At 37.5% G+C, this 72,089-nt stretch overlaps 3 protein-coding genes and 1 pseudogene across 9 annotated transcripts; all 4 read left to right on the top strand.

The window, feature by feature from the left end:
- Positions 1-42: 42 nt before the first annotated feature.
- On the top strand, positions 43-1,023 carry LOC112314269 (uncharacterized protein C12orf56-like; annotated as a pseudogene).
- A 19,190-nt stretch (positions 1,024-20,213) lies between these two features.
- Positions 20,214-29,827, top strand: CARD16 (caspase recruitment domain family member 16). Its single transcript, XM_024570870.4, has 3 exons — positions 20,214-20,293; positions 20,910-21,176; positions 28,297-29,827. Exons 1-2 carry the CDS (start codon positions 20,281-20,283, stop codon positions 21,173-21,175), a joined length of 279 nt encoding a protein of 92 aa, XP_024426638.2. The 5' UTR covers positions 20,214-20,280; the 3' UTR covers position 21,176; positions 28,297-29,827.
- A 10,665-nt stretch (positions 29,828-40,492) lies between these two features.
- On the top strand, positions 40,493-52,912 carry LOC112314315 (caspase-1). Of its 2 annotated transcripts, XM_024570869.3 has the most exons (10): positions 40,493-40,625; positions 41,267-41,533; positions 43,863-43,925; positions 47,175-47,272; positions 47,943-48,116; positions 48,554-48,788; positions 49,218-49,361; positions 51,679-51,788; positions 52,234-52,337; positions 52,763-52,859. In XM_024570869.3, the coding sequence occupies exons 1-9, from the start codon at positions 40,496-40,498 to the stop codon at positions 52,330-52,332; spliced, it is 1,320 nt and encodes a 439-aa protein (XP_024426637.3). In that variant the 5' UTR covers positions 40,493-40,495; the 3' UTR covers positions 52,333-52,337; positions 52,763-52,859. The 2 variants fall into 2 exon arrangements, with proteins under 2 accessions (XP_024426637.3, XP_045060040.2); XM_045204105.2 differs by lacking the exon at positions 52,234-52,337 and having other exon boundaries at positions 52,763-52,912.
- A 1,156-nt stretch (positions 52,913-54,068) lies between these two features.
- Positions 54,069-70,982, top strand: LOC112314306 (caspase-13). 6 transcript variants are annotated; one of them, XM_024570848.3, is made up of 10 exons: positions 54,069-54,224; positions 58,721-58,975; positions 61,256-61,315; positions 62,361-62,461; positions 63,079-63,252; positions 64,449-64,683; positions 65,744-65,887; positions 67,044-67,153; positions 68,299-68,402; positions 70,878-70,982. In XM_024570848.3, exons 1-9 carry the CDS (start codon positions 54,143-54,145, stop codon positions 68,395-68,397), a joined length of 1,260 nt encoding a protein of 419 aa, XP_024426616.3. In that variant the 5' UTR covers positions 54,069-54,142; the 3' UTR covers positions 68,398-68,402; positions 70,878-70,982. The 6 variants fall into 6 exon arrangements, with proteins under 6 accessions (XP_024426616.3, XP_045060037.2, XP_024426617.2 ...); XM_045204102.2 differs by having other exon boundaries at positions 54,127-54,224; positions 58,724-58,975; XM_045204101.2 differs by having other exon boundaries at positions 54,203-54,224; positions 58,694-58,975.
- Positions 70,983-72,089: the final 1,107 nt, after the last annotated feature.

The following is a 72,089-nucleotide window of genomic DNA, read 5'->3' as shown; positions in this document are numbered from 1 at the left end:
TCAATATTTCTATACTTATAAGGTTAATGTACCAATGACATTATGAAGCTACTCTTCTACAAGATCTCCTATATGTTAGTGAGCTCATTCCTGCTTTAGAGGTCAAAAGCTATAACATATCTGAGGAGAAAATTAAGCACTCTAGTCAACTATGTCTGAACTTTTCTCTTAAAGACAATACTTTGAGGAAGACACTGTTTAATTGCAAATTTAAAGTAGCAGCCCAGAAAAACTTTATTCGGAAAGCTTTTTTTTTTTTTTCCTGGAAAACCAGTGACCGTTTTTATTTCCTAGTGAAAAATGTTCATGGGTACTTACAAGAGTCTAGGGATAAGAATGCACTTCAGAATGAAATCCAAAGAGCTGATGAGCTGGTGGCTTGCACTGAGATTACACAGAGTCTGGGACTGAAGTTCAGAGCAACAGAAACTGAGTCGTCGGCTAGACCCGCTGTCTGCTAAGAAGTGAACACCATTTAATCTCTTGATACTTTTAAATAACAGGCCTCAGGTTCCCAAGTCTGTGTTTGATTTCCATTTGGTGGGCAATTGAACTTGAGTTGAGATGTCCTTTTTTGATGCTGAGATATAGAAGTTTGTCCTGGAATATACAGATACAGCTACAGCACTGTTATATGTCACACTTCTTGTCTTTCATCAGGGAAGTCTTGGATTGAGATAAACAAAGTTTGCTATTAGCTAGATGATGTCCTTTCTATAGAGTTGTCCCACTATAATTACTTTTGTGGCCAGTTTTGTAAAACAAGTGGTGAAGGGGCTTTCAGCTTCATTTAAGCTGTGAAGCCTCAGTCAGGGAGTTCTATTGTCCCAACAGTTTTACATTCTCAAGAGCAGCCTGCAGGACAGGAAAACCTTAGCTGAGTATATCAGGAATGACTATAGAAAATTCAGGTACTTTATTCACATGCCAGTCTTGGAAAAAAGATTCCTATTGAGTTATCCTCTTACCCAACCTACCACTCAAATTTTTCATGAAGTTCTGAAATTGGTTGAACAGAAATAATGTGAAATGTTGATAATTAAGTATAAAATGCTAATCAGGATTCAACCTAATATGTATGAGGAACATTTTTGATTATTTAATACCTGGCTATCATTGAGTCCTATAACAAAGATTTTATCTGTGTTCCATTAATCCTTCTCTAAGACAAGTCTTTTTAAAATTTTATATTTGCTGCCAAAAAACAACCTTAACTGCATTGACATACATAAAGTAGTACCCAAAACTAGTGTTTCTCTAAAAACAAAGTTTCTGTGAAATAAAAATGATAAAGGGAACAGAGAGCCCATGGAGAGCAGAAGGAGAAAGTGCAACCTGATAAGTTTAGTTGATGTACTAATGGTGAGTGGCAGGAAGTCACTGAGATATCCAAAGACAAATTTTTGTGGAGGGTATAAATTACAAAGTGATCATTAGAGAAATGCTGAGCAATAGGATTCACCTTCATTCTCCACCTGTAAAAATAGTAGTGACGTCATATTCATGGAAGAATGAGTAGAAGAATACAGGCATAAGGAAGGTCAGTTCCTTACTTTTCATAGAAAAAAAAAAAGGTTGGACTTTATTCAACAAGATTAAATGTACTTTGCCACTCTATTTAAGGCACCTGTGGTCTAATGTGAGTGGTATCTTAGAGTCTCTGTGAAAGAGAAGTTATCAATAAGCAGTTATCTCCCAACAACTAAAAGAGACTCTTAATTTACTTTATGGCAATAAACTAATTTGATCCAACTTAAACTTATAAGAAAAATGGCTTTGATCTGACCCTGACTGATGTGTCTCTGTTGATTGGGCATCGTCCTGCAAAATAAAAGGTCGCTGGTTGGATTCCTGGTCAGGGCACATGCCTGGGTTGCGGGTTCTTCCTGGTTTGGGCATATGGGAAACACAACCCATTGATGTTTCTCTCTCTCTCTCTTTATCCCTCCCTTTCTTTCTGTCTAAAAATAAAGAAATTAAATCTATTTATTTTTAAATGACTTTGGATGGAATGGGCACCATTTTAGCAGATTTGGGATGTATTATTGCACATGGGGGTCCTGGCTGAGGTGACTAAGCTAGAGTGGGTTTGAATTCCACTGGGTGTGGTGGCAGGTAGATATGAAGCAGGCACAGTTTGAGATGTCATGGCTCACACACGCACCAAGCCTCCCTGGCAGGGTCGGATGAAGCAGATGTAGGCAGAGGTATCTGAAGCAGTCATGGGCCAACGAGTTCTGCAGTTACCGTGACTGTCTGTCCTGAAGGGATATGACAGAGATGGAGTGGGTGCGAGGACCCAGGTGTGTCGCAGCAGTCTTAGAGTCTGGCTGAGCACCTGGACTGAGTTCATAGCTGAGTTACTCAGGTTGGATGGCAATACAAACAAGTGCATTCACTGACACCTCAGATTGTGTAGAGTTCCAGCAGCTTTCACATGTTTGGCAGATGCTTTGAAGTTAGTAAATGGATTTCTTTCTGTTTGAGATTAGGTGCCTTTAAAGCCCTGTTTGTTATTTAATTTTTCTTCACTGTGCCCTAAGGCAGGCAAGTTCTACATGTTTGTCCCTCGATGATACCCTTCCCTATTGTCAGTCACAATGTGAAATTGTTATTCTGAGCTTCCCTTGTTTCCACCTCTCCTACTCTTCTGTATGAGGTGCCTTTCTTGTTTGTTGTGCATATGATGTTCAATCAGCCCTCAGTTCTTCTTCAGGAGGAATTGTGCTCTACATATGTGTATATTTGGTGTGTCCATGAAAGGAGGTGAGTTCAGGGTCTTTCTATGCCACCAACTTAATCTTACCCTCCATAATCACCTAATTATAACTTCTAGTGTCTTTCATCGATCACTCAGTCACAGAAATTACCATTTTTGTCAAGATTTGTTGAACACTCCTAGTTATTGGGAGTTAATATTGCTATATAACACTGCAAATTAGTCTTTGTAATTTCTCATCATTCTTTGATTAATGAAGACACATTTGGTGGTGGAAAACTAATAATGCATGTGTTGTTAATTCAGAAAATGGTTGAAAGCAGCATTGCCAAATTTCTCCTTTCTCCTTTTTTTTCACCAAATAACAATCCTACCCTCTGTAGTAAAACCAATTTACCAGTCTTCCAAGTTTATGTTATTTCTTGCTGTATTAGGAATAAAATACAAAACAAATTAACTCTTTGTATTTTGGGTTATTTAATGAGAAATGCCATTGTGTATAGACAGTGGATAAGTGAAACCTTGAGACTAAGGGAGAGGATTTAAGATTCATTCACTGTCTATTCAATTCACATTAATAAATAAGTTGTACTTTAGCTGAATCCAAATTCAGTGACTCTGAAATCTTTTCAAGATATAATTTTAGTGTTCAAATTTTTCTGCTGCCTTTCCATAACCTTGGATTTCTGTTGGCAATTTTTCTGGTGTTTATATATTGTATAATCTCAGGGGTTGTTATTGAGAAGAAGCATTTAAAGTAGGGTTCTAAAATTTAATGGGCTATAAACCACCTGGCGATCTTGTTAAAGTGCAGGCTCAGATTCAGCAGGTCTGGGTGGGGAATTTCTACTGAGCTATGGCTAATTTCAATACTTCTACAATAAATATGATCTTGGACTGATGTGGACTTTGACCAGTGGTGTCCGTGGTGTTGTGGGTGTGAAAAACAAATTCACAGGGACTGCAGAAGTCCTGTGGAGAAAAAGGGACAGCATGGCCACTCTCTGAGTGAGAGAGCACCCCAACGCTTGCCTGGACAGGCTTTTCTTGCTTTTCTGGGAGCATTACCTCAAGAAAGGTTTTCATTCATCATTGTCAGGCGGTAATGATCAAACAATAGATAACATTCAAAGAACTATGAGAGCTTATGCTGAGTCAGGGTCAGTTAGCTAAAGGGCCATAAAACTTTGGGGAAAAAACTATTTTTATGCTTAGACCCTTATCAGAAAATTGAGGATATTAGCAAAGCAGGTTTCACAGGATTTTGTGCATTCTTTCTTAAACCTGATATCCCCAGGGAACCACCCATTCCTGCCCAGGGCTGCACCACCCTCTGTCATTGTTTCTAGCTTAAATCAGGCAGGGGAAGGAAGGCAACCAAGAGATTAGGAGACTTCTTGCAGACAGAATGAGGACTCAGGCTATGTGAAAGCCAATGGGTGAGGGTCCATCACGCCCTTTTTCTATAGCCCCCCAAGTCCTTCCCTGAGGGCCCCTTCATGACCATGCCAGTCTTAGGTCATCCCTCCCTTGAGGAATCTTACTCATCATTAGCTAACTGATCATGCATTGGGGGACAAGCAAGGTGAAGTAAAAGGGGGCAGAGGCAGCACCCCTACCAGGAAGATAAGCTTTGTCTCCTTAGTGGCTTATGGCCCCAAGGTCTCTCACTCAGCCTTAGCCATGGGGGTTACAGCTTCTGAAACCAGGCAGGGTGGTTCCCAACATCAGACTACTAGGGATCTAGTGAATGCTACAATATTGCTGCAACACAAATTTCAAATACAGGATACCCGGAACCATTCCCATTTTAAACACAAGCTGAAGTCATCATCATCTAAACCTATGTTGGGTGAGTGCTGTTACTTTAGTGCAGGGGGCATAAAATTTGCGATGATCTGTTTGTTATCCACTGTTTAGCACTGTATCCAATGGTATTTACTACCTGAAGAATATCAAAGAATGTGTCCATTGCCCCTTGGAATCTAAACTTCTTGCCACATTTATCCTTCTATCGAGTTACCGATGAGCTTGGAGGTGAATGTTTAATCCCATATTTTATTACTGGAGATGAGTTTGTTATATGTGTTTTCAAGGCATACTATGTTAAATTGGCATTCTTTTAAGGATGCTATTTCTGCCATTGGTAGGAGTGTGGGGAAGCAGGATTTGAGTGAGTGTATACATGTCTATGTGGGGGAGAGAGAGAGAAAGATATGAGGGGTGGTAGAAACAGTAGGGAGACAATGATGAAAATAAAAGAGGATTATGAGAAATAAAGAAAATATGAAAGTGACTACATCATTTTCTTGATTTTTTTTTTCAGTTGCTAGTAAGCAAAAACACAATGTGCTCTGGAAAAATAAACTGTATGGATGAAGAAGTGAAGTAATCACTAGAATACCTGAGATTACCTTTTGAGGGGACCCATGTGATTCCATTAGCACAGCTCATGGGTGAAATTATTTTTTCTCTCTCTGTCCTTTAATCTCAAGGAAGCAGTTATCTAGACAGCGTCTATGAGTGGAGGTCATCAATTCCCAGAGTTCAATAAATCCCCGAATGGAAAGAACAGTGGTGTGCAGTATGTAGACGTAAGTGAATAAATGTAGACAGCTGCAATGAGCACTTTAGTTTTTGCAGTGACGCCTGCATATTATTTCATGTATTCTACACTGTGCTGTCTTCGATTCTGCTTATCCACATAAAATATGCCTGCATATTCCTGCCACATGCAGTTTACCTGTCACTGAATGACCTCTTCAAGGAGAAGTAGAAGAATCACAGATAAATATATAGAGATCCTCAGACAAAAACAAAATAAAACAAAACAAAACTAAAAAACAAAAAACAAAAACAACCAAAACCAAAAAGTGTGGTGCTTCCTAGTCAGACAACTACTTTAGGAATTATTTAGTACTTTGGTTCCCCTAAAGTTAGTAAATAAATATTCTGCAGAGCACTGGGGGAATAACTTTAAGACGTATTAGGAAAAAAGTTTCAGGCTTTAAAAGCTAAGGTTAAAAAAAGTTATTCTGAGATGCATGCAATACTAAAAATAAATGAATTCAGTACTCTGTTTAGATTGGACTTTGGGAATTAAATTAATATGGATATTTATTCACATCCACTTTTGCCTCATCCTTGTTATTACATGTGTGATTACATGTGAATTAATCTTAGCTGCAAATTTTTATCTGTGAGGTGAGTCAATGCTACCAATATCATTATGTAGTCAGGATTACATGAGATGATATATGTAGGAAATTAATAGTGTCTTCCATACAGAAAGTTCTCAATAAAGATGATGATGATGATGATGATGATGATGATGATGATGATTTCAAGTGTCTCAATTTAGATGCTACTGAAAGCAGAAACAGAGTTGGGGACTTTCAAGAAGGTAGCTTATTTGGAAGAGATTCCCAGCAAGTGGTAGTGAGGGAGTGGAGAAGGGAGATGAAAGGGGGGAAAATCACTCTCCATAATTGTATTATGAGCTCATTTCTATTCTTAGAAACCAGATTTAAAGCTACCGGGGATCCTCTGGAATTGTGCAGAATTTACCTTTCTAGAAGATGGAGAATTGGGGAGAATGGACATCTATGAACTGATTACTGCCCTCCTTTGGTTGAAGCTCTCCCTCAGTACTTTGGTGAACATCCCCAGAAGAAAAGTAGAAAGAACCTGAGGCATAGCAGCTTGCTGTGGGGCACTGGCCACATACAGGGAATGCTCCACCAGAGCAGCATTCGCATCAGGTGGGCTAACAGGCTGTGACATGCGATGATAATTGTTTCTTAAATTCATGGTGTAAATTAACATCATATACTACATTGCTGATTAAACATATTACTTATACCTTATATTTCTTTTTTAATCAGTATAATCTGCATGTCACTCCACTCTCATTCTACCTTTGAAATGGAAGTAATTTTTCACTCTTTTAAAAACTGAAAATATGCTGATTTTGTCACATAAAACTTTTTCTCTTAATATACTTCTTATATTCTAATAGAAATATAGATACCTGAATAATTTTATTAATGTAATAATTAGCATACTGGATGTTCATTGTTTAACAGGTGATATTGATTTTCAAGCATTAAATTAAAGTCAACAATTTCCCCAAAGCAGGTAGTTTACAGGTAGGGAACTTGACACTTGAGTTAGATACCTATTGGGTCAATAATTACACCAGTGTATTAAGAATGGTTGAGTCCAAGGTCTTGTCTTTAATTTTCCCAACAGAGGCCACAATGTAAACACTTTATAGGCTTGGCAACAAACATAAATACAATAAGATAATCAGGTTATGTAGGGACAGGAAAGATGGGAGAACATATAAATGAATGAATGTAACATTATGGACTCAATTTCAGGTAATTATTATCATGTGGAATTTCAGGCAAGAGTGACTGTAATCCCAAACTTGATTTGAAATTTCCCAGTTTTTAAATTCTGTGAAACAGCAACAAAGGAAATTATACAAAAGTTGTGAGAGTCAAATAAAAACACATTTCTACTCGTATTGGAGGCTGTAGGTCACCAATTTTTGGCTTCTGTGCTAACTAACCCATATGGTCTCTGTCCTATATTATTTTATAAATCCATCAGGCTAAAATTGCTCTTCAGTCATTCTGACAGAGTTAATAGTTCATCTTCCTGTGACTAATCTGCAAAATGAGAACAATAATGCCTACATTCCTTTTCTAGGTTTGCTGTTACAAAATACCACAAACTGGAGGCTTGAAACAGAAATGTATTCTTTTACAGTTCTGGAGTCTAGAAGTCTGAAACAAAATGTGAGTGGAACCATGCCCTCTCTGCCAACTTCTGGTTCTTCCTGGCAATCCATGAGATTCCTTAGCCCACAGTTGCGTTAACTACAACCTCTGCTTTCATCATCATATTGCTACCTTCCCTCTGTGTATCTATGTTTTCATATTTTCATATGTTATTCTTTCCATCTACTTCTCTTCCTGAATCACTCTTCCTTTCATAACGACATCAGTCATAATGGGTAAAGGGTTCACTCTACTCCAATATAACCTCACTGAACTAACACATTTGCAAGAACTCTTTTTCCAAATGAGGGCATGTCCTGAGTTACTGTGGGTTAAAACTTCAACGTATATATAGGGGTGGGCAAAAGTAAGTTTACAGAAGAGGGGAAGTTGGCAGCAGAGTAGAAGGATTTGCCTTCAACCGCCTCCAAGATTCAAACTGAAAATCAAAATAAAGAGGGGGGCATTCACCCTTAAAAAAAAAAAACCCTGAAGACTACTGAACCAAGGATGGGCAGAAAACACCTTGAGACCAGTAGAAAAGGCAGGGACGTGAAAGGAGCCAGCACAAAAGGCCAAGGTTGTAACATTGCTGTGGGAGCTTCTCCCTGAAGGAAGTGAAACCTGGTCTCCAGACCAGGCTCCCCAGCGCAGAGTGCCAGTGCCAGGATTACACAGCATTCAATAGTGGGAGGCTATGGGGGTTTTGCTTGCGGGAGAGAGAGGAAGACTGCTGGAGACATAGCCACTTTGTTTCTTTTATTTTTCCCTTTCTTTTGTCCTAAGGGGCCAATGCACAGGTTTAGTGTTCTGAGCCACTGACATTAGGCTTGGGTGAAGGGAGGGCAGTATGGTCAGGAGTCGAACAAGGAGAGTCTGGAGTGGGAGTCTGGAGAGAGGCATGGGGAAATGGCTGGTGGGTTCCCCGTGCTAGGACTTACCTCCATAACTGCAGAAATTTTTCTTGAGAAGAGCAAACCCCTCCTAGAGGCAAAACAATTACTCCACCCTGTGAGAAACCACTCACCCCACCCTCTGGAATCCTGCTCACCCCACCCTGCATCCTTTTTTCTTACTTCCCCTCAACCTGCATCTTATTCCATGCTGAGGAGACAGCACCATAAGCAGACTCAGGGATGTTAGAGATGGACTTAGGGCACGGCCGTTTCATACACTTTCCTGAGAACCAGACTGGTGCTATGCCCTCACAGGAGAGTCTAAAAATGCCCTCCCAGTTTCCAGCAGACCCAAACTATGTGCTCTGGAGGCCCTACCCATTTTCTTACTAGGGACTTTGCCCTGCTTAATTCGGGGAAAATTTCCAGGGCAGACTCAGACCTGTGGCATGGGGAAGGAAAACACAACCACCACCTTCCCTAAAGTCTGAATAATACCTCCCATAGGAGGTCCAGGGGGTTCCACATTCCCAATTCTGCCAGAAGCCCTCTCAGAAACAGACAGGTAAGTTGATAGAGTAAGACTTATGGCAGGACAAAAGTCAAAGGCAAGTGGAGGCAGATCTGAGGTGTCTTCAGTTGTCAGTTGACCCACCCCTGGACCCTGTGCTGATAAAAAGCCAGGTTTGCAGAGCAGCAAGGCCCATCCTGTGTGAAGCCAAGCCCAAAGAAGACAGCCACGAATTGTGGACTGCTTGTGGCTTCAAACAGGCTACCAAGAGCTAGATGTAGATGACATTTGACATTGGCTTATACCAACTTCAGACAACATCAGATCATATCCAAAGGGAGAATCCAGCAGTCCAGCACTAAACCCCACTGATCCAAAATCCATTTCATTATTTCTCATTATTTTTATTTGGTATAACTTTTTATCTTTTTTCTTTTTCTTCAGTTTTTTTCTTAATATTTCTCTATTTTTTCCTTCAGATTTTGTAGTTTACTCATCTCTTTTCTTACCTCATTTTGCCTTATTCCTTCTTTTTCTTATTGTTTTTAATTCTATTTTTTCCCTTTCTTTGTTCTTTTGTGGCAATTCCCTGTTTTTATTCCTTACTCTAATTAGTTCTCCTCCCAGTATCCTCTCTTAATCATTTTTCTTTCCTTTGGTCTCATATTCTTTTTTTTTCTTTCAATATAAGGTCCAGCACAAATAAAATTCCTTTTTAATTACAAAATCTTTTATTACAAAATCAGAAGCATGTGATTCTGTAACAATATAATATCACACTCAAGCACACCATATGACATTTTAGGTGATGTGTTCAAATTAAAACTATAAATTCTTACACCCATATTATTACCCTACCAACCATAGTCAAGCAGGCCTTACTTCTGCCAAATACTATATTCTATCTTTCTTTCCACTTTTATTATCCTTTTCTCTTTTTCATTGATTTCGACATTGTTGTTGATTTTCTTTTCTTCTTCTTTCTTTCTTTCTTTCTTTCTTTCTTTCTTTCTTTTTCTTTTTTTGCTTGAATGGGCTTTCTGTGTTGTTTTTGTTTTGTTCTCTCAGAACCTGTACAACAGTATACAAGATATGGTGGTGGTAGAGCCTCTGACAGACAGCTGTATGGCAGAACTCATAATGAATAAGCTAACAGCAATCAAGACCCAAATACAACAGGAGAGCTCACATAATCCACACAAGGGGCATTCCTACAGTATCCAGCTCAGGAGACCAAGAAGACCAACCCCCTGAGTCCCACAGAACACCTACCACATAAAGCCACCCCACAAAGACACAGAGCCAAACAAGATCTATCTAATACATAGAAACAAACAAAAGGGTCAGCTAAAATTGGGATATAAGAAAACCAACCATCAAATGAAAGAAAAGGAGGAATCCACAGAAAAAGAGTTAATTAATATTGAGGCAGGCAATATATCAGACATTGTGTTGAAAATAATGGTTACAAGGATGCTGGAAGAACTTAGTGATAACTACAAGGAACTTAGTGATAACTACATTAGCATAGGAAATGGACATAGACATCATGATTAAAAATCAGTTGGAAATTAATAATGAAATATCTGAAATGAAAAATAACTAGAAGGAATTAAAAGCAGACTAGATGAAGCAGAGGATCATGTCAGTGATTTGGAAGACAAGGTAGAAAAAAAAAACACCTAAAAAGCAACAAAAAGAAAAGAAAACTTAAAAAGAATGACAGTGTTTTGGGGGAACTTTCAGACAGCATGAAATATAACACTATCCACACATAAAGATACCAGAAAGAGAAAAAAATGACCAATGGAGAGAAAACCTCTTTGAAGAAATAATGATAGAAAATTTCCCTAACCTAGTGAAGGAAATGGTCACATAAATTCAGGAATCACACACAGTCCCAATCAAGATGAACCCAAAGAGATCCACATGAAGACACATCATAATTAAAATGACAAAGTTTAAAAACAAAGAGAGAATTTTAAAGGCAGCATCAGAGAAGCAATCAATTACCTACAAGGGGATTCCAATAAGACTGTCAACTGATTTTTCAACAGAAATACTTTAAGCCAGAAGGCACTGGCATGAAGTATTCAAATTAATGCAAAACAAGGATCTGTAACCAAGACTACTGTATCCAGTAGGGCTATCATTTAAAATTGAAGGTGAAATAAATAGCTTCCCAGACCAAAAAAAAAAAAAAAAAAAAGAGGAGTTCATTAACCCCAAAGCAGCATTGCAAGAGAGGTTAAAAGACTACTTAAAGAAGAAGTAATATATAGAGAGAGAAGAACATATGTATAAAGAAATAAAATGGCAATGGATTAAATGTTCCAATCAAAAGAAATATGATAGCTCAATAGATAATAAAACATGACATAATAAAACATGATTATGTTTTATATTTTAAAACATAAAAATATTTGAAGTGATGAAAAGCAAAGACCTACAGCCAAGATAATGTTACCCAGAAAAACGATCATTTAGAAGCAAAGGACAGGTACAGAGCTTCTCAGAAAAAAGATAAGAAAAAGCTAAAGTTCACCAGATCAGTATTTTATAAAAGGTTAAATGGTCTTCTTTAAGAAGATCAAAATTATGAAAAATAAAGTGCAATAAATACATACATATCAACATATGATTATAAAAAAATAAACAGCCCTGGCTGGTGTGGCTCAGTGGATTGAATGCTGGACTGCAAAACAAAGGGTTGCCAGTACTATTTCCAGTCAGGGCACATGCCTGGGTTGCAGGCTAGGTCCCCAGCAGGGACACACACAAGAGACAACCACACATTGATGTTTCTCTCCCTCATTTTCTCTCTCCTTTCCTCTCTATCTAAGAATAAATAAAATTTAAAAAATGACTGAAAAAATAAACAAACAGGCAAAACAGAAACAGAACCATAGATACAAAGAACTTTTTGATGGTTGTCAGATGGAGGGGTTTGAGGGAATTGAGGGGATTAAGAAGTACAAATAAATAGTTACAGAATAGCCATGGAATGTAAAATACAGTATTGGAAATGGAGTAGCCAAAGATCTTATAAGCATGACCCACAGATGTGAAAAGTGTTATGGGGATTGCCTGAGGGAGTGAAGGGTGGGCTGGGTAGAGAGGACAAAGGGGGAAAACTGGGACAACTGTAATATTTAACATGTAAAAAGAAAAAAAAATAAAACCTTATTAACAACAAAAATGAAAATAAAAGTAAATGAACAAGAAGTATGAATACAGACTCATAGATACAAACAACATTTTTAGAATTGCCAGATGGGAGGGGGGTTGTGGGGATGGGTGAAAAAATGAAAGGATTTAGAAGCACAGATTGGAAGTTACAGAATACTCAATGGAAAGTAAAGTACAGCATGGGGAACATAGTTAATAATATTGTAATGACAATAAATGGTGTCAGATGGCTACTAGATTTATCAGGGTGATCACATCCCAAGTTTTATACAACATCTAATCATGGAGAGGTATACCTAAGGCTAATATAATATTGTATGTCAAGTAAAAGTAAAAAAAAAATTCTCTGGAATCACATATCCTCCCATTTCTTCCAGGAAATTCAGCTCAATTGTGATCTTAGGGACCACCCTCATATACGCTGTGCTTAGTTAACTGAAGCATCGTTATGTGGCACATGACTGTACTGAATGAGGAGGGGAGCACACTTCTCACCCAAGTTCTGCAGTGCGTGTTTTCCAAGATTCTGAACCAACTTTTTTTTAACCCAATCTTCTTACTCATAGAATGGAATCAGTGCTTATTCAACCTGTTTAACTTACTCAGTTTTCATGACAGACAATGAAATGAAGCATATGAAAAGCTTTACAAAGAATTATATTTTGATATTCCTGGCCTCTGAACTATGGTTCAAGACTACTATATACAGAAGGCCTTAATCCAAACCATTCTATCACAAGAAGTAAGAACAATTATGAATTCACACCCCACCCATACATACACACACAGACATTATAAAACAGAGGCACAGAGACATTAAATAAATTGCCCAAGGTCTACAGCTAATGAATGGAGACTAATCCCAGGGCTTTTGGATCTCAAATTCCATGCAGATAAGCTGTACAAAAAAAAAAAAAAAGATTTTACACAAGGAAAATAAATGAAAAGGTGATGGTTAGTGCTCTTACTAAGGTGTATTTTTTAATATATTTTATTGGCTATGCTGTTACACTTGTCCCAGTTTTTTCCCCTTTGGCATCTCCACTTGGCATCCTTCATTCCTTCCAGCAGTATCCCCTTACTTTATGTCCATAAGTCATGCATGTAAGTTCTTTGGCTACTCCATTTACTATACTGTTCTTAACATCTCCCTGTCTATTTTGTACCTACTAATTTGTACTTCTTAATCACCCACTTCTTCTCCTATTCTCCCCGCTTCCCCATCCCAACTGATAACCCTCCAGATGATTTCCATATCTATGGTTCTGTTTCTGTTCTGCCTTCTTGCTTGTTTTTTTTTAGATTCAATTATTGATAATTGTGAATTTATTGTCATTTTAATGTTCATAGTTTTGATCTTCTTTTTCCTTATCAGTCCCTTTAAAATTTCATATAATAATGGTTTCATGATGACAAACTCCTTTAGCTTTGCTTTGTCTGGGAAGCACTTTATCTGCCTTTCAATTCTAAATGATAGCTTTGCTGGATAGACTAATCTTGGTTGTAGGTACTTCCTTTTCATCACTTGGAATATTTCTTACCAGTCCCTTCTAGTCTGCAAAGTTTCTTTGAGACATCAGCTGACAGTCTTATGGGAACTCTGTTTAGGTAATTATGTGTTCTCTTGATGCTTTTAAGAGTCTCTCTTTATGTTTAACCTTTGGCACTTTAATTATGATGTGTCTTGGTGTGGTCCTCTTTGAGTCCAACTTGTTTGGGACTCTCTGTGCTTCCTGGACTTATAAGTTTACTTCTTTGAACAAACTAAGAAAGTTTTCTTTCAATTACTTTTTCAAATAATTTTTCAATTTCTTGACCTTTCTTTTCTCCTTCTGGCACCCTTATGATTTGGATGTTGGTGCATTGGAAATTGTCCCAGAGGACCTTAGTCTATCTTCATGTTTTTAGATTCTTTTTCCTTCTTGTTCTTCTGAGAGCAATTTTTACTCTTCCTTATGTTTCAAATCATTGCTTTGATTCTTGGCTTCATCACTCCACTGTTGGTTCCCTGTAAATTATTCTTTATTTCACTTAGTGTGACCTTCATTTCTGCCTGGGTCTTCTTTATGCTTCTGAAGTACTGAGTGAAGTCCTTGAGCATCTTAATAACCAGTGTTTTGAACTCTGCATTTGATAGATTGCTTATCTCCATTTCATTTGGTTCTTTTTCTGGAGTTTTGTTTGGTTCTTTCACTTAGGCCACTTTTTTTTTTTTTTTGTCTCTTCATTTTGTCACCTTCCCTGTGTTTGTTTCTGTGTATTAGGTAGAGCTGCTTTGAGTCCCTCTCTTAGTAGCATGGTTGATTGCTGAAAAGTGCACTGGTAAATTGGATGGGGCAGAACCTTAGGTAATCAACAGGGCAGGGCAGCCTGGGTTGCCACTCTGTGGCTCTGTGTGTGGGAGAGCTCAGAGAGGTGACAGTGTATCTGCCTGGCCTTAAGAGTTTTGTCTTGGAGGAAGCTCTCCCTTGTCAAAGCCTGAGGCCATTCCACTGGTGCTCTTCCAGTTTTGCCCTGGTGCTGAAGTCCAGAGGGAGTGACTCTGCATAAGTCCTAAGTCTGTTGTGGGCCCTTTTAGAGGAGATTCCTGAGAATACCACAGTTTCTTTCACTGCTCAAATCTCCACTGGTTTTTACAATCAGATATTATAGGGAATTTTCTTTGTGGTGCTGGAACCCTGGGCAGTGTGGTTTGGTGTGGGGCTGGGATCCTCCGTCACTCCTGAGGTATCCCTCCTGATTTTTATCTACCACACGTGGGTGTGGGACTTCCTTTTCCACATTTCTGTGCCTCTCTGTGCTTCTCCATGTCTCTGCCCCCCAACCCATCTGGATGAATGTGGCTTCTTCAATTTTTTGGTTGCCAGACTTGCATATAGCTCAATTTTCTGATGATTCTAGGTAATATTTCTTTTGTAGCCTAGTTGTAATTTTTGCTGGGGCTGTGTGAGGAGGCAAGCTGTGTTTACCTACATCTCCATCTTCCTTAAAAGATTTATTAATCAAAATGTCCTAACAGTCTTAAAATAATAAAGAACAAGAGATACATAAGCTGAGAGTGTGAGTGGCTTTCAAAGGATTTAAAGTGGCACAAACAGAACACAACACAGGGGGCTTCTGCCTTATTTTTTTTAATTGATTGTCATAAATATAAGGTGTATAATGAGAGCCTTATAGTAATCACACAACAAAGCCTATAATGGATAAAAAATGATAAAAAGAAAAGAATCAAAGCATACCACTACAAACACTCATTAACTAACAAAGAAAGAACGGCTTTTTTATTATTTTCCCCTTCCTTCCTTCCTTCCTTCCTTCCTTCCTTCCTTCCTTCCTTCCTTCCTTCCTTCCTTCCTTCCTTCCTTCTTTCTACCTTTTTTATAGTTTAAGGTGGAAAACAGTTTTTAAAATATATTTATTGATTATGCTATTACAATTGTCCCATCCCCCCGCCCCCTTATTCCCCTCCACCTTGCAGTGCCTGCTCCCAGCCACATTCCCCCATCCCCTTAGTTCATGTCCATGGGTCATACATATAAGTTCTTTGCCTTCTACATTTCCTATAATATTCTTAACCTTCACTGTCTATTTTGTACCTACTATTTATACTTCCTGTTCCCTGTACCTTTTTTCCCATTCTCCTCCCTCCCCCTTACCACTGATAACTCTCCATGTGATCTCCATTTCTGTGATTCTGTTCCTGTTCTAGTTGTTTGCTTAGTTTGTTTTTGTTTTGGGGTTTTTTTTTTTAGGTTCAGTTGTTGATAATTGTGAGTCTGTTGTCATTTTACTGTTCATAGTTTTTGATCTTCTTCTTTTCCTTGGATAAGTCCCTTTAACATTTCATATAATAAGGGCTTGGTGATGATGAACTCCTTTAACTTGACCTTATCTGGGAAGCACTTTATCTGTCCTTCTATTCTAAGTGATAGCTTTGCTGGATAGAGTAATCTTGGATGTAGGTCCTTGCTTTTCATGACTTTGAATACTACTTTCCAGCCCCTTCTTGCCTGTAAGATTTCTTTTGAGAAATCAGCTGATAGTTTTATGGGAAGTCCTTTGTAGGTAAGTGTCTCCTTTTCTCTTGCTGCTGTTAAGATTCTCTCATCTTTAATCTTGGGTAATGTAATTATGATGTGCTTTGGTGTGTGCTTCCTTGGATCCAACTTTTTGAGGACTCTCAAAGCTTCCTGAACTTCCTGGAAGTCTATTTCCTTTGCTAGATTAGGGAAGCTCTCCTTTATTATTTTTTCAAATAAGTTTTCAATTTCTTGCTCTTCCTCTTCTCCTTCTGGCATGCCTATGATTTGGATGTTGGAACATTTAAAGTTCCAGCATTTAAATGGAGTATATCCCAGAGGTTCCTAAGCCTCTCCTCATTTTTCTGAATTCTTGTTTCTTCATTCTTCTCTGGTTGAATGTTTATTTCTTCCTTCTGGTCCAAACGATTGATTTGTTTCCCAGTTTCCTTCCTGTCACTGTTCATTCCCTGTGCATTTTCTTTTAATTCACTTTTAATACCCTTCACTCTTTCCTCTATTTTGCAACCATACTCATCCATTTCTGTGATCATTGTGATTACCAGTGTTTTCAACTGTGCATCTGATAGGTTGGCTATCTCTTCATCGCTTAGTTGTATTTTTTTTTTGGAGCTTTGATCTGTTCTTTCATTTGGACCATTTTTTTTTGTCTCAGCATACCTGTTATGTAGTAAGGGACGGAGCATTAGGTTTTTGCCAGGGCAGGGCAATCCATGTTGCTGCATTGTGGCACTGTATATGGGGGGAGAGGTCCAAAAGGGAACAATACCGCTTGCTTAGCTCTCATTCAGCTTGAATTTAGTCACTTCCTCCACTACCCACAAGCAAATTGGCCCTTCTGGGGCTGATTCCTGGGTGGGTGGGTTTGTGTACATTGTAGGACCCTGTGGGTCTCTCCAATGAACTCCCTTGTGAGGTTGGGAATTTCTCCTGCTTTTGAAACCCCCACAGGTTTTTTCATTCAGAAGTTTGGATGCTTTATTTCCTCATTCTGGAACCCTGGATTACTTGGTCTGTCTTGCTCCCCAGTTGTTCCTTCCAGTTTATCCACACATGAATGTTGGACTGCCTGCTCTGCCAGCAACCACCTCACTAAGACCCTGAACCACTCCAGTCCTCCAGCCATCACCTTGCCGTGAGCCCTCTCCACCCTGGCTGCTTGTCTCCACCTCTCCTGCTGGTCTAGGTGAATGTTTCTTCAACTCTTTGGTTGTAGGGATTCCATACAGTTTGATTTTCTGGCAGTTTTGGTTGTTTTTTGTTTTTAAATTTGTTGTTGTCCTTCTTTTGGTTGTGCAAGGAGGCACAGTGTATCTACCTATGCCTCCATTTTGGCCAGAAGTCCTTCTGCCTTCTTATATATGAGCTTTTCATACTACATACTTTATTAAAACTGATATTGTTGTACAGACTATCACAGGCAATTCTGACACGAGGATTTTTAAATCAGTATGCTTCCTTTAAAACCCTACTTATAATTGGACTACTCATTAATTTATTCTATGGTGATTTTACCTATGTAATAGTCTATGTAGGTAATACTATTTTCTAAGTGTGTATCTGAGTTGACAAACATCAGTTCTAAAATGAATTTCCATTAAGTCTACAAATCCCCATCTAACTGTGGATAGTACCATTTCAGTCACTATGGAAGCTCCTTCTCTTACCAGAGTTTCAACTGGTTTTTGAGGCTTCAGTATGTTCATAAAAATAAGGATGACAAATTCTTTCCAATGCAGTATATCATTATGACCATTGATTTTAGTTTTTGAAATTCAACATTATTGCAGTATAATTTATATAAGATAAACTATATTCCTTTTAATGATATAATCTAATTATTTTGGACAAATGTATTCTTAGACTAACACCCTCAAGTTGCGGGACATTTCCATCACCGTAGAATGTCCCTTCATGTCTTTGCACTCAATTTCTTTCCACATCCTCCTCAGGGAGAGAGTGATACTATTTCTATCAAAATTCATTAGTTGTTCTTATTCTAGAACTTTATATAGTTGGAATCATAGAATATGTGTACTATTGTATATGACTTCTTCCACTCATAATACGAGCATAATGTTTTCATCAATGGTTATTACATATATTAGTAAATTGCTCCTGTTTTATTACTGAATTGTATCATTGTGTATGCATTAGCACAATTTGTTTACTTATGCATGCACCTATAGTGGGTATTTAGAACATTTCCAGGTTTTTAGTATCTTCATTTTGGGACACAGTGGGCCCTTGCTATGTAATGTTTCCCTACTTAGCTTCCCAGGGTCAATGCTTATGCTTCCACATACCCAGGCATACTGCCCTGTCATACTTTCTGTGGCTCTAATGCCACCTCATCCTGTTTCAGCTCAGTAGTGTGTGACCTTGGCTTATAGAGAAACCCTCATGTGAAGTCCTTAATGTTTCAGAAATAAATGAATAAACATAAATGTGTAAAGGAAGCAATGTACCTGCAATTTCTGTTTTCTTCCCTACAACAAGTGTCCCTGTGGCAAGAAGTACATTATTGTGCTGCAAACTGGTCCAGTAGGCAGCAAAGTAAAGATAACAATACCCATAGAAAACCCTTAGATTAAAATATACACAGTAAATTTTATTCTAATTGAAAATAAATTTAACACTTAGTCTAGGGAACAGTGAGAAACTGTTTTGCTCATATGTCAAAATGTAAGTTCATTTTTCATAGTATAGAGTTTTAAAATAGCAGTAATATAGCTATTAATATTTAATTTAGATATACCCTGCACTTATGCATATGCATACACACAAATACACACTGAATTTTTTATTAAGTCTGGATTATTATTCTCATGAGAAACTAAGGAAATAATCCTACTAGTAATTTTAGTAAATAAATTGATAATATTGAAAGGCTAATAGGCATTTTATTATCAGGCCATCTTCCATCAACCATATCTATGAAATAAATTGGTTATGTTGAGTTTTTTGTGGGGACCAGCAATTGAACGTGTGCTTACTAAATGTGGTGACATCATTGGCTTTCCTGGGCTCCTCTGTCTTCAATTTAATGTCCTCCAATATTTCATGAAGCACTTCCCTAATTAATTTGTTCTCCTTAGCAATTACCGCACTTTATCACTATCCTGGTTACATATTGGGTTTCATGTTTGTCTTCTCTCCTTGAATGTGAAGTCATGAGGGCAAGGGGTCACTGCCTGTTTTGACTGTAGCCCTGGCACCTGTAACAGTGTCTAACATGGAGTAGATCACTTGCAACATGAATGAATGAATGAGGTGCACGAGGAGGATTCTCACACAAAGAAATTTAACTAGATAATATGGGGAAAAACACTAACCTTGGCTAGTTATTTAATTTTTAATTTTGAAATATTTAAATTGAAAATAATAGTATTAAAAAATAACATTGTGCGCTTAACAATGTGCCAGACAATGTTCTATGGCAGTTTCCCCATTTTTATTCACTTAATGCTGAAAGGTGTGTAGCTATGTATTATTAATTAAATTATTTTACAAATAAAGGAACCAAATAATGAGAAAGTTCAATACCTTTCCCCAAATGGAAGGTTAATAAGCTAAGTCAGATGTTCTGATTCCAGAGCCTGAGCTGTTAGTCTCTGTAATGTTCCCCCAAAGAGAACCATATGAAAATAGAGTTTTAGATAAGAACATATTTGACTCTACTGGCACCCTCCCTTATGTTTCCAGACTGCAAAACCGTGAGGAAAAATTCCTTTTTTTATAAGCCACCCAGTCTGTGGTATTTTTTTAATAGCACCATGTATAGATGAAGACACCAATGGAAGAGTTATTTTTCCAGATTACACTTCCTAACAAATGAGATATTCATTATTGTGTGAGTTTAATTATATACACACTTTCTTATTCCCTTCTTATTCTCTAGGCTTTCACTCCCTACCTATCCTGGCCTGATCTAAAGGCTGGTGAAGAAATCTCCCAAGGATATACTCCCTGATGCTCTTTAAGGTTAAACAATCTGATTAAGACTATGAAGAAAAAACATAGGCACGCATTTCCACAATCAGTTGGTGCTTCTTAATATGTAAACACAGCTGCTAAAAAGGAAGTTTGAACATACTTTCACTTTCACATTGCACGTTAAACACAAGAAAGACAAGCCATGGAAAATGCGGGTGAGTTTTTGTTTGTTTTTTTTTAACAGCCTAACAAGGCATGCCTTGGGGGGCGGAAAATGAAAGTAACTGGCTTTTGGGGAAACCATAATTAGGTTTTGTGAATGTTTAGGTGAGCAGCAATGAGAGGGAGGGAAGAAAGAGGAGCGAGGCAAAGGGAAGTAGACAAGGGGCGCAGGAGACTTGCACAGCTTTTGGAAAAGAAAGGCAAGGGCCACAAAGGAACTGGGACATTACTTGTATTCTGATGTCATTTTGCAATCTTAATTGAATTATCCTTATAAGTACTAGAGCAGCTGTTGTCCCCATGGAAAAGAGACTACCATTGTTTCATTCTTTTATTTTGCCAAAGTGAATAAACATGCGCCACTATCAGGATGATGTCTGGTTTTCGGGCACTGACTTGGACATAGTAAATCTCAGAATCCAGGCAAGACTGTGAGCATAAATGGATAATACTGAGGGAGAATAGGTGATGTGCATATTCTCAGTATGAGTGAACTGTGTGGAGGAGGACATTTAATGGGTTAAATCTAAAGGAGGCTCTTCCCTGTTGCTGACATGAGAGGAAATGATGTCGTTTTAGTAACTTGAGGAATCTTTGTGCTTCAAACAGACAGGTTTCTGAGGTCGAAGAGGAGGGAGTTTATCCAATCAGTGACGACGGGCACGATAAATGGCTTGTTGGATGGATTATTAGAGGAAAGAGTGCTGAACCAGGAGGAGATGGAGAAAGTAAGAAGAGAAAATTACACAGCTATGGATAAGGCCCGAGATTTGATTGATTCAGTCATTCGAAAAGGGCACCAGGCTAGCCAAATACTTATCAATCAGATTGTTGAAGTGGACCCTCAACTTGCAAACAATCTGGGATTCTCCTAAGGTAAGATCAATGACTCAGACTGGAGTTCACATAGATCCCGTGTCTTTGTACCTGATTTCTTCTGGGTCTGATTGTATGTCTGATTTCTTCATTGGTTATGTTAGTTTGCAGACAACTTCTTTACATCTGGCTTCAAGGCCCCATTTCTAAATATTTGCCACTACTGTATGTCATCTGTGTCTTTACTCTTAGTTCTTATTCCTTTTGCCTCAGTATTATTCCTTGGTTTAAAATTCATTTCCCACCCTAAATACGCAATAGCTCAGTTGCTGAAGTTCATGAGAACAGTCTGAAAAAGTTCATACTGCATTCTATATTACTCCTGGCATGGCACATTATTTATTTTTTTAGTTAGTTAGTTAAGTGTAGTGGTCTTTAAAAACTTATATAGTTATGTGACATGAAGACTTTAAGGTCTGTATTCAAATAATTTTTATAATTTCTCACTGAAATGTTGCTCCTTAGGAGTAATTAAACATGTTTTCATGATGGTCGAAGTACTCAGAGAATAATTCAATGCTTATAAAAAACTAGGTTTTTAAAAGTAGACTCTTTCCTCTAATTGTCCTCTGCATTTTCTTTTGAGTAACACTGTCTACTAGTATGGTCTAGGCTGTAGGCCATTGTGAAAGGACCACCTCTTCTATGGCCATTCCTCTAAATCCCTGATATAGGACCTAGGCAACTGACCTGCTCCCTCTATTTCCCTTATTCCCTCCACATAGCAGAGACAGGAGCACAGGTGGACTCCCAGCCACTTTTATGCTTCTCTTTTATGCTTCTATGTGCAATCAGAAGGAAAAGTTGTTCTTTCAAAGCAAAAAGCCATTTTTCCTAGGGACTAAGGGAGGCTATGCATGTCTTACTGACAAGGAAATGTCATCTATGGGTATTAACACTCCTTCCAAAATTAAAGACAAACAATAAATAACTATGAGAGTTCAAAATAATTGTCTTTGCTCCATTGCCCTATTCCTTTCCATTCCTAGTCCTTTAATTCCAGAGACAGTGGTGCACCCACTGTGCAACTCTCACACCCAGAGTCGACCTCGCCTCTTGTCAGATGTCGTCTCCTCAGTCAGGGTTGTTAGGGATTGGTCTTTCCCTCATTTACTTGCCAATTTTTTTAAGGGCTGTACACTGTGGCAATTATATGTCATAACTGAGTCACTCTAATGGGAGAGATCTTTCTAAAGGAGAGTTTTTGGCATGTACACTACTGCCAAAACAAGGCCTCTTCCAGAAAATGTTCTTGAATTTAGTGATGGTCAATTTTCTCCAGCAGTCTAGATGCGAGGATGGGACAAGTTGCAGCCTGTTCACTTGGGGTTGACATTTTCTGGGAAGCCTATGGTTCTCCGTCATTCAGGGTAGGGAAATGGACCATGTTGTGTCTACGAAAATCTTGTCTTCAATAGGAACTATGTCATACAGACTCAAGAGTATCTTATGTTTGTTAGCTCCTGACAATTCTTAGAATTTGTGGAAAAAGCTTCTCCAGTGTGTATTGTTATATTGAAGTCCTTATAAAATCTTAAAGAAATTTAAATTTAATTTTTGAAATTGACAATCATAATGAATCATGACCTCAGATGGTACATTATAGGTTTGATTGATTTAATGAACTAAATAGAGTGACTGAGGCTGTTGAATATTTTTCTCGGAGTGTGACTCTGAGTAAAGCAAAGGCAGATTATAGTGACTGTGATCAGGATTCATTTCACAGGCATCATCTATAGTGTCCTAATGGGGCCAGCAGAACAGTCATGAAAAAGAGCTCAGGAATAAAGGCAAGACAGATTTGTGTTTACATACTGGCTCTACCACTTTCCTGTCCTACAGCACTTAGGAAATGAACTTACCAATGATTGAGGGTAGACCAGTGAGTCACCTCATCATTATTTTCTTCTGTGATAAATCTCAAGGCTAACTGTCAAAGTTTAGGTGCCTTTACTTAGTCCAAGTCAGCTGTGAGTTAGACAACTTCACTTTGCACATACCTTTTACATAGTAGTGGCCACCTCAGGAGCCACCTTGAAACATGCACATTAAGAGAATTCTTGATTCTATAGTTGATGGAATCTCAACTCCACCTCATTATAGAATGCAAAAATCAAGAGATTCAGTGCAGGCACTTTTTTGCTCTGCCTCAGATGTTAAAGTCCAATAATTCATGTGGAGAGGCTTTTGTTTCCCAGTAAAAATTGTGGTTCCAGGTAAATCACATTTTGAACAGGATCAAAATGTGTGGAGTTATTTTCAATAGGGAGTTTCTAATACATTCAGACAAGATTCTTCAGAGATGATATGTGACTATTTTAATGCCTTTTATCTTCTCTGAAATTCACAATAAGGAAATTATCATACTACACAAGACTACCAAGTAGAGATTCTTCCCTTTCCAGGTATGGTATGTTCAAAGAAAGAACATTTTTCAACCTATTCTTCCTTGATGTTAACTGCAGATTCATGCGATAAACCTAGAGTGGAAACAATGGGTAATTCTCCTGGATTGATCATATGCCATCTTTCTTTTTGCTTATGCTGCTTTCTCAGAAGTAATTCTTACAGTTTCACTACCGTGTTTATACTAACATATTATGAACCCGTGTCTTAAATTCTGACTACCCACATGAATGCTATACTTCACTATTGTAGTGCCTACTGAACATATGCAGTCATCTCCAACACACCCCATTCTTTATAAATACCCAGAGCTGAATTTGCCATTTATTCTTTCCCATACATTGTTCTTCCTTTGGTTTTCACTATTTGGTTAATGGTGCCACCGTCACCAAGTTATTTGAACCAAAATCCTAAATTAGCTCTTTAGCTTTTTCTTCTCCTTCATACCCTTCAAGGAGGGGCCAAGTTTTATTGATTCCACTCTCAAGTCCAGATCCATCTAGCCACTTCTCATTTTATTATAGATCAGAGCCCCTATTCCCACAGGTCCCTATGACTCTTCAGCCATAACTCTCATTATATTTTCTTTTGAGTTTTAAAATATAAATTCATCACTGGGCTTTAAGCTTTTTGGGAACATTGGACATCTTTGACTTATTCATAAGTATCATCTGATCTAATAGTAGTCGAGTCAGTGTACATGCAATGAACATTTGTCAAAATACTATTTTACTAAATAATTTCATCAAAATGCTATTATTTGCTACACCACTAGAACAATATTTAGCATATGGTCACTGTGTCACAGACCTTGATCTATAGACTGTTTTCAGTATAACTAACAAGAGAAATAAGGTTCCTGTTTTTATACACAAGTTATGAAGGACAAAGTATTTAAGAATATCCACCACCATGTTAAAGTTAGCAAAGAATTGAAGGATTAGTATAACCCTACACACACCCATATCAGTTAAGATGATGTGGAATGCTGCAACAATTCAAACACTTTTGATGGTGCAGACACAATAGAAGCCTGTGCCTCATTTGTGGCACAGGCTTCTATTGTGAACTCAGTTCTAGTGTGAACTCAGGAATACCTAGACCCCTTCCATCACATGACTCTGATATCTGTGCTATAAAATGCCAAAATAACTCTGGTCTTGAAGCAGGGTGCAGCCAAGAGGAGGGCCCCAAGAAGGGATTTGTAATGGGGTCCAGGACTCGGGGTGTCCAGGAAATATTAGAAAAATATATATAGGATGTCCTCACCCCCACAAGCCTGAGCCAGGGGGGATGGGACACATGGAACAGGGCCATTCAGAGCTGTTTTGGGTAGCAAGAGCTTTGCAGTTAACCCCTGGCACAGTCATTTAACATATCTATAACCTTTGACTGGTTTCGTGGATGTGTTAAGTAGCTGTGGCCATGCTTTGAGCCAGGGGGATGGGAGTGACTTCCATCCAAGATGGGACTGGGAAGCAACTCCCCCTGGTTACAGGGCCTGCGTGAGAGAGTGGAGATGATTGGCTCCATGCCATGGGGCCACACCTGCCCGGACTTACTATGGCAGCCCAGTAAAGCTGGAAGAATACGGGGATGCTGGCAGGTATAGCTGACTGTAGGAGGAGTCAGAAATGGGGCTGCAAAGGAAGATGGGCGCTGGGATTTAAACTTAGGCCCGGCAGCCATAGAAAGAGTAGACCACGTGGCTCCGAAGTAAAAAAGAATAGACCACGCGGCTCTGAAGTAAAGAGGAGTCCATGCGGCTCTGAAGTAGAGAGTAGACCACGCGGTTCTGAAGTAAATGGAAGTACCACACGGTTCTGAAGGAGAGTAGAGAGGACCACGAGGTTTTGGAGCGCTTCTTTTTGCCACACGGCTTAGGCAGCAGGAGAGACTTTGCCAGGAAGAAAGGGGAGAGAGGACTCTTGCTGGTGGGCCATGAGAAGGTGCCACATGGCTTTGGATTAACTGGAGATTGCAGCAGCCACACAGCTGATGGTGCCAGGAGCCTGAATCACGGACTTCTACTTCTTTTCCTGAGACATGGTACCCCGGACTGGGCACAGGGAGAGGCAAGGACTGTGCATCTGTGGGCATTCTAGAGGACTTTAGTATCTTATTGAAGACATTAAGTCATTACTCTAAGTTTGTGAAACTTTTAAATAAACAATTCCTTTCCTTTTCACCAGTCTCTGGCATTGAGAGACGTCTTTCCTCTAGTGGCGGGCATTTTGAACCTAGCAGGTGGGTGTGGGGGAAAGGAACCTCCAGAGACAGAAAGGGGGAATCCTTTCTGTAATAATTTATCATGAACCACCCCCTGCCTTGCTCTGTAACAGTCTCAACCATCAGTTAGTGGCATTGGAAGAAATATGGAAAATCACTGGTGAGAGATTGTGCTGGGCTTGGCCTGGATATGTCACCCCCTAATTCTGCCTGCATTCCTTGTCTTGAACTCAGTCACCTGGCCCAACTGAACTTCTAAGGTGGTTGGCAGCACAGACTAGCTGTGTGCGCAGGAAGAAGAAGACAGAGTTTTGTTGAATAGCTAGCCAGTCTCTGCCACAAAAGATTTAAATGAAAATATTTCATTTCACACAGTATTGAAGTGGCCCAAGGAAATCCCAGGTCCAAGATGACAAGGAAGACCTTAAAAATGTTTCAGGTCTGTCCCCTGAAAAAATGGTCTCAGACTTAATGAGTCTTGATAAGGTCAATATGTGCTAGATTCCTGAAGTGGCAAACATTATTTTTGTATGAATCTAGCTTCTTTCTTACTAAATAGTCATTGTTTTATTTGTCCTAAAAAAGTATTTCACCCATAATTCTCAAATTATTTCATCAGAAAGTTACACATTCTCTTAAACTAGGAAGACTTTAGATTTGGAAGAAATTTAAAGGCCATGGAAGTGAATATGTCATCAGAGTTAGAAACTTCTGTAATGAATCTATTAATGGTGGTTATCCCATGCATGTTTTCCTAGGCATTTCAGTGGATGGGACATTCACTATATAAACAAAGGCCCTTTTCCTTAACTAAGAAAAATTAACTCTGATATAACCCAAGTGTTTATCTTTAATATTTTTAATCGTTCTCCAGACACATATATCAAGAAAGAGAGTATTCTTTCCTCTCTTCTTCCTAATAATGATTTCTATAGTTTTGTCTGATGCCGATCCTGGCCTGCAGGACCCTGTGTTGTGGCGACAATAGACAAATGCACATGGACTACAGAGATCCCGTGGAGGAAAAGGGACAGCATGGCCACTCTCTCAAGAGGAGAGCACTCAGACCCTTGCCTTGACAGGCTTTTATTGTTTTTCTAGGCCCCTTACACCAAAGATGGTCCTCATTTACTATGCATAGGTTTGTTTTGGGTGGTTATCTTTTACAGACAACAAAGGAGAGGATGTCACTAAATACATCAAAGAAGGATATTTGCAATGTAAAGGGAGAAATGGTTGAAACCGGTTATGCTCCATACCTAGAAGGTCTAGCTCAGATTTTAGGAAGATAAAGATATTCAAACATTTGCTGCCTCAGGGTGAGGGAGTTTTAGCAAAAGCAAGTCTCATAGCAGCCTAGGTACAATGCAGACCTGATTTCCCATGGGAGAACCTGTCTGTGGGTGTGGGTCCTGCCTGCCAACCTCTCTCCCCACTGGCTTTTCCCAGTGGGGGCTGGGCCACATTTCCCATGCGTGGAACAGTTCCCCACATTTGTCCAATGCATTTATTGTAATTATCTTTAACTTTACCCACAGTAAACCTATTTCATGTTGTCTGGGCAAATATACTATCATTTCTTCAAATTTCCCTTCTAAATTGAATATAACATTCTTTTACAAATAGTTTAGTTTCTGACAGATCATCCACATATTGAGAAAACATATTTATTTTGATACAGAGGTTATGTTACTTCTTTAGCAAGTACATGACACTGTTGGATGGTGTTAAACTTGTAATAAAATGAACCCTAAAAGCTTTACTTACATAAACCACTGTGAAAGCTCTTCCTCATATATTTATGTAATCAATGTTTAGTGTAATGAATCTCTCTAATGTGCCTCTTGATTTTAGCATTTAGTATTCTGTTCATAGCCCATTCTAGTTAATCCATTTAATATTCTTTATTCTCCTCCTCATATGTACATACTGTAGAGAGATTCTGAAGAACAGAAAAAAGTTCTTCATTTCTTCCTTTCTTCCTTTCATCTCTAATGCCTACTGTCAGGCCTATTAATTATGTAAGTAAATAAATAAATGGCTATATATGTTTAAAAAAAACATTAGAAATAGAGTAATTAGCTTCTACCTCCATTAATTTTATTATTAACTTTAAGGCATTTGAAATAAATTTATATCTTGAACAAGAAGTACAGAAACAGACTCAGCTGCAGAAAAATATTTGTTGCCAGATGGAAGGAGGGTTGGAAGGGTGGGTGAAAAAGTTGAAAGGACTTAGATGTTCAATGGGTTGTTACAGAGTAGTCAAAGGGATGTAAAGTAAAGTATAGGGAATATAGTTGAGAATATTGTAATATCTCTATATAGTATCAGGTGGGTACTGGATTTCTCAGGGTGATCACAATCCAAGTAATATAAAGATCTAATCATGGGGATGTACACCTAAAACTAATATAATATTGTATGTCAACTATAATTTCTTTAAAAAATTGTCTGCAAACATGTATCCTTCCATTTCTTACAGGAAATTTGACTCCATTATAATCTTCAGGGACCACTTTCATACATGCTGTTCATTTTTCACTGAAGCATCGTTATGTGGCACACGACTCGACGGAATGAGCAGGAGAGCACTCTTTTTACCCAAGCTCTGCAATTTGTGTTTGCCAAGTTTCTGAACCAACTATTTCTTTTAACCTGGTCTTCTTATTCATAAAATGGAATCAGTATATATTTAATCCATTTAACTGACACATTTTTCATGACAGATAATGAAATAAAGTATATGAAGAAATTTGAAGCAATTTATGAAGAAGTACCATGTTTTTTTGGACTATAAGACACACTTTCACCCCCAAATTTGGGAGGAAAATGGGGGTGCATCTTATAGTCCAAATGTAGCTAACCTAGCTCTCTGGGGGGAGGCATGCAGTGGTGGAGTGGGTTTTTTTTTTTTTCCTATTTTCCTCCTCTAAAGCCTAGGTGTGTGTTATGGTACGGTGTGTCTTATAGTCCAAACAATACAGTATATATTTTGACATTCCTAGCTTCTGAAATATGGTTCATGACTGCAATACACAGCAGGCACTGTGGTGTGGTCTTACCCATACCATTCTATCACAAAAAGTTAGAAGAGTTATGAATCCTCACCCCACCTGTACACACACACACAGATGAGATAACAGAAGCACAAAAATATTAAATAAATTGTCCAAAGTCTTCATATAATGAATAGAAGTTGACCCCAAGGTTTTGTTTCTCAAAGTCCATTCTGATAAGCTGCACGAAAGAGAAGGTTTTAGACAAAGGAACAATAAAAGGACATGCATTTAGGTTAGTGCTCTTACTAAGATGTATTATTCACAGTTCCCCAAGAGTCTTAAAATAATAAAGGACAAGAGATACATAAACTGAGAGTGTAAGTGGCAATCAAAGGATTGAAAATGGCACAACCAGAACAAGATACAGAAGCCTCTGCCTTCTATATAACAGCTTTTCTTACTATCTACTGTTATAAAAAATGATATTGTTGAACATGCTATCACAGGAAATTCTAACACTAGGATTTTTATCAGTATGCTTCCTTTAAAACATTACTAGTAACTAGACTGCTCCATTAATTTATTTATGTATTTTTCAATGTAATATTGTATGTATATAACTATTTTATAGGTACATATCTGAATTGATAAATGTAGCATTTCTCAATTTTATATCCACTCCATCTACAAGTACCCATCCAATCGTAGGTAATTCCATTTTAGTCACTACAGAAAGTTCTGTTTATGACCAGAGTTTCAACATTTTTTGACTTGACTATGTTCATAAAAATAAAAATGACAAATTCTTTCCAATGCAGTATATCATATGGCTATTGATTGTAGTTTTTGAAATTCAACATTATTATAGTATAATTTATATAACATAAAATACATTTCTTTTAAGGATATAATCTAATTATTTTGGACAAATGTATTCTGTAGAATAACACCCTCAAGTTGTGGGACATTTCCATCACCCTAGAATGTCTCTTCATGTCCTTTGCACAATTTCTCTCCACTTCCTCCTCAAGGAAATAGTGATATTATTTCTATCAAAATACATTAGTTGTTCCTATTCTAGAATTTTATGTAATTGGAATTATAAAATATATATTCTATTGTAGATGGTTTCTTTCACTCATAACATGAGCATAATGTTTTCATCAAGGTCATTACATATATCAGTAATTTGCTCCTTTTTTATTGCCAAGTAGTACCACTGTGTATGCATTTAACACAATTTGTTTACTCATGCAAGTACCTGTAATATATATTTGGAATGTTTCCAGCTTTTTAGTATCTTCATTTTGAGGACACAGTTGTCCTTTGCTATGTAATGTTTCCCTACTTAGCTTCCCAGGATCAATGCTTATGGTTCTACATCCTCAGGTATAAGGTGTTAATGCCACCTCAGCATAACCTTGGCTTATAGAGAAACCCTCGTATGAAGTCCTTAATGTTTCAGAAATAATTGAATAAGTATAAATGTGTAAAGAGAGCAATGTACCTACAATTTCTGCTTTACTCCTTACAACACGTTTCCCTGTGGCAAGGAGGAAAAGATTGTGCTGCAAACTGGATCAGGTAAGTAGCAATGTAAAGATAAAAACACCCTGAGAAAACCCTTAGATTAAAGTTTACACAGTGGCCTGAGTCAAAGATGGCAGTTATGTAGGTGGGAGCTGAGCCTACTTGCTCATACCTCCAACAGGGACACTTAGCCAATTTTCAGAAAAACAAAGTGAATGGCCAAAAGAATCTCAGCTGATATGAAGTTTGGAAGCCAAATTATGCAAAAGGCACTTCAAAATGGACAATAAGGAGGTTTTATAGGCTAACAAGAAGGTCCCCTGGCCTGGTGCTGGTTTGCAGAAGAACCGGGTCAATGATAGAAGCCTAGCAGCTCCCTCACCTCCCAGAGCAGGGAAGTTCCAGACCTGCACCAGGAGAGACATGGATACATAAAGTCCCTGGGGAGTGGGGAGGAAGGTAGCAAGAGACATACAGCCAGCAGAGTATCCAGGCTGGGGCTGTGGTCACAGACTGGGATATTGCCAGAAAATTTGGGAGATTCTGGTGGCAACTGGAGCTGGGAGAAGAGATGGGGCATGACCCAGGTTGACACAGACAGACTCTGGACTTGCCAGAGGATGGGGCAGTGTAGAAAACCAGGTGGAGGCTTGGAGCAGCAGCTGCACACAGACTTTTTTCAAATGGGAAACTGTGGTGCTCAGTGCAGGGACTTTGCCCAGGACAACAAAGAAGGAGGAGGGGGGTGTGATTTGCTCCCACTCAGTTCACCTCACAGACTGATGAAAGAGGCACAGAGTGAAATGGCTTATCTGTGCCTGATGGGCACAAATGTGCGGAGTGGAAAGTGAGGGCTGCACATTGCTCGGAGGGAGTGGGCACCTGTGATTATTGTAGCCCAGGCTGAGACCCCATCCTTGCAGAACCACAGGAAAGGAAAAAAAAAACAGATCCCAGCCCTCACCTTCCTGTAGGACCCTGGAAGATCTGCAAAACCAGCTGGGCACGTTTTCTTTTTCTTTCTTTTCCTTTTTTTTTTCTCTTTCTCAAGAGTAAGACAATAAGATCCGGAACTGAGAGAAAACCAGAGACAGATCCAGAAAGAAGTCAGAAGGCAAACAACAGCTGAGACAAATTTCACTTTGGTCTTCAGCAGAACTTGCATGTTTTAAAAATATGTCTTTCTTCTTTCTGTTTATTTTTGTTTGTCTTTATTGTTCATTTTTTATTATTCTCCCTTTCATATTGTATTTTAACTTTTCATCTTTCACTTCACTCATATTCCAAATAACTCACTACTCTTGGTCTTTCACTTTTTATTATTTTTATTCAGATTATATATTTCTTATCATACTATTGTTATTCCAAGTCCTAAATAACACCCTTTCCTGGGCTTAATCCATTTCACCATCTTCCTGAGCTTTATTACTATTGTGTAAATTTCATTCTCTCACACACTATGTGAAGTTTCTGTCCATTATTGTCACTATTTCTCCTCCATTTAACCTTGTGTAAGTGTTCTTTCTTAAGTCAGCTCACATTCTTTTTCTCCTCTAATAAGAGCCTTATTTCTTTTCCACCTTTTATAAACAGTGGTTAGTTGGGTAAAATACCACAGTTACTGCTGTACTTCTCCAAAGGAACTCCTTTTTGTTCACTATTTGCTTGTACTTTAAACCCCATGAACTACTCTCCCATTGTATTATTCCATTTTGCTTTCCCCCTGCCCCTGATCGGTTGAGTGAGAGATTTTATTTCACTGTTTTCTCTTTCCCTTTTGCTTTTTCCCTCTCTCAACCTGGGCTTTACTCCTTACTCTTATTAATTTGCTGCACCCATCCTCTCAGAATCATTTTCTTTACTGTAGACATCTCATATTCACTTTTTGCTTTTCTACAATATTCTTATTCTTGTTCCACCTTTATTAAACTTCATTCAGCTGTTGTGGCTAATGAGCCTGCTGTGGTTTTTCTGCAATTTTTACTCCTGTTGGTCCAGTACCTTTCCAATTTTACTTCAAACCTCATAGTATACAATTCCTTTTCATACCCCAATGTTCCTGTTGTCCTTCTGTGTTTTGCTCATGTTTTAAATTGTGCTCTCTCCATTTCTTCACCTCGGTTCTATCTCAGCTCTTATCAGTTCTCCTCCCTCTTACCACACAATAAAATTTCCCCCTCTTTTAGTCATCTCACATTCCCTTCGACATTTTTTATAATATCTGTAATTTCTCTTCACATTTATCAATCTTAGTGCAACTGAGGATGAGATTTAGTATATGGTAGGGGGGTCCTTTTTGCTAGTGTAGGTTTGGTTGTTTGGTAACACTGCTTTGTTAAAAATCACCTGTACAACAGCATACATGACCAGGTGGGAGTTGCCACTTCCAATAAGCCCAGTGGAAGGGAGAACCTCCAACAAAGAAGCCACCAACATATAATGCACAAGTACAATAAGAGATCCCACACAAACAGAAGAAAGGGCAACCCTACAGCATCCAGACAAAGAGATTAAAGTGACTGCACCACTGAATCACAAAGAAACCCTAATGCAGAAGTTCACTCCACAAAGACAGCTTGAAAAGCAGAGCATCCAGATCTGTAGGGAAAAAAAGTTACCTAAAATTGGGAGACAAAGAAAGAACCCCCAATAGAAAGGAAAAACAAACAGTAAATGAGCTAAATAAATTGGAGGCAAACAAACTATCAGACATAGAATTCAAAACAATGGTTATAAGGATGCTCAAGGAATTCAGGCACAGCTACAAGGAACTGAGTGGGAACTACAGCATGAAACAGGAAATAGAAATTGTGAACAAGAACCTGGAAGAAATGAAGAATACAATATCTGAATTAAAAACATAAACTAGAAGGAATTACAACCAGGCTGGGTGAAGCAGAGGAGTGAATTAGTGAGCTGGAAGACAAGGTAGAATGAAATACCTAGTTAGAGGAGTAGCACAAAAAAAAAGACTAAAAAAAAAAAAAAAGAAGAAAGCTTAAGGGAACTGTAAGATAACATGAAACACAACAACATTTGAATCTCAGAAATACCAGACAGAGAAGAAAAGAAGCAAGGGATAGAAAACCTGTTTGAAAAAATAATGGCAGAAAATTTCATTAACATGGATAGGGGAAAATCCATGCAAATTCAGGAAGCACAGAGGGTCCCAATCAAGATGAGCTCGAAGAGGCCTACTCCAAGACACATCATAGTTAAAATGTCATATTTTAAAGATAAAGAGAGAATTGTAAAGGCAGCAAGGGAGAAACAGGAAGTAACATACAAGGGAGCTCTGATAAGTTTAGCGTCTGATTTCTCAACAGAAACACTACAAACCAGAAGGGAATGGCAAGAAATATTCCAAGTAATAAAAACCAAACACCTGTAACCAAGACTACTCTACCCAACAAGGCTCTCAATTAAAATAGAAGGTGAAATGAAGTGTTTCCCGGACAAAAGAAAGCTAAACGAATATGTATCCACCAAACTATCAATGCAAGACATGCTAAAAGGGCTGCTTTAAAAAGAGGAAGAAAAAGAGTGATAGAGAGAGGAACACAGGTATAAAGGTGAAAAATGAATAAATACCTAACAATAATAGCCTTAAATGTAAATGGATTAAATGCTCCAATCAAAGACATAGGGTACCTGAGTGGATAAGAAAACATGACTTGTATATATGCTGCCTACAAGAGACCCACCTCAGAAGAAAAGACCTACACAAATTGAAAGTGAATAGTTGGAAAAATTATTCCGATGAAATGGACAGGATAAAAAATGTGGTAGCAACTTATATCAGACAACACTTATATCAGACAAAATAGACTCAAAACAAAGACTATAAAAAGAGACACAGAAGGACACTTCATAATACTCAAGGGAAGAATCTATCATGAATAAATGAACATTGTAAACATATATGCACCCAACATAGGAGCACCCAGATATATAACAAAAATCTTGGAAGACTTCAAAAAAGATATAGACAGCAATACACTTATAGTAGAGGATTTTAACACTTAACTGTCAACAGTGGACATATCTTCCAGAAAATATCAACAAAGATATTGTGGCATTGAACAATACCCTAGATCAAATGGACTTTATATATATATATAAACTTTCATCCCAAAGAAGCAAAATACACATTTTTTTTTCAAATGTACATGGAACATTTTCAAAGATAGACCACATGATAGGACACAAAATACACCTCAAAAAATTCAAGAAAATTAAAATCACATCAAGCATTTTCCTGGACCACAAGGACCTGAAAGTAAAAGCCAGCCTCAAGGAAAAAACTCAAAAACATTCAAACTCATGGAGATTTAATATCATGCTACTAAACAATGAATGGGTTAAGAATGAGATCAAGTTAGAAATCAAAAAGTTTCTGGAAACAAATGAAAATGAACACACAATATCCAAAACCTATGAGACACAGTGAAGGCACTTCTGAGAGGCAAATTCATAGTGAACAGGACTACCTAAAAAATATAGAAACATTTCAAATAAACAACATAATCCTACAGCTACAAGAACTGGAAGAACAACAACAAACATTGCCCAGAGTGAATAAAAGGAAGGAAATAATCAAGGTCAGAGCAGAATTAAATGACATAGAGACAAAAAGAACAATAAATCCGGGAGCAGTTTCTTTGAAAAGGTAAAATCAATAAGACTGTAAGAAGACTCATCAAGAAAAAAAGATAAAGGACCCAAATAAATAAAATCAGAAATGAAAGAGGAGAGATCAAAACCGACACCACAGAAATACAAAGGATTGTTAGAGATTACTATGAACACCTATATGCCAAGAAATTTGAAAACCTGGATGAAAAGGACAAATTTCTAGAAAAATATAATCTTCCAAAATTGAATCAAGAAGCAGAATGCTCTGACTAGACCAATAACAGCTAGTGAGACAGAAGCAGTAATCAGAAAACTCCCAGCACACAAAAGCCCTGGACTGGACAGTTTCATAGGAGAATTTTATAAAACATTTAAGGAAGAGCTAACCCCTATGGTGAGACTATTCCAAAAATCCAGGAAGAGAGGACTCCCAAGCTCATTTTATAATGTCAGCATTATCCTAATCTCAAAAACAGATAAAGACACAACAAAGAAACAAAACTATAGGCCAATATTGTTGATGAACATAGACACTAAAATCCTCAGCAAAATGTTGGCAAACTGCATTCAGCAACACATTAAATAGTCATACACCATTATCAAATGGGATTCATCCTAGGGATGCAAGGATGCTACAATATTCACAAATCCATAAATGTAATACATCACATAAAGAAAAGACAAAAATCACATGATCATAACAATGGATGTGGAAAAAGTATTTGATAAGGTACAGCACCCGTTTATGATAAAAACATTCAGCAAAGTGGGAGTAGAGAGAACATATCTCAACATAATAAAAGCCATATATGAGAAACCTATTGCCAACATAATACTCAATGGGCAAAATCTAAAACTTTCCCAGTAAGATCAGGAACAAGACAAGGATGTCTGCTTTCACTACTTCTATTCAACATAGTATTGGAAGTTTTAGCCACAGTGATCAGACAAGAAAAAGAAATAAAAGGCATCCAAATTGTAAAGGAGGAAGTAAAACTGTCATTATTTGCAGATGACATGATAGTGTACATAGAAAACCCTATAGACTCCACCAAGAAACTACTAGACCTAATAAGTGAATTTGTCAAAAGGGTGGGATACAAAGGCAATATTCAGAAATTGAAGGCATTTGGACACCAAAACAAAATATCAGAAACAGATATCAGGAAAAATATCTCATTTGCTATAGCAACAAGAAAAATAAAGTATCTAGGAATAAACCTAACTAAGGGAGTAAAAAACCTGTACTCAGAAAACTACACAACATTGAAGACACAAAGAAATGGAAGCAGATACCATATCATGGATTGGAAGAATTAACATCATCAAAATGTGCATATTACCTAAAGCAATTTATGGATTCAATGCAATCCATATTAAAATACCAATTACATATTTCATGGATATGAACAAATATTTCAAAAGTTTATGTGAAACTATAAACGATCCTGAGTAGCCTCAGCAATTTTAAGAAAGAAGAACAAAGTAGGAGGGATCATGATACCTGATATAAAACTATATTACAAGGCCACTGTAATCAAAAGAGTCTGGCACTGTTATAAAACAGACACATAGATCAGTGGAACAGAATTGAGAGCCCAGAAGTAAACCCATGTTTCTATGATCAGTTAATATTCAACTAAGGGGAAAGGAGCATAAAATGAGTAAAAATAGCCTCTTGAACAAATGGTGTAAGGAAATCTGGACAGCTATGCAAAAAAATTAAAAAAATAGAAACTTGACCACCAACTTATACCATACAGAAAAATAAACTCAAGATGGATAAAAGGCTTAAATAGACATTGTGACACTATAAAAGTCCTAAAGGAGAACACAGGCCAGAAAATTTCAGATATTCCACACAGCAATATTTTCAATGATATGTCCCCTAGAGCAAGGGGCATAAAGGAAATAATAAACAAATGGGACTTCATGAAAATACAAAGCTTTTGCATGGCTAAAGAAAATATCAGCAATATGAAAAGGGAACCAAACATATGGAAAAATGTATTTGCCAATGATACCCTGGACAGGGGTTTGATCTTATAAATATATAAAGAACTCATATGACTCCACATCAGAAAAATAAATAATCCAATTAAAATTGAGCAAAGGACCTGAACAGACACTTCTCCAAGGAGGACATATAGAAATCCCAGAGACATATGAAGGATGATCAGCATCACTAGCCATCAGAGAGATGCAAATTAAAACCACAATAAGATACAACTTCACACCAGTCAGGGTGGCTATCATGAACAAATCAAGAAACAACAAGTGCAGGCAAGGCTGTGGAGAGAAGGGAAACCTACTGCACTGTTGGTGGGAATGCAGACTGGTGCAGCCACTGTGGAAAACAGTATGGAATTTCCTCAGAAAACTAAAAATGGAACAGCCTTTTGATCTGGCAATTCCACTGCTGGGATTATACCCTAAGAATCCTGAAACACCAAATCAAAAGAAACCATGCACCTCAATGTTCATAGCAGCACCATTTACAATAGCCAAGTGCTGGAAGCAACCTAAGTGCCCATCAGTTAATGAGTGGATCAAAAAACTTTGGTACTTTTACACAATGGAATACTATGAAGCAGAAAGGAAGAAGGAACTCCTTTCCTTTGTGACAGCATGGATGGAACTGGAGAGCATTATGCTAAGTGAAATAAGCCAGGTGGTGAAAGACAAATACCATATGATCTCGCCTATAAATGTAAGTTAAATAACAAAACCAAAAAGTGAGCAAAATATAAAAAGAGACATCTTAGTAAAGAACAAACTGACAGTAACCAGAGGGGTTGGAAGAGAGATAATGGGGTAAAGATGGGCAAGGGTCATCAAGGAACTTGTATAAAGGATCCACGGGCAAAGACAATGGGGGGGGTATTGAATTTGGGAGTTAGGGGTGGGTAGAAGAGGGGAAAGTAAGAGGGGGAAAATGGGGACAACTGTACTTTAACAACAATGAAAAATAAAAATAAATAATGAGAAGCGAAAGGCAGGGAACAATTAATTTTGAATGGGCAGTGGTAAGAACCAAAGAAAGTTTAGTGGGAAAGAGTCATCTGAGCCAGAGGTAGCTACATAATTTGCAGAGTTCAAAAGAACAAAAGTGTGTCTTACATAGACAAGCTCTTTCCTTTCTTTCTCAGTCTCTCAACTTGTCATAGTGTTTTTTAAATTTGTTATTTAATAGCATTCTAAATAAAGTAAAATAAAAATTTTAAAAAATGCTGTGCTACATTTACATGATAGAATAGTATTAGGTCATCAAAAAGGAATTCCTACCATTTGGGACAATGTAGATGGACCTGGAGAGCATTATACTAAGTGAAATAGGCCAGTCAGAAAGACAAGCACCTTATCATTTTAGTTGTATGTGGAATCTATTGAGCAAAATGAATTAATGAGCAAAATAGAAACAGACTCATAGAGAGAGAGCAGGCTGATGTTAATCGGGGTATGGAGGTTAAGGGGCTAGAAGGGGTGATGAAAAAGAGAGAAAAGAAACTCACAGCATGGATGAGAGTACAGTGATCGCCATGGGAAGGGTTGGAGTACGGGGAGGTCAGGAGGGACATAAGGCTGATAAATGGTGACGGAAGAAGACTTGACTTGGGGTGATGAACACACAATACAATGTACAGATGATGTGTTATAGAATGATGCAGCTGAAACCTGTGTAATTTTGTTAACCAGTGTCACCCCAATAAATTCAATTTAAAAAATTAAAATAAACAACAAATAAATTTTAAAAATTCTACACAGTGAATTTTATTCTAATTAAAAATAAATTTAACACTTAGCCAAGAACACAGGAAGAAACTGGTGGCACACATGTCAAAATGCAAGTTTGTTTTTAATAGTAGTTTTGGAATAACAGTAATACAACTTTTTTTTTTATTTAGATATATCCTGCATTTATGCATATGCATACCCACATGCACACACACTGAATATTTTAGTAACTCTGGATTGTTATTCTCAGAAGAAATTAAGGTAATAATCCTATGAGTATGTTTAGTAAACAAACTGAAAACTTCAAAAGACTATAGGTATTTTGTTATTAGTTCATCCTCCATCAACCATATCTATAAAATAAACTGGTTATGTTGAGTTTTTTGTGGGGACTAGCCATTGAACATGTGCTTACTAAAGGTGGTAACCTCTGTAGACCTTCCTGGACTCCTCTGTCTTCAGATTTAATGTCCTCCAATATTTCATAAACCAGTTCTCCCATTAATTTCTTCTTGTTAGCACTTACCATAATCTGACATTACCCCAGTTACATATGGGGTTTCTTGTTTGTCTTCTGTCCTTGAACATGAAGCTGAGGGCAAGGGACCACTTCCTGTTTGACTGAACCCTTGGCACCTACGTGTTTAACATGGAGTGGGTCATTCCTGTATATGTGCTATATGAATGAATGAATGAGATGCACAGAATTCTCACAAAAGATAAATTTAACTAGATAATCTTCAAATAAAGTAACCCTGGCTAATCATTTCATTTTAAATTTAGTAATATTAAAATAAAAATAATAGTATTAACAAATAATAACATCATGTGCTTATAATGTGCCAGAGAATGTTTTATGGGGTTTCCACATTTTTATTCACTTAATGCTGAGGTATGTAGCTATGTACTATTAATTAAATTATTTTACAAATAGAGAAACTGAAGAAGGGGGAAGTTCAATACCTTGCCCAGGAGCGGATGGTTGTTCTGACTCCAGAGCCTAAGCAGTTAGTCTCTCAACAAAACAGGACTATCTGAGAATAAAGACTGTTAAATAAGAAGATATTTGATTCTGGTGAAAAATGTTTTCCTTCTTAATAGCAGAGCTGCTTCTCAGAAACACATAGTTTCTAGGACACAGTGCAGACAGGCAGGATGTGGGCAGGGGTCACAATGGTTCAACTTCTTCAAATGCTGTAGATGGAATGTATGTGGTTTTCCAATATTCATATTTTGAAACTTAATGTCCAACCTGACAGTATTCAGGGTTGGGGCTTTTGGGAGTTAAACTGGTCATGAGGGCAGAAGCCTCATGAGAGGTATTCATGACCTTATACCGGTGACCCCCGAAAAATACTGCACTCTACCTGCTATGTGAGGGCATGGTGCAAAGTAGTCTGCAACCCAGGAAAGCACCTTCTAACCACCACCTAACCATGCTGGCACCTTGATCTTATCTTCCAGACTGCAGAAATGTGTGGTATAAATTCCTCTTGTTTATAAGCCACACTGTATGTGGTTTTATAGCACCAGGAACGGACTCTGACACTGACAGATGAGTTACTTTTCTGGATTACATTATCTCATGAATGAGAGATTCATTATCGTGTGAATTTAATTGCATACATACTTTCTTATTCCTGTCTTATTTCTAGGGTTCACTCTTTTCCTATCATAACCTGATCTAAGGGCTGGTGAATGTATTTTCCAAGGATATAATCCCTGATACAATCTATGGTTAAGCACTCTGATTTCTACTTGCAAAACAAACGAAAAAAAGGCATGCATTTGTTGGAGCAGTTGGTACTTCCTAATATATGTACACACCCTGCTGAACAGGAAGGTGGAACATGCTTTCAGTTTCAAATCGTACATTTGCAAAGACAAGAGAGAAAAGCCATGGCCATGGCAGGTGAGTTTTTGTTAGTTTGATTGTTTTACTGTCTAAAAGGGCCCATCTTGGGGAAAAATTTTGAAAACAGATGGCTTTCTGGGAAGCCATAATTAGCTTCTGTAAATGTTTAGGTGAGCAGAACTGAAGGAGAGGGAAGAAAGAGGAGGGAAGCAAAGGGAAGTTGAATGGGGCCCAGAAGACTTTCAGAGCTTTCAGAAATAAAAAGCATGACCCAGAAAGGAACTGGGTTTTACTGGTATTCAGCTGTCATTTTGCAATCTTAGCAGAATTATGTGAAGCCGGGGGGTGGCGGGGGTGGGGGGAGCACAATGCATAAGATAGGTGCCTGCAGCTGTTGTCCCCAAGCGGAATGGCCTTCACTCACATTCTTTCATTATGCAAAGTTGAACAAGCATGAGTTACTGTCACTGGTTTTCAGGCACTAATAGCCATAGTAAATGTGAGACATCAGGGCATTCAGTAAGCATACCTGGGTAACACTGAGGGAAGAATAAGAGATGTGGATATCCTCAGGATGACTGAACTGTGTGGAGGGGACATTTAACTGGCTAAATCTAAAGAAGACTCTTCCCTACTGTTGACATGAGAAGAAAATGAGGTTGTTTTAGTGACACGAAGAATATGTGTGCTTCAAATAGACAGGTTCCTGAAGTCGAAGAGGAAGGTGTTCATCCAGTCAGTGAGCACTGGCACGATAAATGGCTTGTTGGATGGATTATTAGAGGAAAGAGTGATGAACCAGGAGGAGATGGAGAAAGTAAGAAATGAAAATGACACAGCTATGGATAAGGCCCGAGATTTAATTGATTCAGTCATTCGGAAAGGGCACCAGGCAAGCCAAATACTTATCAATCAGATTGTTGAAGTGGACCTGCAACTTGCGGGCAAGCTGGGGCTCGCCTCAGGTAAGAACAACAATTAAGACTGAAGTTCATGCAGATCTTGTGTCTTTGTACTCATAGCTGATTTCTTCACTGGTCATGCTAGTTTGCTGACAACTTCTTTATGTCTGACTTCAGGGCCCCACTTGTAAATCTTTGGCACTAGTGTTATTCCCTATCTCTTTACTCTTTTTCTTAACTCTTTAGCCTCAGTAGCCTTCTTTGGATTAAAACTCATTTTCCATCCTAATAAGCAGTAACTCAGTTGTTAGCATTCACAAGAACAGTCTGAAAAGCTTCACACCATATCCTCCAGTCCTCCTGGCAAGGCACATTATTTAGTTAGCTACTTACTTACTTAGTTAAGTCTAGGGCTCCTTATAAATGTATATAGTTATCTGACATGGGGACTTAAGATGTGTAATCTAATAAATTTTATAATTTCTCTCCAAATTTTGCTCTTCCGGAGGAATAAGACATATTCCAAGGATGGCAAAGCACTCAGAGAATAAATCCAATACTTACAGAAAAGCTAGGATTTTAAAAGTAGACTCTTTTTTCTACTTGTCCTCTGTATTTTCTTTTGAGTAACATTGTCCACTATCAAAGAACTAGGCTGTGGGCCACTGTGTAAAGCCCACCCATCTACCTCCCATCTTGTTTAGGCCCTGATTCAGGACTCAGGCTACTGATCTGCCCCTTCTATAGTCCCTTAGTCCCTCCACACAGCAGAGTTGGGATCTCGGGAGAACTCTTAGTCACTGTTCTCTTTTATGTTCCCTAGGTCCAGTCAGATGGAAAACATTGTTCTTTGAGAGCAAGAAGGCATTTTTCCTAGGGACCTGGGGATGCTATGCCTCTCCTACTGATAGAAAATGTTTAACTCTGGATAATTTCTTGTTTTTCATTCACTACCACTTTTTCAATAACACTTCCCCCCAATTTAAAAACAATAAATAACAATGAGGAATCAGAAAATGATTTTTCTTCCTTGCCCTATTCCTTTCAGTTCCCAGTCCTTGAATTCCAGAGGCACTTGTGCCCCCACTGTGTAACTCCAACGCCTGGCTCAGCCTCGCCAGTTGTCAAAAGATACCTCTTCATTCAGGCTGTCATGAATTTATCTACCCCTCGTCAACTTGCTGAGATAGATGGTAATTAGGTACTCTATGTGAATGACTCTAATGGGAGAGAGCTTTCTAAAGGAGAGTTCTTGGCATGTACACTACAGCCAAAAAAAGGCCTCCACCAGAATATGTTCTTGAATTTAGTGATGGTCAATTTTGTCCAGCAGTCTAGATGCGAGGATGGGACAAGTTGCAGCCTGTTCACTTGGGGTTGACATTTTGTGGGAGGCTATGGCTCTCCCCCTTTCAGAGCAGGGAAACGGATCACACTGTGTCTAAGGAAACTGACCTTCCAGAGGAACTATGTAGTACAGGCTCATTATTTCACATTTGTTAGTTCCTGCCGGTTCTTAAAGTTTCTGGAATAAGCTTCTCCAGGGTATATTGTTATATCGAGATCCTTATAAACTTAAAGAACTTTAAATTTAATTCTTCAAATTGACAATCACAATGAATCATGATATCAGATGGTACATTTTAGATTTGATTGATTTAATGCACCAAATAGAGTAACTGAGGCTCTTCAGTGTTTTTGTGTAGTGTAACACTGAGTATGGCAAGTGCGGCTTACAGTGGCTGTGGCCAATGCTCCTGTCATATGCAAAAATCAACAGTGCCCTTCATGGACTGGTGGAGTAGTTTAGCAAACAAGAACCCAGGATTAATAGTCAAGACAGATTTGTGTTTACATCCTGGCTCTACCACTTTCCTGTTCTATGGCACTTAGGAAATTGACTTACCAGTGATTGAGAGTAGACCAGCGAGTCACCTCATCATCATTTTCTGCTGTGATAAATCTTGGCAAGGCTAACTGTCAAAGCTTAGATGCCTTTTCTTAGTTTTCTCTAAAGTCCAGGTCAGCTGAGTTAGACAATTCACTTTGCACATACATTTCACATAGTAGTGGTCACCTCAGCAGCCACCATGAAACACGCACATTAAGAGAATTCTTGATCCCACAGCTGATGGAATCTCAACTCCACTTCATCATAGAAATCAATAGATTCACTTATGTATACTCCTTTGTTCTGTGTCAAATATTAAAGTCCAGTAATTCATGTGGTGAGGCTTCATTTCCCAATAAACAGTGTGGTTCTAGGTAAATCACATTTTGAACAGTATTAAAAGTTGTGGAAGTTATTTTCAATAGACAGCTTCCAACACATCAGGTCAAGATACTTCAAACATGGTAAGTGACTATTTTAACGTCCTTTATCTTTCCTTAGGTCCGCAATCAGAAAATTGTCACAATGCACAAGATTCCCAAGCAGATATGCCTCCCATTCCAGGTACGGTATGCTCAGAGCAAGGACATTTTGAAGCTTAACTTCCTTGATATTAAGTGCAGATTCGTGTGATAAACCTAGACTGAGGACGCAATAGGTAATTATCCTGGATTAATCCTATGCCTTTTTCTTTCTCCTATTCTCCTTTCACAGAAGTCATTCTTGTAGTTACGTGACCACGATCATACTAACAAATTATGAATCTATGTCTTAAATTCTGACTACCCACATGAATGCTATACTTCACTATTGTAGTGCCTACTGAACATATGCACTCATCTCTAACACACTGCATTCCTTATAAATACCCAGAGCTGAATTTGCCATTTATTCTTCCCCATACATTGTTCCTCCTTTGGTTTTCACTATTTGGTTAATGGTGCCACCATCACCAAGTTATTCGAACCAAAATCCTAAATTAGCTCTTTAACTTTTTCTTCTCTTTCACACCCTTCAAGGAGTGGCCAAGTTTTATTGATTACACTCTCACGTGCAGACCCGTCTAGCCACTTCTAATTTGATTATAGATCAGAGCCCCTATTTCCACAGGTCCCTGACTCTTCAGCCATAACTCTCATATATTTTCTTGTGTTTTAAAAAATGAAGGCATCATTGTCCCTCACTAGGCTTTAAACTTTTTGAGAACATTGGACGTCTTTGACTTATTCATAAGAATGATCCCATCTAACAGTAATTGATTCATAGTGTGCATGCACTAAATATTTGTTAAAATGCTATTTTACTGAATAATTTAATCAAAATTACTATTATTTGCTATGCCATTAGAACAATATTTAGCATATGGACACTGTATCACAGACCTTGTTCTATAGACTGTTTTGAATGTAACTAAGAAGACAAATAAGGTTCCTGTTTTTATACACAAGTTATGAATGGCAAAGTAGTTAAGAATCTCCACCACCACGTTAAAGTTAGCAAAGAATTGAAGGATGAATATAACCCTACACACACCCATATCAGTTAAGATGATATGGAATGTTGCAGCAATTCAAACACCTTTCTTCAAATTAGTTAGTTGTTTTTTATAATTTATTTTTTATTAATGTTCTAATACAGTTGTCTCCATTTTAGGTGTGGCTACAATAGAAACCTATGCCTCATTTGTGGGTGGGCGAACTTCATCAGCACATATCTCTCCACTGAGTGTGAACTCAGATACTTAGACCTCTTCCATCACATGACTCTGATATCTGTGCTATAAAATGCCAAAACAACTCTGGTCTCAACCATCAGTTAGTGGCATTGGAAGAAATATGGAAAATCATTGGTGAGAGATTGTGCTGGGCTTGGCCTGGATATGTCACCCCCTAATTCTGCCTGCATTCCTTGTCTTGAACTCAGTCACCTGGCCCAACTGAACTTCTAAGGTGGTTGGCAGCACAGACTAGCTGTGTGTGCAGGAAGAAGAAGACAGAGTTTTGTTGAATAGCTAGCCAGTCTCTGCCACAAAAGATTTAAATGAAAATATTTCATTTCACACAGTATTGAAGTGGCCCAAGGAAATCCCAGGTCCAAGATGACAAGGAAGACCTTAAAAATGTTTCAGGTCTGTCCCTTGAAAAAATGGTCTCAGATTTATTGAGTCTTGATAAGGTCAATATGCGCTAGATTCCTGAAGTGGCAAACATTATTTTTGTATGAATCTAGCTTCTTTCTTACTAAATAGTCATTGTTTTATTTGTCCTAGAAAAGTATTTCACCCATAGTTCTCAAATTATTTCATCAGAAAGTGACTCTTTTAAAGTAAGAAGACCTTAGTTTTGGAAAAATGTAAGGCCAAGGAACTAAATATGTCATCAAATTTAGAAATTTGTGTAATAAATCTATTAATGGTGGTTATCCCATGCATATTTTCTTAGGTATTTCCATGGATGGGACATTCATTATATAAACAAAGGCCCTTTTCCTTAACTAAGAAAAATTAACTCTGTTATAACCCAAGTGTTTATCTTTAATATTTTTCATAGTTCTCCAGACATGTATATCAAGAAAGAGAGTATTCTTTCCTCTCTTCCTCCTAATAATGATTTCTATAGTTTTGTCCAATATATTTATTCTAATTCTCTTTTACTTTACCCACAGTAAACATATTTCATGATGTCGGGGTTTACCTAAACAAATATACTATTATTTCTTCAAATTTCCCTTCAAAATTGAATATAACTTTCTTATGTAAATAGTTTTGTTTCTGACAGATTATCCAAATATTGAAAAAACATATTTATTTTGATACAGAGGTTATGTTACTTCTTTAGCAAGTACATCACACTGTTGGATGGTGTTAAACTTGTAATAAAAATAAACCCAAAAAGCTTTACTACACAAAACACTGTGAAAGCTCTTCCTCATACATTTACAAAATCAATTTTAGTGTCATGATTCTATCTTGTATGCATCTTGATTTTAGCATTTAGCATTCTATTTTGTATTTATTCTAGTTAATCCATTTAATATTCTTCATTCTTCTCCTCATATGTACATACCTTTGAGAGATTCTGAAGAACGGGACAAAAGCCCTTCCTTCCTCTATTTTTTTTCCTTGTGTTTTCTTCATCTGTCTCCCTCTCTCTCCTACATCATCTTATTCTTTCCTTCCTTCCCTCCCTTTCTTCCCTTTTCTTTCTTACCTTCCTTCATTCTCCCCTTGCTTCTTTCTCTACCCCTCTCTCCCCTACCAAACCCTGTTTCTTTCCTTCCTTCCTTCCCTTCCTTCCTTCCTCCTTTCTTTCCTTCCATCTCTAATTAGGCATTGTCATACCTGGTAAGTAAGTAACTAACTAAATAATAAAAATATTTATTTTGAAATAATAAATAAAATAAACATATTTATTTTGAAATGTTTTATTTTAAATGTTTTTTGAAACATTTCTCTTCCTCCATTATATTTTATTCTCAACCTTAAATCAGCTGAAATAATTTTATACTTTAACTATTTTATCGAATGTATTATTTTCTGAGGGATCTGTCATTCATGGCCTTGAAAATGTTCCATTTTATTTTTATTTTAAAGTATTTGTAAAACTGGTGATCCTAAGAGATAAAGGTAGATCCTTGTATCTTACCACTGGAAATCTCCTCTGGTTTGAGATATGTTCTAATAGCAGTGTTAACAACTAGCCCAGCGCTTTTCTTTTATCAATTTATTGCCTTCCCTGTGGCTTCATATGCAGATGATGCTGTGATTGGACCCTCAGGGATGTCATTATTCATAATGTCTCTTGTCTGTTGCAGCTCCTGAGACAGTGCAAGACAACCGAGGTCCGGGAGGGAGTGTCAAGCTTTGCCCTGCAGAAATAGCAGAAAGAATAAGGAAAGAAAAGTCAGGAGAGGTGCTGTACTTAGAACACAAGCATCTGGGTGAAAAAAAAAAAAAAAAAACAAACCACTGGACACTATTGTAAAAGGCAGCGGTACTTTCTTACAACCAGTTTCCTTGAGAGGTTCTGGAAAATCATCCTGTTGTTTCCCTGACATAAAAGATTCCTATCTCTCAGAACCCCAGGCTTATCTATGGAGTTCCAAGATTGACGCAACTCCATAGGTACAACATCATAATAACAACAATGGTGTCCATTGAACTCTTAATATGAGTCAGATACTATCCTAGGAATGTTGGCTATAATAATAATACCTTAAATCCTCAAAATAGCTCATTTTATACAGGAAACTGAGGCATGGGTTATAAAATATTTTGGAAAAACCAGTAAGCTAAGGAGTCAGATTTAAGATTCTACCGTTCTTGTTTCAAAACCTGTTTTCTCACACAATATTAGCTTTCAAAATAATTAAATTAAATGAGCAGTTTTCATCTGGGCACTTGTAAACTCTATTTTAACTCCTATAGTAAAATTAATTTGCCCCCACCCCCAGTTTTTAATCTATGATTCATAAGATCTGGTTTCTAGATAAAACTAGGGAAAGGGAAATGGTCTTATGCCATCAGTGTGAATATTTAATTGAGGAGAACAAGACTGTTTATTCAATCTGCATTTCCTACAGATTTACCCAATAATGGGAAAGGCCACTCGCACACGTCTTGCCCTCATTATCTGCAACATAGAATTTGAGAAGCTTTCTGCAAGAGCTGGAGCTGAAGTTGATATCAGTGGCATGGAGAAGCTGCTAGAAGATCTGGGATACACTGTGGATGTGAAAAAAAACCTCACTTCTCTGGTAAATTCTTCCTGAATGTAGGGACAATGATCACACCCTTCCTGTTTCTAAAGAAGTTCTGGTTGTAGCACTAGAATCTTAATCTCTTGATAGCCTAAAATTCAAATTCTCCCCTGGAGTGTGCTTAGTGCTACAATAATTCCTTCTAACATAGAGGTTTTAGCAAGAGTCTGGTAGAGCTTTTATTGGGGAATTGTTCTATTAAAACAATAATACCCCTTCCTGTCTACTAGAAATTCCTGAGTGGCATGCGATACCGCTCACATCACCTATCATCACCGCTACATCACCTATCTTTGAATTGAAACAGAAATTTTCTTTTGTTCCCATTGATTTTTATATCACTCCGGAATTTCTTAAATGTCTCTTTATTGAATTCCCAAGGTGCCATGAAAATGAATCTCATTGCCCAAAATCCATTGTGTGGTCTCTTCTAGGATATGACTGCAGAGCTGAAGGCATTCGCTGCCCGCAAGGAGCACAAGACTGCTGACAGTACTTTCTTGGTGTTCATGTCCCATGGTATTCGAGAAGGCATTTGTGGGAAGAGGCACTCTGAGGAAGTCTCAGACATATTATCTATCAACACTGTCTTTCAAATTTTGAACACTAGGAACTGTCCAAGTTTGAAGGACAAACCCAAGGTGATCATTATCCAGGCCTGCCGTGGTGGTGAGTGCTGATGTCTGACTGAACACAAGATGTACAAGTATTGACTTCATCATTCATATACATCCAGTATTTTTTCTTTTGGGTGTGTGAGTTTGCTCCTTAATTTCAGAGAATACCTACTGTCACCAAACAAAATTGTAGCTGCTGTGAGTTGTATGAGTGGCTAGTAGATATTTATTCTATTTTAAACTAAAGAGATACAACTTTTAGCACTAAGACTTTGATGTTTCAACTGTCATTGGATTCATTTAAGGGTTACTAGAAATAAGAGTTATTAAAAAGATAGTTAATGGGATGTATGTATATATATGCATATAAATGAAAGATGGGGACAAATACCTTAGTAAATATGGTTGAAGAGAAGTTTAAGGGAGAAAGCAATTCTTTTGGCTGTTGGAAGTCACAAGAAACAAAATCTTGTCTTTTTAGAGAATGAAGGGGTGGTGTTATTAAAAGATTCAGTAGGAGATTCTGGAAACAGCTTCTCACAGGCTCCAGAAGATTTTGAGTATGATGCTATTAAGAAGGCCCATGTAGAGAAGGATTTCATTGCTTTCTGCTCTTCAACACCAGGTAAAGAGTTCCTGTGTAGGGCACCTCTGAGGGAATTACTAATGCAGGAATTCAAAAACACTCAATAGAGAATGAACATCTGTTGAACTTTCCTTGAAACTTCTGAAGAACAACTCAAGCAGTCCTCCCAGTTCAAACCTTTAATTACCCTTATCAAATGTGCATATATTTTTATTAAATTAGTACTTAGTAAACTCCCATGGTGCACAATTAGTCTCCTGGAACTGCGAAGGATAAATAGAGGAATATCTACGCTGAATAAATTAGGATCTGACTCCACATGGAAAAGGTTCACAATGTTGGGCTCATTCAGCAGTTGTTTGGCTAGACTTCATGTATTTACAGAAAAGTAGACTTTGCAGGGAAAGGGAGAGGTAGGAAAGCAGATGAGGCAGTTTGAGGCTTTAAGTTCAATTGGCTTCAAATAGAAATATAGAATGAATGAAAAGAAGAAACCTTAATGATTTCTAAATATAGGCTATGGGTTAAGAGTACTTCCAATTATATTCTGACCCTGCCATTTAGTATTTATAAACTAGTTCTAGTTATTTCTCCTCTCTGGGATTTCTTTGACTTCCTCACGGATATATGTAAATACAAATGCCATTGTTCTAAGAATTAAATAAGGTAATACATGTGAAATATTGAGAATGATACAGAGTAAAACACACATTAAATAATTGCTTATTAAAGATGTATCCATTTGTAAATTAACTCAAGGCTTTTACCTTGAGTTACTTTCTAGCTTAAGGTTTAAATAAAAGTCACTTCAATTCTTTTATCTACTATGTTTTGAAATTTTGGGGGCATTCACATTACCTATGAATGCCTAAGGCCTCAAGTCCTTGCCTCTGCTCAAATAGATTAATCTACAGATTCAATTGTTTCCTTTAATGAAGTACCTTCTTTCAGGGCATAGCCTGTTTCTTCATTGTGCTGATGATGTCTTAATGTAGAAATAAAACATTTTTTTGCAGAAATAAAAAACCATGACACTAGGCAAAAAAGCCCCACACATTTACAGCTTGAGTGAACTTCGCAGACTTTAGCATTGAACATAACTATTCTTTCAAATCCTTTGACCTTACCATTATACAAACATTTACCTCTAACTATACAGTCCTTTATAGACCACTGTCTTCTCCACATCCATTGTCCTGATTTCTTTCTCCTTTTACTTTCCTCACTACTCCACTGCTGGCCCCTAAAATCATCAATTCTGTCATCTTCAGCTAATTATTTTCCACTAGTAAACATAGCTCCACATTTTCTGGTGTTAATCCCTTCTGCATTATAGTGCTCTCCTAAAGACACATGACCATTACTCCCTTAATTTCACAAAGAACTTGAGAAGATTTTTGCCTCCACCCTCTCTCTCATCCCCTTCCTTTATCTGGAACCAACATCATAAAATAGCTGTGGTTTTAAATAGAATTTTAAACTGTTATCATTATATATTTTACTAGCAAGATTTTGTTAACACTTGTGTTTTGGTTATATGCATAGCTAGTTATACCACTTCTATATATTTCTTTGTATAATTTTAAAATGGCTTCATGATTTCTATGTTTCCACTCTTTATATAGTTAATATAACTCTTCAATATTCTCTTTCATAAGACTTTTTTCTCCTATAGTAGAATCTTTCTTAAACTTTTTCTAGGCTTATACTTCTTTTATATTTGTACCATTTTCATATTTAGTTAACATTTTCTTTGTACAAGTACCTTATGACCACTATTATTTGATTTCAATTAAATTATTTGCAACATAGATATTTTAAAAGTTATTAATATAATTACCCTATATAGGCCGGATATAACATACCCTACATCTTCCCATACACTTATAATATATTATGTCTAATCTTTAAATATATTTTATGGAAGAAATTATTACCCTAGCCTTTGTAGTCAAGGCCTTTGCATTTAGAGTATATCATTAACTCAGATCATAGTTAGTTAATATCATTTGTGTGATCTACTCACAGTTATTTCTTTTCCAAGGCCCAGTCACTTCCCTCTACCCCATTCTGCCTTTCCCTCTCTATGTGCCAAATTTGCAAATTCTTGATCTAAGATACAATGCCAACCTAACTTCTGCAACATATATGGCATCCTTCATATGACATAACAGTTGTCAAGTATCAGTAAAAATATATTCAAGAACATTGAACATATTCACTAAATGATGGCATACAGTGTATAGAAAATAGATGACCTCAACAAGCATCCTCAGCTGGAGTGACAATCTTAGCATTCTGTCTTTCCGTCCAGATGAGAGTTTTGCATGAGATTTGGGATGTGCTTTATTTACAGACAACGTTTCTTGGAGACACCCCAAAAAGGGCTCACTGTTTATTATGAAACTCGTTGAACATTTGCAAGAATATGCTTGGTCTTGTGACCTGGAAGAAATATTCCGAAAAGTAAGGCTCTAGATATTTCTTATACTTTACTTCCCTGGATGTTTGACTATTCCAGTTGGAAACCTAGGGGCAGCTCTGGCTGTGTTTATTTTCCAGAAACGCACTTCTTTCCAAATGAACTTTGAGGGTCTTTGGTGAGTCAGCAAACTTGAAAGCTAGATCCAACCTGCTATGATCTAGAAATCAACCTCTAAAAATAATAATTTATTTTAACTCCCCTCTAGCCCTGAATGTACAAAGAAGTGGACTCTGATTTGTCTATATCCATAGCTATTAGATCCAGCAACAGATTTAAAAGATCTGGTCAATTCCATGCTTAGATATCCTTATCACTATGATTCTTACAGATGCACAGACTTTTAGTTTTGCTATACTTTTTGTAAATTTTCCAGATTAAATGAAGATTCTTCGACTCAGAAAAAAAAATACACTCTTTTTCCTGTAGGTTCGATTTTCATTTGAGCAACCAGATGTTAGGGTACAGATGCCCACCACAGAAAGAGTGACTTTGACAAGATGTTTCTATCTCTTTCCAGGACATTAATATAAGTAAGTTGTATTACTGTCAAAGGACAGAAGTATGTGTGTGTAGTGGGGGTACATAGCATTGTGGGGACAGGGATAAAACTTAATCCTGGCCCAGGTCTCAAGGTCTAGTAAAATAAATGTGAGACACTAAAAATATGCCTTTCTGCTGGTTCAGGGCAGAGCACATTGCTCTTCTTTAAAGTTCAGCAGAGTTAGATGGCCCTTTCTCAGGGTCAGCTGATAGAGACTGAGATGTGGCCCGTAAGATGATGAAAGTTTGGTTTTAGATGTTCTTCCCTTTCACTTAACAGAGCAATATTTAGACACAACATGGCTTCTTCCTTCTCATAAGTGTGTATGTCCCCATAAGTGAAGTGATTTTTAGACTTGTATTTCTTTTAATAGAACTGTGTTTTTAATGTTTGTTTTATTTCTTTTTCTTGTAGGAAACCAGGAGTTTTGTCATTCTGTTCTTGTTTTGGGAATTATGTCAGCAGGAAACAGATATTTCTTTAAACATTCCAATAAATCTGAAATTAAAAAAACCCAGAAAGGTTGTAATGGGAGTTTTTCCATTCTGAGACGATATGGGGTGGGATGTGGAACAGGTAATGGATGTCTTTAGACTGATCCGTGAAGAGTTGAACTGCCTAACAGCACCATTCTTTCTTTCTAGAAACCATTTTCTGGGCGTCAGTCTCAGGGATATTGATGCAAATATCACAGTAGATATTTATCTTCAAAGAATTTCGGAGCTCAGCACGAGAAATGCTGAGTGTAATAAATGACTTAACCAGAGTTTACTACTACCAAAGCCTTGGCCAGAGATTACATATGTCTATGTTTCATAAGGTATTTTAGGGATGCAAAGTAATTTTGATTCAAACCCAGGAAACTCATAGTTTACAGTCTTATTAAGAAGACAAGATAGTCAACAAACACGAAACAATTTGCTGACAATACATGACATCCTATGGAAAGCACTAGGATGTGTTATATACCAAGTAATGTCCTTGTTGATGCAGTGGTAATGCGTTTGAGGTGAAATACTCCACTGAGCAATGTTAGACTAGGAAGGACTGAAGGAATAGCTTTTTACTGGCAATTATGAGCTCTTTCTAATCCTAATCCATTAGGAGTAAAGGTGAATTTCTGGCCTTTTGAAGACTTTCAAAGGTGAATATCACAGTCTTTTTTTCCCCACTAACTATTCTTCTGGACATATCATTTTTGTATTGCTATGCATTTGTTCTACTACAGCCTAAGACTGCCTCTATTATCACTCACTATTCAGAGAATATCAAAACAGCATAGTGAGAAGTCGCCTTCAGTAAAAATTAAATGTAAAGGTAGGCTTAGGCACTTAAAGAAATGCATGAGGGGAGTGAAGATGAAGATTCCTTAAGAATTTATCCATAAAAACTCAAAATGACAGGAAGACAGGGAGGGGATGAAGCCAGCAGAGTTGAAACAGGAAACAGAAGTTAATTTGGGTAATTCTTATATGAAAGTGAAATGAGACCTGTTAGTTTAAACTCCTTCAGAAGAAATACTGAGAGATCAGAAAAAGAACAGAGAGAAGGAAGTGTAGGGGAAATAAAGTGAGAGAAGGAGAAGAAGGAAAAAAAGTCAGAGGTGCCAGTCCATATAAAAACGTTTTGTCATTCATATTTTTCTTCTTCCTAAAAGAGGAAGCTTTTCTCCCCAAAGTGCTGGTAAACACATTTGTTGACTACTGGGGACTTCCAGATGGACGTGAACTCTGATATTCCAAGCAGCAGTTGCCCAATCTGTGATTAGATGTCCCCGCCCCTTCCACTAAGGAAATGCCCAGTAGCTTTCATTTTTCAGCCTGTGGCTCACTTAACAGCAGAAGGAAGGGACTGAGGCTGTTGTTACCTATGGCTGGTGAGTAGGGGTCTTTTCCAACTTAGGGTCAGGGACTTGGGTCTTAGGAAACACTTTATTCATTGCTCTGCAGTGAACAGAAATAACAAAAGGGAAAGAGCCTGTGGTCTGCAAGCTGAATCTTTCCCCCTCTTAGTTCTATGTAACTTGAATCATTGGGGGAAATTGCCTTAGAAAGGCTGGAGAAAAGAAAGATTTCCAGACATTTTAGACCCAGGGAAAGTTAATTGCTTTCTTTCAGTTTATAGCAATGAAGGGGAGGGCAGAGACAAATAGAATAAGTTATTTGTATATGAGACAACTGAAAGTTCTAAATGCACTCTGAGATCTCACTTCCTGTTGATTTTGAATTAGTCACTTAGGTAATAAACACAGCTCCCAGAATCACATAAGTGAGCCTTTTGATTCTGTCCTCTTTGCAATTGACTATATTGAATTGCATACTTGGTCTTTTAAGGTGACTCTATTTTTCCTCCTTTCTCTCTAGTTCTGGTGCTATTGACTTTAGTGCAGTTTTCCTGGATTTCTACCACAGTTTTTTTTAACTGGTTTCCCTTTCTCCAGGACATAACCCTCCAATCCATCCTGTGCACTAATTTCAGGTCGTATTTTTTATACCCAGAAGCTGAAAAAGCAAACGAGATGGAATCATTAGCTTTTATGCAGCTAGTATTCAAACATGTCATATCATATTCTTAGCTTCATTTTCCTCATCTGAAATGAAAGAGATTCAATTAGATCAGCAAATCTGAATAATCTGTAGTCATATGTTAAATTTCAGTTTATTCAGATTATACTGACCCTGTATTTCTTAATCTTAAATAGACTGTAGACATTTATAACCTTTAAAATATCTACAGATAATTCTTATATAATTGATCTAGCATAGATTTGTTTCCAGATTACAATTATTAGGAAAAATGATTAATTAGCTATCTTTTAGTTCTCACATTCTACGTATCTATGCACACAATGTTCTTACTCAGGAACTACAGTGGTTTCCTATTGCCTCTTAAAAAATGTCTGAACTTTTCAGACAGATTTTCCTACCTTTCTAAATATATTTATCTATGTTTCATTAATCCCTCTAAAAGATGATTTCAGCTTCATAAAAAATTATAATTTTTGTATTTCTCTTACTCATACTTCCTTGCTTTTTATTTCTTTATTTCTTTGTTTTGTTCCCTGTTATAATTATTTCCAGGTTTTATGACCCATTTCACAACATTTAACTTAAATTCCCAAACACAAGGATTGATTGTTTTCTTTGCTTTGCTTCATGACATAATCCAGCACTTGGCTGGAGAGTAGTAAGTTAAGTACACACTCATGGATGCATCTTTGGCCAGGTAGGATAGCCTCACAGATTATTAGGTTGGAATGAGGGCATCATTGGATAATAAATGTGAGAAACTGAAAGGCACTAAAAAAAGAAAACAAGTAAAATGGACCAACAAATATAAACAACTGAGTTTGGTTAGACATTATTAAATCATTAACTACAAGAAAAAAATGGCTGGCCTAGTGAGAAACAAGGTATACTGGGAGCATATTCCTCTGATACTTTGTCTAGTCTGGGAGTATCAGGTAGGACTCCCTGGAAGAAGTCACATCTAATCTTATCTATAAAGGATAAATAGAGCAGAGGGGGAACAAGAAAAAGGGTGGGGGTGGGAGACTGCCCACATAGAGATCCCTAAGTAAGGGCTTCCTAGAAACTAAAAGAAAGGCACAAGGTTTCAAATGTAATGAACAAGATGGGCAGAATTGTAGAGGATGAGAATAAATAAATAAGACTACCTAAACTAGAATACGCTCAGAGATTTCATTATTAAATCTAGATTTTTAGAACACTAACTATGCTTCATGCAAAGAATGGATCAGAAGGGGGCAAAAGTAGCTTTATAAGCTTCCTGAAGTAATTAAAAAGAGGAATGTGGGCCTGAAATAGAATAATGTACAATTAGAAAGGAGAGAAGTTATCAGATTCCACAAATATTTAGCACATAAAATCAATACAATTTGATGTGAGACTGAATATAACTTATTCAGAAAGAGGAAGATATTAACTATTACCATGTTTACTGGTCTGATGTACTTGGTGTTTAGATATCATTTATTAGCACAGGGAACAAAACAGGTGAATAAAAAGCAAACAGGTCAACTTTATAAGGGTGAATTTAACAAGTTTGTGGGATATTGAGAAATGGATATACGAGTCTCAATTTTGGTATCTACATCTGGGATGAATCTAAATTTGGGAGTAATTAAAAATGAAGCTATGAGAATATATAGATAACAAGAAGAAGACCTAAGACCAAACCTCTTTGGTTTCACTGTTCATCTTATTTTTCCCCACGCCATTTGTTCTGTCCACTCTATACCACTTTGATGAGTGCACAGAGAAGTGAAACTGAAACCCAGAACTCAGGAAGACGAAATGTTCCATACACGATCTTGCATGCTGTTTGCAATTCTTCAAACTCTGTTCTAACATCTGTATACTATATTGCATTTTAGTGTCTCTACTACCTTTTACAAGAAGCCTTTGCGACCTCACGTGCAGAAACTTACCCAGACTTCTAGTCCCTGCAGCATTCTGTGTTATTTTAAGTAACTCTTCACCAAGTATCATGTGATGTAGTGTGATGACTTAAGAGTGGGGGGTATCTGACCCTTGAGTTTGAATGCCTTTTCCCCACTTACTCTATACACAATGTACTCTACATATGATTTAGGTCATAACTTAACTAACTTCTCTGTGTCTGTTTGCATTTCAATACAATAAAGTTATTAATATACCAGTTACATGGAGTTTTGGTAAAGTTTAAGAGAGAAGATTCGTGTACAGCACTTAACACCAGTGGGAAATCAATGAATATTAACTATTATTACTGAAGTTGTGTTGTAAGAACAGAATGTGAATTCTCAATTCATGTGATTTGGGGTAAATGATCTATAATAGGGGGGAATAATCTCATTGGATTATTGTGAGGACATAGCATATTATATTTGTATTTAGTAAAGAAATTGGAAAAAATAATGATGATTTGCATTGCTTTTTATGTATTTCTTTTTTAATCATTGTAAGCATGCAAGAGATGTTAGCTATTATTAATCAATTTAAGTAACTTTTAATTCATGTTTCATAACTTCCTTGTTTCTTTATCATAATCATTGCCCAAAAAACATTTACTGAAAAAGTAATTCAAGATAACATGGAAAACAAGGGTGTTGTTTCTAGACCCAAGTTCTTGTTCAATATCCTGGCACATTTTCTTTAGGAAGTGTCATTCTGTGCCAAGCCTATTCTTATATCTAGATGGACTGGATAATTACCTTAGAATTAATTGAGAATTGATGACATATCTTGCCTTCGCATATATATGTCCAAATCATACTTCTGGTATTAAAAAAAGATTTATTACTTTGACTCTTATATTCCTTTATAAAAATGCAAATTATTCTAGACTAATAAATTAAACTGGTATCAAATTAATCTACCAATTGAAAAATTAGTCATCAGATTATTTTCAACTCTGAATTTTGATTGAGACAAGATATTAAAGTGTTAGGACCCTGGATGCACTCACTCACTTATTCATTAATTCATGTGTTCAGCAATCTTAGGTGTGTTTTTTGAGTTTTTAAGCACAAAGATGTGAGTAAAAGATGTGAATACAAAAATGTACATTCAAAAGCACAGTGCTATCACCAAGAAAACTAAATACAGAGGAAAGAATAGGTCCTATTGCCTAGTGTAGTGATTTTCAATGTCTTTCTACTCACGGCACACATAAACCAATTACTAAAATTCTGTGGCACACCCCAAAAATATATATTTTTTGCCAATGTGACAAAAATTAGGTATGGCTATTGTTGTGTTGGCTGATGTCATGTTTTAATTTATTTTATTTTATTTTTTTATCATTGTTCAAATATAGTTGTCTCCATTTCCCCCCCCACTCTCCTCTGCCCCACCAATCATCATTTTTTTTTAATTGACAATCTAAAGGAAAAGAGATCAGTACCCCTGACTAAATAGTCAGGTATTGAATGTTTTAAAAATTCCTGAGGCACATCTATTGAAAACCACTGGTATAGTGGGAAAAGTGTACAGTATAGTCAAGTGCATGGGCTTTTCTTGGAGCGTACATTTCAGGTAGATCATTGTCATCACTATGAGAAGGAGAAAAATAGAGATAAATATAAGAAGAGTGGATGACATTAGGCCCGATGTCACAGAAAGGAGATGAGAAGGTATGAAAAAATCTTAAGTGCCAACAAATCACTAAACAAAGCCCAAACACAGAGTATGTATTTGATGCACCGAGAGAATTCCAGAGGTGTAATGAAATAGTATGTACTCTGCTGGGGAAATGGGGAAATAATCAGAAGGTATTTCAGGAATATCTCACATTACAGGGAGCCTTATATTTAGGGCAAAACCCTTTAAATTTTACCCTCAGTTGAAGGAGTCTTTGTGTTTCTCACAGAAGACAGACACAACAAACACACACTTAAGGCTTTGGAATCTGTCGGTAAAGAAATCTTAACCGGATTTTTGGATGGCTTGGTGAAAACAAATATTCTCAAATTGGAGGAAACTGAAAAGAAAAAATTTTATGATGCCAAACCTAGAGACAAGGCCTGGGTCCTAGCGGACGTTGTGCGACAAAAACGTGATGAAGCAGGTCAAATCCTTCTCCAAACCTTCCTTAACCCAGAAAATCTTTCCCCTGGCACAAAAGGTAAGCATGGAGTCATTTACAAAAAATATCCCAAATTTTCCTCAATGTGTTTAGCTCCAATGCCTCTCCAGTGTCCTCAATGCTCCCGTCCTTAAATGGCTAAAACGTTACTTTCATTAGCCCTATCATTGTTATTTTATGGGCTACTTGGCTTTTGTGAGAAGGGATTCTATTTCCAATCACCTAAGAAGCTTAACCTTTGTGTTTAAGTTACTCATGGAAATAGCTTATTGTAGAGACATTTTGAACACTGTGAACATCAGTCTCAGCATCTTTGACATGTGGAAATTTCAGTAACTCCACGGGGTTTGTAAGGCTAGGATCATAGTGGTAGGAACATGCTGATGACTCCTAAGATTTGAGCTCTCATCTACCACCCTTCTCCGATCTCCAGATGTGGTTAGCTCTAGCTGCATATTCAACATTCCATTTAAATACTCCCCTGGCTTCAAAAACTGAGATATCTGAAATGACACACTTGATACCCCCCCATCAAATGTATTCCACTTCTATCCCCTTTCTATCTCATTAAAACTATAACCCACCAATTTTCTTAATCTAGAGTACAACTGTTTTCTTTGCCTGTGAATAATAGCTATTAGATGAGTGTCAGACACAAAGCAGGCACAAAATAAATATTAGATGAATAGAAAAACTGAGAATATACATTAATTAGTTACATAATTATTATTTGGTTTGTAATATTTAGAACTTTCTAGTGCTTAACTCATTTCTGTGAGCTATGAAATATGACCAGGGGACCACCTACACAGTGTCTAAGATATTAAAATATTTCAAAACCTTTGACCTACATTGAATTATGAATATTACTAGAACTTATACATCCTCAAGCCCAAGTTTGCCAGTTAAAGAATCTACTGTATGCTACAGAGTTTAACCTGAAATCTCAACCCTGAATACTGGAATTTATCAATAATACTAAATAAACAAAAAGCTACATACATTATACAGCCCTCACTGGAACACATAACTTTTTTAATTAGCCCTTCGCTAGGTAGAAGGGAAATTCCCACCAGCAGGAGCGACATGTGTGTCTGATAGATGCCCAAGATTGTGGCCAAACTGCATTTGTATTAATATTTATACTGGACCTTCTGCAGGTGTATTATTTTCTCTTCAATCTGGGATAGGATGGGGACAATTTTGATTTTGTTTACAAATAAGAGACCCGCAATTGGGAATCAGAATTGAAGTAATTGAAACTTCAGAATAATTTTAGTTCCCCCAATGAGCATTAAACCAAACTGAGGAAAACCACTGCATCAGCAGAGACAGTGGTAGGCAGGAAGGAGACATAGGCCCTGCCAGGTTTTATGTAAATATATATGGTGCCAAGTACTGTCAAGTACTGTTATTCCATCAAAGAGATAAGTACTCAGATACAAAGCCAGAGAATGTTAAAATATCTGTAAATTTTTGACACACCAAAGGAGATGGCTTTGTCTAATCTGGAGCTGATCTCTTCCTTTTCATATTAATTGAAGGCGATTTCGGAGTATTTCATTAGGTAACAGATAAGACTGAGATATTAAAAGTTTTATCTAAACTCCTAATTCTCCCATTTCTTTCTGCCTCACTGACATCTACTAAAAACTTTTGTACAGCAGGCTGCACTGCAATGTTTATATGTTGTAATGACAGCATATGTCATAGAGAATTGTTTTCTTACTAAATATACTTTTAGATGCAACATAGAAATAATGATTCTCACTTTTAACTGCCAACACTAGATCTATGACACATAACAATCATTAGTAGACGACATTTCTTAAGTTACAGAGTTCACCAAACTTGTAAATAAACGGGAAAAACAGGAGGTTTTATGAGGGACATATCCTTTGACATGTCTCCGGAACCAGGGGGTCTTTATATTGACAAAATATATTGCAATGGGAATGAGAATGTGTCACTGTTTAATCTATTTAAAAAAGTTCAGAAAGATTGGTTTTCTTAAAGACTTACGATTTGCTGCATCTCTTGAGCTTAAGTTTTTAAAGTATATTTTAGAAAGACATTTGTCAAAAATATTATGAAAAATAATGAAAATAAATGAGTAAAGGTAATATAAAATATAAAAACTGAAAATTTTATACAGAACAATATTACCTTTTTCCTTTATATACAATGAAATCAGAAATTGATTTGGTTGGTTCATATAACTAAACATCAAGGTTTATTCTTATCATGGACAAAAATCTTGCTAATAAAATCACAGTAAACCTCTCTTCTAGTTTATTAATTCTTCTTCCTTCCTCACAGAGGGGAGTGCTCTGGACTTTTCCAGTCTTTTGCAAAATCTCAGTCAAATGCTGCCAAAAGGTATTGGGTAATATTTCATTTCTCTTAAAGATTAGGCCAGGGTGAGTCAGAACAACAACAACAAAAAAAACTTTTCTAACTGGGAGGAGTTATTACCTCACATTTTAAAACATGGGTTGAAAAGTTAATGCTGGCAGTTCAGCATTTTGGAGGCAAGGACATACAGTGCACATTAGAATCTCTGACCAAAATGCTGTCCCACTGGCTGTGGGATCCGCACTCTGGTTGCTATACAGAACTTCTCCTTGAAAGAGCTGACTTCACAACTTGACAAAGAATCGTAGAAGCTCAATTCCTGTGGAAAAGTTAAGGATTCAGGCTGAGGTTGCAGAGAAAAATAATATCGGGATGGTACAGGACTCAGGATGCTATTAAGTATGTGTGTGTCTGTTCTCTGTAAATTAGGAGTAGACTCAGGATGGCATACCATGCAGTGTGATAGCTACTAGCCACATTGTAACAAGTAGTGCTTGAATTGTGGGTAGTGACACATGTTGAAATAATAGCTTTGATATATTGCGTTAAATAGAATGTTGTTAAAATTAATTTTAGCTGTTTATTTGTACTTTTTAATGTGACATTAGAAATATTTTCATTGCACATGTGACTCAATTGTATTTCTAATGGATAGCATTCTGATATATATTTACTAAATATACTCTTGCTCATTGACAAGAAAACGTTCACTTAGATACATGAGATTTCTAGAGTAAAATGTTGCTAAACTCAAACTGTTTTGATGAACATAAAAAAGGCTAAATTTGGCCCAAATCATCAAGGTGTTTTCTTCATAATAATCAGAATTTGTTATTATATTTTTGGGCGGGTCTGTTACCAAGGATCCCCCCCTTCTTTCCCACTCACCATACCTCTCTTCATACTAGAGGTTAGTTGGATACAATTATAATTCCTACATTAATATGTTAAAATACTTCTCAGGATTTACCTTCACTGCCACTATCCTTAAGTGATACTTGGTTCACAGATGCAGATGTTCAAATTTCTGTCATGTGATGTCATGTGGTGTACCCTTTGGATCCCACAGACATGGCTGGACCAGCTGAGCCAGCAGAAGAATCTACAGATACCCTCAAGCTTTGTCCTCGTGAACAATTCCTGAAACTGTGTAAAGAAAGGGCTGGAGAGGTACTGTGTTCTGTACATACACTAGAGAGAGAGAGAGAAACAATTGCCTTCACTGAATACACAATCTCTTAGAGCACAAATGGCAGAGAGGTGAGGTGCAGACAGTGGTAATCTCTTTCTTAGATGCTTTGAGCAAGGAGGACATAGTGTAGCCTCACACAAATTCCAATTTTCTTTCAATCTCATGATAAGATACAGGTCTCTCAGTATGTTTTTTTGTTCTCATACTTATTTGAGAGTTATTATAATTAAGTCACAGTGACAAAATAAAAATATTTATGAGTATAAGATAGCATGACTAAGTAGTTATTATTTCCATACTACTTGAAAAGCTTAGACATGAAACATGTTTTAAAAAATATAATTAAAGCCTGAGCTAATTGCAAATGTTTCCTGGCTTTTATGAAATTTGATCTGAACCTTGAAGAATAAGAATGACTTGTCTAGGTGAATAGGATAGAGGAGAAAGGGTAGAAATTGTTGGGAGGGGGGTGGAGTGACTGGAGTGGGGAGACTCATGGGTGGAAAATGCAGACAACTATACTGAAACAACAATAAAATTTTTTAAAAAGAGAGATTTAGGTAAATTAAAGTCACTGCATATCCATTTCCTGCAGATCTATCCAATAAAGGAGAGAAAGGACCGCACTCGTCTAGCTCTCATCATATGCAACAGAGAGTTTGATCATCTTCCTCGGAGGGAAGGGGCTGAGCTTGACATCACAGGGATGAGGGGGCTGCTTGAGGGCCTTGGCTACAGTGTGGAAGTGGAAGAGAATCTCACAGCCAAGGTAAGGGCCCCTGACCCACCCCAAACTTGTACATATTACATATTCAATACACATCCTCCTCCTACCAAAACTTTATAATAAAGTAGCCAAACACTTTAGGAACCCTTGGCCACATGCTGTGTATGTGTGTGTATGCAGGTGTGTATGAGTGTATAAAATGAAATTATACAGGTGAAATCTGTCTTTTTTGAGCTCCAAATATTCTCAGTTCTACAAAAAGACACAGAAGTGATAGGCCTGTGTACTCATAAAATTCTTAGTTCTAAAGAGAGATGATTGAGATATAGATCCAATATTCTCAGAAAATTTAACTTATAAATGTTTAGTAGATATGTACTCACCATGAAAACTACTCAGTCCTGACTTTGTCCCAAGGCCTATTCCTGGCACTGAGGGTAGTCTGTGTCTAAAGCAGGAAGTTCCAAGCTCCACTGAATTATGTTTACTGGCGGTGATCCAATCCAACTAAAAGAAAAACAGAAAATTTCAGAGATTTGGTATGTCTACACATCTCCCTCTAAGAGTGAAAAAAAATAAAAGAGAAAAAGAAGAAAGGAAAACATGAGAGCAAAAAGGTGACTGAGTAGTACTGGTTTCAACAGATTGGTTAAGAAAAGTCTTGTTAGGAGACAATGGAGCAGCTGACAGATGACAGACTTGTAGTAACAACACAAGCTTGAAAATATGTGAATAAAATATGTTCCAGGAAAGATAACTATAAATGAAGAGTCTAAACAAAATATAAAACTGGGAAAAGAAAACAAAGGAAGACCAGTGGCACACTGTACAGGAGGAAGGAGACAAGAAGGAGGAAGTATACCTATGTCAGAACTTTGATTTTATTCTTCGTACAGAGAGGAAGGTTTTGAAGGGAAGTGGTATGATAGCTATATGACAAAAGACTCTTATTAAGTAATGAGACAAAAGGCAGAAAGAGAAAAAAAAAGGTACGTAAGTGAAAATAAGCAAATTTGAAAAATATCAAGAGGACAGCTCAAATAATGTTAGCAGGAATGGACAGTTGAATCCACTGCTCCATTATAGAAAGAAAAGGTAAACAGCTATTATTGAGCAAACACTAAGTGAAGACACAGTGGTAGGAACATTATAAACTTCTTGTACTGCTCATGATAAATAGGAGGTCAGATTAATGTTAATGCTTGCCTATTAAAGTAAGACATACTGGGCTTTTTCAGGAGATGGAGGCAGTGCTGGAGGCATTTGCTGCCCGCCCAGAGCACAAGTCTTCAGACAGCACATTCTTGGTGCTCATGTCCCATGGCATCCTGGCAGGAATTTGTGGCACTACGCACAGAGCTGAAAACCCAGATGTGCTGCCTTATGACACCATCTTTCGGATGTTCAACAACTGCCACTGCCTCAGTCTAAAGGACAAACCGAAGGTCATCATCGTCCAGGCCTGCAGAGGTGGTGAGTTCTGACAGGGAGAATCCCAAGTTCCTGAATTGTTTGCTGAGGACTGTGATGTATGTTTTCATCTTAGGGGAAACAATGTTAGTCCCCATTCAGTGCAAATAAAGTGAATTGAATTCTTGGGAAACTCCAGTTAAGGGGTTGAGGTCATGAGATATTATCTTTTCAGCTGAGAAATATCAATTTAGTTTAATCCAAGGAAAGGGATGAAGGAGGTCTTCAGAATTCCTAAATCAAAGTTGAGCAAAAATATTTAACCCTTGGAATGAAATCATTTTAATAACAACTTTATTTGTAAATATTTTACCGGCATTCTGACATTCTCTGGCTTGAGAAGAATTTCATGAGAAAGTGGAGCTATTCTGTAGGAGCAGCACCCCTTTCTACCTCATGCAATATTGAAAGGGAACTGAGTAGGGAACTGAGGGTACTTGGCATTGCTCTCAAAGTTTTATTTGTCTCTCTTTTTTCCAACTTCCTGTCATCTCTTAGGTTTTTGGAGCCATGTTTAGGAAAAAACCAAAAATACCTTAGGGAAACATGGTAACTATGCTGTGAAATTATGCACATAAGGCTTCAACTCCTTTGCTCTTCTGAGAAAACAGGTTCTTTCAGGTTTATGTTACTGTCACTCTTAACACACACGATGCTATTGCTGTTAACTGGCACATTGATCACAGACATTAGAGAGAGGCCAAGTTATGTGCTTGTGGGGGGGAGTTTAGTGTGTGTATGTGTTTGCTGTGTGAGTATCAAAGTGGTGAGAATTAACATTTATTCACTGTTACTCACTTTTTAAAATTTGTTCATTTGAGAGAGAAGGAGAGGGAGGAAGAGAAACACTGAATTTCTTTTTCCCTTATGGATGCATTCATTGGTTGGTTCCTGCATGTGCCCTGACCGTGGTGGAACCTGCAACCTTGTCCCACTGGGATGACTCTCTAAGCACTGAGGTACCCGGCCAGGGAAAGAAGAAACATTCAAAGGGAACGAGGTGCGCAATTGTGACACTCAAACTGAGGGAGGCACAGTGTTTACAGAGTTGTTGTCTCTCCAGCAAATCGCGGGGTATTGTGGGTCAGTGACTCTCCAGCAGTCTTGGCAGACAGCTCTGCACAGCCATGTGAGGACCTGGAGGAGGATGCTGTTCACAGAGCCCACGTGGAGAAGGACTTCATTGCTTTCTGCTCCTCAACCCCACGTATGTGTCTTTCAGCTGCACACAAGGATTTGTGGGCCTGAGGCCACCCCTGAGTGATTCTAGAATATTGATAGGCGCTATGCAGCAATGATGTAAGGCACACTTTGAATGTTGCCAAAGTCATTTACATTTATCTCATTATTTTATGGATACAAAGATTCTATATAGTTTCCTCTTCTTAAAATTATACTTGCATTTGAAGTGCTGCACTTTATAAGCTGAGACACACCAATCATTAGAACCACCTAATACAACCAGTCCAGTTGACCATCCACCATTTAAAAACAAACGAATGAGTCAGTTTTCTGCTCTGGCCCTTTCTCCATATTTCCCATTTGATGCTAGTTAGAGTGTCATTGCCTGCCTCAGAAGGGTGTGAGTGTCCTTTAAAAGATGTAGAAAATGACACTGTGGGACTAATGAAGCCTAATAGTAGGGGGTCAGGGTTTAGTCCTTGACCTCTAGGTAGTCTTCTTAGGAAGCCTTACATTGGAATGTCTCTGATTTGAAAACTTCTGTTTTAACTATGTTTTAAACCACTGCATAGAGTTTTAACTAACATACAAAAATACATTATACACTTAACGTATGTAACATAATGAATTGGATGTAAGTACAGATCCGTGACTCCATCACCACAATCTATGTCCTAAACTATTGTCTCCTCTTAAAAAGTTTCCTTTGGATTTGTTCATTTACCTTGTTTGTTACACTCTGAGAGACAGTATGGTTTTTACTCTGTAACCACCCTTGGAGCCAGGTGCCAAATTTTCCTTCTTTATTGCATGAACGTGGAAAATCCTGTATCCCTTCTGAGTGTCTATTCTTTCCACAGTAGAAGCAGTAATTCCAGTTATATCTGAAACCTTTGAAATCAAGTGAATGAACACGAGGCACAAAGTCAGTGTCAGTTCCTAGAATATAATGCAGTCACCATGCAATTCTGACCATCTAGCCCTTCAGTTAATCTCTGCCAGTTTTTTCCACTTTGCTGTAAATGAGTTAATGTAGATACATAAGTGTTTCCCTTAAACACGTCAAGGTAATTTCCAAGCTATGCCCAAAGGACGTACCCATAAAACAAAACAAAAAAAAATGTAATAAGAAAAGAAGTTGAGGCCACAGCCAAAGACTTACCACTCCTTTTTTTTCATAGATAATGTATCCTGGAGAGACATCAAAAAGGGTTCATTCTTCATTTCACAACTAATCACATGCTTTCAGAAATATTCTTGGTGCTGTCACCTTGAGGAAGTATTTCGGAAGGTAACCTTCTTATTCTCTTCTAGTCACTCTTTTTTTTTCAGGAAGTCTTATTCTTATTCTTAATTCAAGTTACAATGACTGATTTTGTCAGGGAATCCGTAAGAAAGAAGTTCTCGGGCACTGAAAGAAAATAAAGAAGACATTCTTTGAATGGAGTAATCCAGAAAGGAAGTTATATTTCTTTCCCAGATCAGAATAAGCCTTATTCCCTGCTGCCTCCTAATTTGTTATCCCCTCCCCCAGTGCTGACCACCACTCATTTGGTGTACATATAGTTTGTTTTTTACCTGTAATCACTCACTTGAATGCAAACCTCGTGAAGGCAGGAATTTGCTCAACACCTCACCATGTTGGCACACAGGAAATAATATTCATTCACAGCAAGGCATGAATAAATGAGCAGATGCTCCCCCCTCCTTCTTCTTTAGCAAGAAATGTACTGCTAGTAAGAATGTGAGAAAGTGTGGCTGTGTTAATCCTAAATTCAAAACTGTAGTGAACAGTCCAGTCCTATGGGAAAGAGGAACACACCTTCATTAGAATGGAGAAGATCACATTGTTATGTGAGTCACAGTGGAAACTCTGTGAATGGAAACTCGAGCCCTTGAGTCCCGTTGGATGAGTAGGAATTAGACATTGTAATCTCAAGGACATTGCTGGGAGAATATTAGAAGTAAGACCTCATAGATCAGCCCATGGCAAAAAAAAAGAAAAACAAAAACAAAGCTTCAGAGTTCAATATGGTGGTGGGGATGTGAAAGTTGTTGTGTTCAGGTTTTAAGATCAAAAGTCAGGGTTTGTGCCTCATCATACTGATGATGTAGCCTTGGAGGTTGAAGGGAGAGGATATTTGAGAGGCAGTTCAGGTATATAGAATAGAGACGGAAAAGAAATAGAGAAGAAATGCAGATAGAAAGGCCTTGGATTAGACACGAGGCATTTGTTCTGAGATCGAGGGTATGCTAACCTGGGGAATTACTTCTAAAGGTAGGGTGGCAGTGGCTGGACACAAGAATACCCGTGGCCTTGCTCCCATCAACCCTAGTAGCACCTTTCATTCCCAGAATTTGTTGGCTCATGGTGCAAAATGTTCTCTGAGAGTGGCTCAGAGTCCTGCTTCATCTACAGACTCCTTTTCCTTATAGGTACAACGGTCATTTGAAAACCCAGATGTTAAAGCCCAGATGCCCACCATTGAACGATTATCCATGACAAGATATTTCTACCTGTTTCCTGGCAATTGAAAATAGTAAGTATCAGAGTTGTTGGCAGTCCTGCTAACTGAAAATAGTGCCTGTTAGAGGTGTTGGCAGGTGAATTAAATGAGAGAGTATTGGTAGTGATGTCCAATGACAGAAGATAGCCAATTGCTTGCGTGGTCAAATTAGCGTTACTTGTTGATATAGTTTGGCAATTAGATTTTTTGTCATTCTACACATACCCATCTGGATCCTCCTCCATTTCCACAATCAATTAATCAATCTGTCAGTCCCTCAAGGAGATAAGCTTGATGAAGGCAGAAAGGAATAAACAATGAAGAACACAGGGTAGCAATTACTAAAACAAAAGTATAATCATGCTTCCATCATTATACTTCCTTCTCCCCCCTTCTCTCTCCCCCCCCCCCCCACACACACACGCAGTCACAGACACTGAGTTACCAAACTTGCCTCAGATCCTGATAAATGCTAAAACCAGAGGCGCTGACTTTGAGTTACCACATTACTGACATTGAGCTTCCATTACCAGACAGTTTAAAACGTATTCTGGGCTGTGTGCTGATGCCGATTCTGGTGCTCTGATTTTTCTTACAGTATACATCACAGAACATTCAGAGTATGCTCTCAGATTCTTAGTTACTGCTTAGAACCCCCTGTAAGTACCATGTTAACACTTACACATTTTTTTTGGCAAATATTTAAAATCGGCCCATCAAGTTTAAACCCAACAATTACTTTACTCACAACTGCTTCATACCACACTGTATAATAATTATATGTATAATAAGTATATTGTTTCTCTCTCAGCCACATAATTACAATTATATAGTAAAGTTTATGTCAGTATTTTAAATATTTTTTCACCATCCCTTATCCCTGGTTTCTGTGTCTCTGGTTGGATAATTGCATAAATATTTCATCAGAGTAGCTTTTATTGCCTAATTAATACAATAGAACCACATTTAGGGATTGAGCTACTTGACTAATATTTATCAAGCACTTACTAGGATCCAAGTTCAGTTCTAGAGGCTGGGAATAATGCAGTGTACAAAATCAATGGAGTCCTTGCTCTCAGAAAGCTCATACTATAGTGAGTGGAGACAGACTCTAAATACACAAAACGATATGTGCCAGAGAGTGATCACATCTAAGGAGAAAAATAAAGGAGATTAAAGAGATGGGCATTGTTTGTACTACAATAGATTATTCAGAACAGGCTTCTTTGAGTAGGAGAATGATGAAATCATAACAGAGTGGAAAGAGTGGGTAGTGAACCCTGTGATTCTGCGCAGTAAAAGCGCTCCAGTGCAGGGACTAGTGTGTAAAAGATCCTCGAGGCAGATATGTGCTTATATTTTTGAGCGTCTGCCAAAAGATAGTGGGCTGGAGGAGAAAGAGAGTGGGGAAAATAGCAGAGAAAAATTGAGAAATATGGTGAAAAGCCTAATCACATGAGCCTTGGTGATCTCATGGTAAATGTTCTATAATTTTTATCCTGAGTGAGATAGGAAACCCTTTTACCAGAGGAATGAGATAATCTAATTAGGTTTTCCAAAGATCACCCTTAGTAATTTTTATGAATATGCTGCAATGGTCAGAGCTTGATGCCAAGGGCAAGGTAAAAACCCATGGAAGAACATGAAAAAGAGTCATCATAAGGGATGGACTGAGGCTTCTGGGAGTTATTAGATTGGCCAAAAAGTTTGTTTGTTTGTTTTCTCCAGTCAGCTGGCTCTAGTAACTTAATTGTCTTTAATTTCATTTGAAACAATTTTGTTAGATTATATGTGACAGTTGTCATATCAGCATATGTTTAAAAAAATACTTATCAGCCCTGAGTGTTGTGGCTCAGTGGACTGAGTGCCGGCCTAAGAACATAAGAGTCGCTGATTCAATCCCAGTCTTGGGCACATGCCTGGGTTGCAGGACAGGTCCCCAGTCTGGGGCACGCAGGAGGACACCACACACTGATGTTTCTCTCTGTCTCTTTTTCCCTCCCTTCCCCTCTTGAATAATAAATAAATAAATAAATAAATAAATAAAATTTCTTAAAAGACATCAAAATTGGTGAATATTTGGGTAGCTGTTGTAATATTGATGGAAGGGATATACAACACTTTTGACATAGTACACTTTATTATTTTAAGAAAGATAAAAATATAAAAATGCAAAAAATGATTTATGCAGTGAATGGGGAAAGTGCCCTGACTGATTGGATGTGTCAAAAGCGGTTTGTGAAGTTCTGTGCTAGAGATTTCTCTCTGGATGATGCTCCACAGTCAAGTAGACCAGTGAAGTTCATAGTGATCAAATTGAGACACTAATCGAGAATAATCAGTGTTATTTCACATGGCAGATAGCCAACATACTCAAAATATCCAAATCAATAAAGATACTGGTGAAAATAAAAAATGTGTCTTTTATTTGGTGGACAAAAAAAAATCTAAACAAACTTTGGGCCAACCAAATACTACACTGACCTTCTGTTCTTTTTTCTTCTTCAGGAAATTACAGGAAGTCCAGCTCTATTACAACTTCCAGAAGCACCTTTTTGAGAATGGCACAAATATTTAATCTTTTGTATTTAAATAAAAACAAAACAAACTGTGTCTTGGGTCCCTTTTTCTAGATTTTTGTTTCTTTTACAAATATTTTTCAATTGTAGTGGACATTCAGTATATTTAGTTTCAGTGTATAGTATAATCGTTGGATATTTATATAACTTGTGAAGTGATTTCCCCTGGTGAGTCTTGCTCCTATGTGACATCATGCATGCTTTATCAGTGTTACTGACTATATTCCCTGTGCTGTACATTACATTCCATGACTGTTTTGTTACTACTACTTGCACTTCGTAATCTCTTCACATTTTTCACCCACCCATCCACTTCCCCTTCCATCTGTAAATAATCAGTTTGTTCCTTATATCCATGAGTATGTTTCTGTTTTGTTTGTTAATTTTGTTTTTATTCCTTTTTTATTGAATTTATTAGGATGACTGTGGTTAACAAAATTATACAGATTACAGGTGCACAACTCCACAACACACCATCCATACATTGTATTCTGTGTTCACCATGCCAAGTCAAGTCTCCATCCATCCCCATTTATTCCCTCATACACTCTTCTACCTCAGCTACCCTCTTTTCCCCCATAACCCTCACAATGTTGTCTATGCCCATGAGTTTGTCCTTTTTTTCCTTCTTTTCCTCACTTTCTCCAACCCCCCTCTCCAAATTTCCATTAAAATGGTCTGTGAATGGAAATGAAATAGAGGAAGCTAACTGGATTTTGTAGCTTATGGCTCATATAAGATCGGCATTTCACTGAGTGAAAAGACTGGCCAGGACTTGCCTCAGCAACAGAATGAAAGGAGATGGTGCTGATATGGAAGACCAGAACTGTAAAATGGTCAGCTCCTCGCCAGTGTACTCATCAACCCCACGGTCTACAGTGGTACAGAGAAGTTTTCTAGCTCATTCCTTAACCAACATCATAGGTTCAGCTAATATTTTCCTCGGTAAACTAATATTTTAGCAAATGATTCCCATGTACCTTTCTTTCTTTCTATGAAATAAATACACTTTCCTGTTGATTATTTTCATTCTAGATATGTGCCTATTTCCAAACTTTGGGAACATTTTATTCTTTTACAAGCATTTAGCGATTGTCTAAAATAATTTGGCTTTTGGTTTAAGATGGTATAGCCTTATTGT

Source organism: Desmodus rotundus, chromosome 5, assembly GCF_022682495.2.
Source record: "Desmodus rotundus isolate HL8 chromosome 5, HLdesRot8A.1, whole genome shotgun sequence".
Taxonomy (NCBI): domain Eukaryota; kingdom Metazoa; phylum Chordata; class Mammalia; order Chiroptera; family Phyllostomidae; genus Desmodus; species Desmodus rotundus.
Note: the sequence above shows the minus strand (reverse complement) of the source record. Positions and strands in the feature narration are given on the sequence as shown.

Bases quoted from the DNA above. Each gene is read 5' to 3' on its own strand.
- LOC112314315 (XM_045204105.2), top strand. From the start codon at position 40,496: ATGCATTTGTTGGAGCAGTTGGTACTTCCTAATATATGTACACACCCT. The intron at 43,926-47,174 runs GTACGGTATGCT...TGTCTGTTGCAG, and splicing joins AGATATGCCTCCCATTCCAG to CTCCTGAGACAGTGCAAGAC. The intron at 48,789-49,217 runs GTGAGTGCTGAT...TTGTCTTTTTAG, and splicing joins TATCCAGGCCTGCCGTGGTG to AGAATGAAGGGGTGGTGTTA.
- LOC112314306 (XM_024570848.3), top strand. From the start codon at position 54,143: ATGCCCAGTAGCTTTCATTTTTCAGCCTGTGGCTCACTTAACAGCAGA. The intron at 64,684-65,743 runs GTGAGTTCTGAC...TTGTCTCTCCAG, and splicing joins CGTCCAGGCCTGCAGAGGTG to CAAATCGCGGGGTATTGTGG. The intron at 67,154-68,298 runs GTAACCTTCTTA...TTTTCCTTATAG, and splicing joins TTGAGGAAGTATTTCGGAAG to GTACAACGGTCATTTGAAAA.